The sequence below is a fragment of the Monodelphis domestica genome, chromosome 4 (genome assembly GCF_027887165.1).
Source record: "Monodelphis domestica isolate mMonDom1 chromosome 4, mMonDom1.pri, whole genome shotgun sequence".
Taxonomy (NCBI): Eukaryota; Metazoa; Chordata; class Mammalia; order Didelphimorphia; family Didelphidae; genus Monodelphis; species Monodelphis domestica.
Genome location: NC_077230.1, coordinates 442,009,316 through 442,081,404, shown reverse-complemented (window position 1 = coordinate 442,081,404; position 72,089 = coordinate 442,009,316). Strand labels below are relative to the sequence as shown.

The 72,089-nt window shown below is 40.8% G+C and overlaps 2 protein-coding genes and 1 long non-coding RNA gene across 3 annotated transcripts; 2 read left to right on the top strand and 1 right to left on the bottom strand.

The window, feature by feature from the left end:
* Positions 1–14,776: 14,776 nt before the first annotated feature.
* LOC100027794 (sideroflexin-1-like) lies at positions 14,777–16,105 on the top strand. Its single transcript, XM_016422399.2, has one exon. It carries the CDS (start codon positions 14,895–14,897, stop codon positions 15,603–15,605), a length of 711 nt encoding a protein of 236 aa, XP_016277885.2. The 5' UTR covers positions 14,777–14,894; the 3' UTR covers positions 15,606–16,105.
* Positions 16,106–29,379: 13,274 nt separating this feature from the next.
* Positions 29,380–40,753, bottom strand: LOC103098786 (leukocyte immunoglobulin-like receptor subfamily A member 6). Its single transcript, XM_007492522.2, has 5 exons — positions 37,120–40,753; positions 36,336–36,413; positions 34,989–35,276; positions 30,734–30,775; positions 29,380–29,570 (listed from the first exon to the last, which is right to left on the bottom strand). The coding sequence occupies exons 1-5, from the start codon at positions 37,151–37,153 to the stop codon at positions 29,380–29,382; spliced, it is 633 nt and encodes a 210-aa protein (XP_007492584.1). The 5' UTR covers positions 37,154–40,753.
* Positions 40,754–61,901: 21,148 nt separating this feature from the next.
* LOC130454010 (uncharacterized) lies at positions 61,902–70,335 on the top strand. The gene is made up of 2 exons (XR_008911686.1): positions 61,902–62,158; positions 69,812–70,335. It is a non-coding gene; the product is annotated as an uncharacterized LOC130454010 (long non-coding RNA).
* Positions 70,336–72,089: the final 1,754 nt, after the last annotated feature.

Sequence of the window (72,089 nt, the reverse complement as noted above, 5' to 3'; positions counted from 1 at the left end):
GTTCCTTCACATGGCCTAAGGCCAGCATATGATCTGGCCCTGATTTGTATTTACTGTAGAGCTGATGAATTCAATATTCCTGATCAGGCTCTGTGACTACATTGTGATAAATTAATCATTGCCAAATGTGTAAGAATAACTGCTCTCTTGTAGACTCATGGGCTTTAAGGAATCCTTAGAGAGGGCACGTGATCAGAAAAGCTTGTTTGAGGTGTATGGAAATTCTTATTTGCTGATAAACAGAACTTATCTCAGCTGAAATGAGTGAGACTTATCTTTTAAGGCAAAAAGGCTCCTGGGATCCAATGGCAACGAAGTACTCTAAGGAGAGAGAAAGCCCTAGGATCGTTGGAGAAGGCAAGCCAAGGCTCACCTTGGACTGCACTCTCCTGACCATCTAGGCTGCTAATCCTTGAATAAAACAATAATGGCATGAGCCAGTGACAGCCTTGGCTTGTACATGAAGCCACTCACTGTGTCCTTTGGGACATGAGGAAATGTTTCCCCTGTCTGCCTTTTTCTTTGTGACAAATTCCCATAATAGGCACATAATGCAAATTGTAAAATTTAAGTTTCCATTTCCCCAAACAACCTATTAGGTTAATAATTGAAAATCCTCAAATTGTTAGGGAATATACTTTGAGAAGTAGATGAGGTTTATTAATAGATGGCTTGTATTGACAGCCTTCATTTACCACAATTAAAGTTTGGCTCTTGAATTTGGAAATATAATCCAAAACTTTCTGAATTTCCCCCAGAATCTGGCATAAAAAATTCATCTGTTAAATATGGGTACTCAAGGGTTTATAGATGCCATATTAATGTGTACTTTGCAATGGGATATTCTATAACAAAAACATCACATACCAGCTCTGCAAACAACTCAGGAATCAGATTTCCTAAAGGGATCTATTCCTGTCAGAAGATGATTTCTAGAGAACTCTGTTGGTTAAGATGCCCAAATGCAAATGTGTGATGCCAGTTACTATTGTACTAATTTTCTCTGTTTCTATCTGCTGTTCTAGTGTTTGCCCCAGTCCTGGTTTCTACACTTCTATCTTAGGGGCTGATTCTCCTCTTGTGACCTGTCTGCTGTAACTGTGAAAATGTGGTTTTCCAAGACTGTGAATTGCCAAAACTGTAAAGGTTTCGACCAAACTGTGAAGATAATTTTAGCACCTTGATTTAAAATCTAAAATTAAGAGGTCACCATGGGAAAATTCCCAAATATGAAAATACCCAAGTCAGCTGGGTTTTATGGAGATTTTAATTAATATAAATGAATTAAGGGAAGGAGAGAGAGAGAGAGAGAGAGAGAGAGAGAGAGAGAGAGAGAGAGAGGGAGAGAGAGAGGGAGGGAGAATTAATTGCTTTGGCTCAGGGTGATCCAACCAGTATAAAAGGGCCTAGGCCAAAAGGGCCTAGGCCTGAGCCTAAAGGAGAGAGAGTCAGTCTTTATCACTCACCACAAGATCTTCCCCAAGCTGGGTTCAATTGCAAACTCCATTCAAAATGTCCTTACTTCCACTCCGAAGTCCAACTCCAATTCAACTTCCAAACTGAACTCCAAACTGAACTGAGTTCTCTTTTTAAAGAAATTCTCTCCCATGTCACCTCCTCTAAATTTTCACATCTACCAATCACAGTAGACGCTTTTCCCCAGGACTGCCTATTCTTAGTTCTCATCTTCTTTTGTTCTCACCTTCTCTGGTTAGATTAAATCCTCTGAGTACTTCACACCTCTTTGCTAAGCTTGCCTTTGTGAGTTGCTTGGCCTTTTAGTGATTAACTTAACCTTTATAGGTATTTAGCACTTTTTTGTATTAGATCTAAAAATAGACCTAGCTTAAGGTTCTAGCTTTACAATAAGTATGAGTTAGGGACGTTTCATTGTTCAATCAGGAATTTTCAACTTTATCTTCCCCTAAGGCACTGTCTGAGTAGGGTGGAGTAATTTTAAAAGTTCTCAATATATTCCTGACCAAGTACCTCCATTGTTAAAAATGGGGAACAGCTTAATCAAATCTTCTGAAGTAGAGTCTGAGCAGTTTTAAGATTCACACTGCCAATGGGGAGAAGCAGTCACTGGACATCCTTCAGATCTCTAAGCAGGTCCCCACCTACCTAGGACTCAGGCATTCACTGAGAACAGGCCCCTAAAGACCATATGTCCACAGCCTTTCCCTCCCTGTTCAAGTTTTGGCTACTGCCCTGTGAGATATGTGGACCTTGCTTTTGTAACCTTGTCACTTCTCTAGTTGCTTCTAGGGTAAAAGCACTCATGGGAGTCACACAGATGCCACTGTAACCTCAGCAACCATCCCAGCTTGAAGCCCTGGACCTTGCCTACAGTCAATACCTCTCTCTCCTGACCATAGGCAGGGACACTTCTACAACCATTCTCAGCTCTGAAGAAGCTACAGAAAACTGAGACCACCATCATTTTTCCCTTAGATATTTAGAGAGGGGGGAGACATGGGCATTGTACTCCCAGAAACTCAGGCAAACTATTATCAGGGAAATTCCTTTGTTCCCTTACATCCTTGTGACTCCTAGCCTAAAATATCTAATGACCCTTATAGGACCATATGTTGTTCTTTGCTTTTATGCTGATCATATGGGGCTACTTAAGGAATCTACATTCCACGCATTCTTAATTGCCTAGTAGCCTTCGCCAAGTATTGCATTAATACCATCCACCTAATGGTCCTTCACCAGGATTATTGAACCCTGACTCCTACTGAATCCCCTTATGATGATACAGTCACATGAGGAAGATGCCTCATGTACAGCAGAAGAAGTGGGGAATGAAGGACCAGCCCTGGAACCTACTTTCTCCCTTCCCTTAACCCTACCCACAGAAACCCTGCAGGCAAGTCATCACATCCTGACATATTCTAGGAGCTGATAGATCCCAACCTCAGAAGTCTCTGTCACTCACCCTCTTGGCATATGCCAGGAGCTGATAACCCAACAGCCACAGGAGTTCCTGTTAAGTTCCTGTTCACTCCCCCCATCCCAGGAATTCCTGTGCATTCCCCCTACCACTCCAGGACAAAAAACCTGCAAGCCCCAGACTCAGGGCTCCAGCCATTTTTAGAGTGCTGAGTCCAAACTGCAGTTTGTTAAAGAAACTCCCTCCTGTGTGTTACATTGTTGTTTATTATTTCATCCTTAGGATCAATAAACCTGGCACTTCACATTGTCTCTGGCTTAAAATCTTTATTAAGTAATTTTAAGCAGGACAATCCCATAGAAAATTAAGGACACTGTAAAAAAGCAGAACCAGAAGAACACTGACTAGGGAACTAGGGAATGCTACCTACCTTTTGGAATTTGCAAGAAGTCCACTAGTCCTGGATAAAACCATCCTGACATTCTTTCCCTAACAAATAAACAAACAAAACAAAAAGGCAAGGGCAGCCATGGGTTAAAGGCACACCTCAAAAAAGTTCTCATGTTTTGAAGCAAGACAGGAAGCGAGTTGGGAAGACCAGTAGGTCCCTTTGCCTACCCCATAAGTCATCAATTCTTTGAGCTCCATATCAAATTAGGAGGCTCTCTCGCCTCCTATTTCAATCTCCTGAGTCATAGATTCCTTGGAGCAATCTCCCAAAGTACTTGGTGCTCATCTGGGAGCAGTCAATGAATTTCTATCTGGCATGCTCTATAGAATGGCTCTCATTCCAAAAAAAATCTCATAAGATAGGATGGAGAGTAGACCAGTTTTCCCTTCACTGTCTTCCCCTAGGAGGATTTTTGTTGTCTTCTCTGTGACCCAGAAGTACGTTCTCTGCTTCTACTTCTTCTATGACCAGCTCATGTTGGCCTGACAGTGTGGGTAGAAAGGGAGATGGAGGGGAAAAGGAGAATTTGAACTTTATCTCTGCAATGAAGTTAATCATAAGGATTTTTATAAGGTAATCAGGCCCTCATCTACTTTCTTTTCAATCTGCTGTTTTTTTAACAGTAAAAGCTTGTGTTGATCATATGGATTGTCTACATAAATGTATGGGATGGGCCAGATGGAAGGCCACATCTCCAAAACCAGGTAGAGCCAAGCCAAGTAGATATTTTCCCATAGTTCTCATAATTCAGGGACATGTTAGTTTCATAGTCTTGGATCAATATTGAATCAGGACCAGGACCTGTTCTTATAAGGGTTCATGGAGGGCCCATGCTGTGGGAAAGGGAACAGCTTAAAGACAGAGGTCAGTTAATCATTGTTTTCTAGTGACAGGCCTGGTAATGGCTGTTGTCAGATGGTACCTCAGCTGGCCTGACTCTTGTCAAAGGAGCCAGCTTTAGTGACAGCCTGTAAATGATCAGAGTTTATAAGTAGATGGTATGGTTTATTGAGAGCCAAGAGCTCACATTCTTTCTAGCTTTGTGGCCTTGGGCAGCTCATTTAACCTCTATTTGCCTCACTTTCTTCATTTGTAAAATAGGGCTAATACTTGCCTTTCAGAGTTGCTGTGAAGATCAAATGAGATAACATTTAAAAATCCCATCCAATTTAAGGATTTAGAAATCAATTGTGGTTATTAGAACTATATCCATAATTCTGATCCAGGAACACTTTGTTCATTAGAGTCAGCTTTTAAATGTCTTTAATACCTTCATGATTCATTATAACTGAAATCCGTCACTGTGTATACCATTGGCTCTGAAATACCACTCTCAGATTTATGTCCTAAGGTGATGAGGGAAAAAAGAATCTCACGGTTCTCAAATATTGATAGCAGCTCTCCTTGTGGTGGCAGAGAGGTGGAATTAGAAGAGATGCCCGTCACTTGGGGAATGACTTAAAAAGCTGTGGCATATGATTGTGTTGGAATATATCTGTGCCATATGGAATGATGAGCAGATTAATCTTAGAAAAACATGAAAAGACCTACATCTCATCATGAAGAGTAAAATGAGCAGTTTTTAGAAGGGGGGCAGTGCTCTAAAAAGAAGGAAAAGCACTAACTTCTATCTAGGTTCTTAGCACTTCTTTATGAGAAAGATACAGATTATTTCCCACTCAAGTATATCTCCCTCATTACGCTTCCTCCCACCTAAATCAGAGTTTCACCTTCTTATATGCCATAATCTTTCACAAATCTAATGTCTCTCAACAATTACATCAAGATGATTTTCCAGTGTAGATGTCTTTCTAGTTCACATATCTCTGTGTACAATATATAGTCAAGCCTTCTGCTCAGAGGGCACGACCCATAGATCTTCTCCTTAGAAGGCATCAGCCTTCTGAGTCACACCTTATGGCAAAATGCTAGCTTTAAAAATTACAGTATAAAGAATATAATAGCTAAATATGTTGCATTTGTTTAGCTTAGCCTTAATTCTGCTGAATAACCTTTAAAATATATTGACTTTAATCCTATTAATCACCACCCTATTACTATCTCAGATTAGTGTCTGAGGCCAGATTTGAACTGTGAAGATTGGATTTAGCTATCTCAATGATGGTAACAATGAAGGTACTTAGCTCTTCCTTTATAGTGAAGCTAGAATTGTAATCCACAAAAAGATGATAATTTAGTTTTTAAGTAGATCTGCCCATTTTAACCACAAAAAGGTGCTAAGTAAATACAAAAGGTGAATTTAACAAAAGAGGTGTTAAGTAACCCAAAAAGATATAATCTAACCAGAGAAGGTGAGAACTAAAGAGTGGGCAGTCCTGGAGAAAGGTGTCTGCTGTGATTGGTAGGCGTGAAAATTTAGGGGAGGTGACATAAGAGAAAAAGATCATTAAAAAGAGAAAGAAAGTCCAGAAGAAGACATTCAGATATTTCATAGATATTTCATTCGATTTTTGAGTGGAGAAGGATCTCTGACTCAGATTTGGATGCAGAGGAACAGCTGGAAGACAGACACCCAGACTTTTTTCCATTTAGACTGTCACTGTTGGTGAGTGAAAGGCTGACTTAGTGACCAGGCTTTTATCTTCCCCTGGCTGGGGCTTAGAAATTCTAACTGCTATCAGAAGAAGCCAGAGTTTTCTCTCTCATTCCTTAGTATCTTCCTTCCATTGTAAATGTTGTAAATAAACTTCCATAAATTCCATTTACTTTAGTAATGTCATTTTGGGATTTAGAAATTAAATCCCTGGTGAACACCTATTTAATATATTTCAATCTCAAACACAATGAAATTTTAACAGGCCTCAGATTTTTCCTGGCCATGTGCCCTAAGCTAGTTACTTAACCTCAATTGCCTAGCCCTTAGTACTCTTCCTGCTTAGAACAAGTAATTACTATTGATTCCAAGGTAGAAGATAAGGGTTTTAAAAAACAAGGAAATACTTTTTTGACTTCCCAAGATATTGAGAACAGTGTTCAAGAAAATGCAGGGAAATGTAGAAAAAGAAAAATAAACTTTTATTTGTTTTCTACACACTAACTAAGAATGTAGATCAGTAATGAATTCCTAATAGGAAAGAGGTTTCAGGATGTGAATAGAGTCTAAACATATTTTCCAGAAGAATGAGTATTTAATAGTGATTTTATACTCTTGCAACAAATGCTGTGCCATAGTGTGGACGTGACTCTAGAGTGGTCATCACTTAGGCATTTGGTGGGATGGGTTGGTCATCTGGCTGGGGTCTGCTTGGAGACATAGGGAATGACCCTCATAAAGATTCCTTCGTTTTAGGGAACAGACATATGTCTGAGATGTAGCCTGATAGGATCGAGGTGTAGCCTGGAGGTGCATCTCTGTCCATCTTAAATATAAAGGAGGATCTGTAAATCTTGAAATTTCTCAGACTTCTGAATGTTAAAAATTTCCACATTGAGGAATCCTCCATTGGAACAAATTCCCTACTGGAAACATTCTCCATTTTGATGTGAGAACTCGCCAGGATCAGAAATGGGAGGACCTCTACTCCACCCGTACTTAAGACTGCTTTAGGGGAGAAAACTCCTTGCTAAACAATGAAAGTACTTGGACCCATGCTTATGATGAGGCAAGGAGTTCTTTGAGCCAGGCCTGTTTTTAGAATTGATACAATGGGATGCTAGGTACCTATAAAGGTTGGGCAGGTTTTCTCTTGATGGGATTAGTTGACTCAGCTGTGTTTTCTCTGGTTCAGACTTACTGAAGGGATTAGTCGACTTAGCTGGAATTCAGATGGGCAGTCCTTCGGAAAACGTCTACAGTGATTGGTAGATGGAAGAACTTAGGGGAGGTGACATAGGAAAAAAAACCTTATATAAGAAAAGGAATCTCTTGAGCAAGGGAGCCTGATCCACCCTTGGAGATAGATCCTTGGCTTGGATCCTTGGAGATGGATCCTTGGGGATAGATCCTTTTGGAGGAGGCCCTTTGAAGATCTCTTGAGAAGAAGTCCCTTGGGAGGCTGACTCTGGCTGGAACTCCCTCTGGGGAGACTCTGTTCCCCAGACATCCTTACTTAAGACAAATCTTGTGGTGAGTGATAACTGACTGGTTTCTCTCTTAAGGCTTAGGCCTGGATTGGCCAGGCCTGCCCTTGGCCGACCTATTCTTTTCTCATTAATTCCTTTTCTCTCTCCTTCTCCTTTTCTTCAATTCCTCATTGTATTATTAATTAAATTCTCTATAAAACCCAGTTGACTTGGGCATATTCATAATTTGGGAATATATTTCTTGGCGACCACCTTATATTTGATTTAAAAACCAAGACATTGTAGTGAAACATATTTTCTGCGGTCAAATTTACTCACCCTCTCTTATATCTATTACAATTTATATCTTCCACCATTTTAACTCACTACAGTTTACAACATCAACCATTTAAAATCTAACATATCAAAGGAGGACAATCATCTCAGGGTCCTATAGGGGTCATTGGATGTTTTAGGCTAGGAGTCACGAGGATGTAAGGGAGCAAAGGGATTTTCCTGATAATAGTTTGCCTGAGCTTCTGGAGGTACAGTGCCCATGTCACTATTTCCAATTAATTCCTCTTGCTTCAGTATCAAATACAAATTGCTCTGTTTGGCATAAAAAGCCCCTCACAACCCAACTCCAATGAGTTTTTCCATGCTTCTTATACTTTGCTTCCCATCATGGGCCAATAGAATTTTAATGTTCTTGTTGTTCTTACCATGTTCTTTGCATCTTGGCACAGGTTATGGTCCCTGAGTAAAAGGCAGTCTGTCATCATGCCCACACAAGGGGTTAATTTTCTGCTCTGGCATTGGTTTTGTAGATTGCCTGCTTGCCTATTACCAGTCAGTTGCTGATGGATTTTATTGCGGTTCTGGGACAGAAGATGCTACTCTCTAGAGTATCTTTGTGTACTTCTCCATCACTATTTCATCTAGTGTGAACTTCAGAGTAAAAAAAGGCAAACCCTTATGTTTCTGTCTTTGAAACAGCTCCAAGACAGATAGGCAAGCAAAGGTTAGGTAAATGGACTTAAGTGATTTATCCAGGATCATAAAGCTAAAAGTGTCTGAGACCAGATTTGAACTATGGTCCTAGCAACTCCACACCTGACTGTGCCACCTACCTACTCCTCAGGGAATGGTTATGGGAGAAATATATCCTCTCTGAAGTCATGTGATAGGTATCTATTATTGTGGGAAGCCATCATACCCCCACTGTCTGACAGAGTTACAGCCAGGGAAATGGAGACTGCCAAGCAACCTTCAAAAAATAAGGCATCCACTGAATCCCCCTCTGTGTGACTTCTTTCTCTAATGGAATTATTATGATTATTGTTCTTTCCCCAATACACAAAAAATAACATGAGAGCAAATACTTACAGGATTAACACATATAAAATCCCCCCAAATTATTACCCCAAAAGATTATAATCACAGAAATAAAACCTAAAGACCATTATCCAGTACCCCTCCCTTCTCTCTCAAGCAGAGGCACACTTAAACACTCCACACTCATTGCAGACCAAGTATGACAGGTAGATTAATCATTCCTTTGAAACACAAGCTAAAGACGCACTTCATTGTTTTGTTCTGTTTATAACAACCAAGCCAACTCGCCAGGTGCCTGAATCAAGCACAAGAAATATACAACTTAGAAATTAAGGAAAATCCCAATTCTGGTCTGTCTTAAATTATCATCTAACCCTGTACCTAGCTACAAAATGTTGTTACCCATCTCCTAATTACCCATCATATAAGTAATTGTGATTGATTGTGAAAGCTGACCAAAAGTAGCAATGATTCTCCTAACTGATCATCCCCTAGGTCAGGAGGGACTAACCGGCAGATCACCCTACTCATGTCATTTATCTCAATCTTTGTTGTAGCAACATAGTGAACAATCATAAAATGTTGATTAAGTGATTTGATAATGTGACATATCCAATTATCTGTAGATGATCATGCATGTTGAAAAATGATTGTGTGCCAAAAAAGTGTGTACTCACTGAACCTATAAAATAAATGCAAACCCTGTCCAAAATAGAACACTGGGTGATGCCTAAATATGGACTGGGCATTGTGAAGATTGGATTTGGCTATCCCTTGTTTAGTGTGAAGATTAAATTATAATCCCCTGTCAATATTTGATTTTAATACCCAAAGTGTTAACTCAGTATTTAAAGTAGATCTACTCATTTTAACTACAAAAGGTGTTAACTAACTACAAAAGGTGTCAACTAACTAAAAAAAACCGATGTTAACTAACTACAAAAGTTGTGAATACCCATTTCATACATTGAGTGGGCAGGCCTGGAGAGGAGCACCTGCTGTGATTGGTAGACATAAAATTTAGGAGAGGTGACACAAGAGAAAAAGATCTTTAAAGAGAGGAAAGAGAGGCACACAAGGATCAATCAAGATTCAGTCACTTGGAGTTGGACTGGAATCAAGATCAGTCACTTGGGCTTGGAGTGAAGAAGAATCACTCAGAGAAAGACTGGAAGACAGAGACTTGAGGAGAGACTGGAAGACAGATATACAGACTTGGAGTTAAGACACTTGGCTGTGGAACGGGGCCCCTGGAGTAGCTGGTGCAGGAGACCTCAGACTGCTTTCCTTTAAGACAGTCACTTTGGTGAATGAAAGGCTGACTTAGTTTCCTTGCCCTTTCTGGAGGTGTGAACCTCTGAAAAAGGTCCATCTTCTTCAAACTCCTTTCCCCTGGCTGAGACTTAGAATTCCTCCTGATTCATAGGAAGCTGGAGCTTTCTCTCTCTCTCTCCTGTTTTTTCTCTTCCTTAATATCTTCCCTCTATTGTAAATAAAACTACCATAAATTCCATTCTACTTTAGGAATTCATTTTGGGATTTAGAAATAAAATCCCTGGAGACCACCAAATAAAATATTAAGGCCAACTATATATTTAATAGCATTCAGTGTCTCTAATTCAACTAGACTGTCACACATAAACAGAAGGACCCTCCCCTCTGAGAGACCACTGACACTGCTCTCTAAGTATTTTCAAGATATAATTACCACAAAGCATAAATTATAAAGAGAAAAATCTAGGTTTTATTACTATGCTTAAGCATAGGCTCAGGCCTCAGAGGATACCTAAACAACCATTATAATTCTCAAAAACTTTACTAAATGCAAAATTGTGTCAGAGTGGTAGAGAACAAATTATTTTACATATTGTAGTCTTGTATATTCCTCTTTGCCCATATGTTTAAGGAGAAGACAGCATATTTCCACCAATATCATAAACTTAGACCTACTTAAAGTCATCGTTTCATAATCCTCTAAGGAAACAAATTTAATCAAACTATAGGTAAACTAAGTCAGGTTACAGAGTAAAATAAATTTATAGAGTTCAGAATTAGTCTAATTGAAGAATATTTACATGTCTCCAAGGAGTCAGGGGCACTTAAGATTCTTCTACTAAATACATATATAAAACTTATTTAAACTTTAAGTAAATTTTTTCACCCCATGGGATAGATTCTGGTTAGATTAAGTTAATATTAACAGAAGACAGACATTTAGTTAACAAATATTTGCAGGAAGAATGAACTTGAGTCCCAAACAATAAATAGGAAGAAACAAATTATTGTACAGCTTTGCAATTTTAGAGACTGAATAACAATTTGTATCTCTTTTCTCGGTATCCTGAAATCAGTGTTGGCGTGTTTCTCTAGTGAATTTGGTTTCTGTTCAACCTCCACTCTTTGACTGCATTAAAAACAAGAGTCTCCCTCCAATGTGGATGGTTAGAGTTCTATAGGCCACAGAAGGACATCCCAGTAAGTGCTTTGTTCTCAAAAGGGGAGAACTGGAGTAATGGGGGGGGGGGGGGAATTCTGGCCCACATATTCAATAATTCAGGTCTAAAATCTACTTTTACAAAATACTCTGGCCCAGACCTTGTGCTCAGAGAAATTGAGAGAGTTAGGACAGCAAGTGCTTAATTGTGGGAATTGAGTGAAGGACACTGACTCCATCTTGTGGCCTGATTCTGTGACCAACTTAACCTCTTTTATTCAGTTATAGTCCTACTCCAAATTCTGTCTTATGACAAAATTTTAGACAATTGTGGGAATTGAAAGAAAGCCTTGTTGCATTCTTTGAACCTAGCCTGGCATGGCTGAGAACCTGGAACAAGATTATGCTGGCCAGAAACACTGTCAGATTCAATGATTAATGTAGAGTTTTCTCCTCATCGTACATCCCAAAGAGTCTAAATGTTTTATCTGAAAACTGGCCTCATACTATTCAATCAATTATTGCTTGCATGTTCCTTGGGTTGTTTACAGATACTTGGGGAGAAGTAGGACACCTCTTTTCTTGAATTCAGGGATTTGCACTTGTTCATTCTGCCACTCCCAAAAGAGAAAATCCCTACACTGTCATCCAATTAGAAATCAGATTACCTAATGATGTAACAACTCTGAGAATTGAATCCTTGTGTTCTAAGGTGAGTTGGGTGAATATGTACTACTTATATAATGGGCAGGAGGATGGTTTCATCACCGTAATTGAGTTGATGAAATCATAAAATAGAATATTAGATTAAAAAGTATGAGTATATTTTTGACAATTTAATTTTACTTTTTGATCTTGAATTTAAATGACAAAAAGGAGCATTTTAATACTCACAGCAGAACCAAAAATGGGAATTTCCACTAAATTATTTGGTTTTTTTCCCCCAAATATACAACAAATTTAACATATTACCTTCAAAACTGACATACTTGGCAATATATTCTTCTGATCTTTATCATCTTTTCTGTATGTTTTAAAACAATGGGCCACTTTTGGCACTGCTCTTGCAGTAATGATATAACCCTCCTCCTGAAACCACCTTTCTTCCCAAATAAAAATCCATCTTCACTCCCAAATAGAAAATCTTAGAGAAAGAAAGAAAAAACAACTTTCTTATAAGTCGTGTTAAGCAAAACTAACCCACAAAGTGACTATATACAAAAAATATGTGAGGGGCAGCTGGGTAGCTCAGTGGATTGAGAGCCAGGTCTAGACATGGGAGGTCCTGGGTTAAAATATGGCCTCAGACACTTCCCAGCTGTGTGACCCTGGGCAAGTCACTTGACCCCCATTGCCTATCCCTTACCCACTCTTCTGCCTTGTAGCCAATACACAGTATTGATTCCAAGATGGAAGGTGAGGGTTTAAAAGAAAACATGTGACTTTCTGAATCCTGTGTCCATTTTTTCTCTACTAGAAGGTTTTGTCCTAACTCCTGGAGTCATGATCAGAATTCATTAGTCTTTCATAGTTATTTTTCTTTACAATATTATTTTCCTTGTATATTATTCTCTTGGTTCTACCCCATTCACTCTGGGTCAGTTCTCCTACCCAGAATTTTCATAAATCCTCTTTCATCATTTCTCACAGTATAATAATATTCCATTACATTAACTACTATGCCACTATCTGTTTAGCCATTGCTCACCTGAGGAGCATCCACTTAGATAATTCTCCTCCCTTCCCCTCTCTTCCTCTCCTCCCTTCCCCTCTCTTCCTCTCCTCCCTTCCACTCTCTTCCTCTCCTCCCTTCCCCTCTCTTCCTCTCCTCTCTTCCCCTCTCTTCCTCTCCTCCCTTCCCCTCTTCCTCTCCTCTCTTCCCCCCTCTTCCTCTCCTCCCTTCCCCTCTCCCCTTCTCTCTTCTCTTCTCCATTAATCTGTTTGTCTCTAATTCCTACACCATAAAATGGAGGTAATAATAGCAGCTCTCTCCCAAGGTTGTTATGAGCATCAAATGAGGAAACATTTGTCAAACGCTCCGCACAGAGCCTGGCACATTAAGGCACTCAGTAACTACGTGTTTCCTTCCTCCTCTCTTCTCCTCCCTTCCTTGGCTTCCTGCAGGTCGCAGCTAAAGTTCCATCTTGTATGAAACTCTCCCCTGCCTTCCCTTCGTTCTCGGTCCTACGTTCTGTTGATTTCTTGTTCTTGTCCACCGTGGCTTGAATGTTATCTCCCCCTTTAGACTGTGGACTCCTTAATAAGCAGGAACTGTGTGTGCCTTTCCTTGTATCCCCAGGCTAAGCACAGTTCCTGACCTATTGCAGAGGCTTAACTAATGCTATTATTTAAACCCTCACCTTCTGCTTGAAAATCAGTACTATGTATTGGTTCCAAGACAAAAGAGCACTTAAGTGGGCAAGCCACTTACCCCTCATCCCCAGCATTATACAGTTAGAAAGTGTCTGAGGCTAGATTTGAACCTAGGACCTCCTGCCTCTAGGCCTGACTCTCCATCCACTGTGCTACCCAGCTCTCCCGTGTAATGTAGTCTTAAGGGGCGCTTGCTCTGAAAGGGCAGCTGAGAGTTGTGAGACAGGCGTCTCGGTGGGTAGCTGATGGTGTATTAAGGTCTGGGAATTCACCCACCACCAAGGAAGACCATGGACAATGCAAACAGGCAGCGAAAGGCCATTTATTGAACTGATACGTGCATCAGTGGGAACCTCTGCCATCAGAGTTCCCAGTTGCTTCTGAGAGGCTGGGCCTTAAGTACTCTCCAGCATGTATGGCCCCCTCTTCCAGCCCCTCATCTGCTACATACAATTCTTGGAATGTTGCTGGCATGTTTGGCTCCCCTCAGCCCTTATTGGTTACATACTATTCTTGGGACCTTGACAATCTTATGTTATTGGGGTCTTCCTGGCCTTTATCTGGTACCTACTGCAGCTGCATGTTTATTGGGGTCTTCCTAATTTCCAAGGCCAGCCAGCTTGTTAAAGTTTTCCTATATTTCAAGGCTGGTCATTTTGACCTCCCTCATTCCCAACTTCTTTTTCCTTTAGGGGGAAGAGGGAAGGCCTACCCACTGGGGCAGCTAGTGGCTCTCGGTAGTGGCTAGGGGTCGGTATTGTTGTCGAAGAGCCAAACCCTGGATGGCACCCAGCCGGTCTTTCATGAGCCAAACAAGGCGGTTAGAAATGCAGGGGCCAAATGTCAAGAGTAGGGTTAAGATTATGGGGGGTCCTATGAGGGACGTGACTAGGGAGAAAGGGTCGGCATACCAGGGGCCGGCAGTTTCCCTCTCCTTCCGTCAGAGCTTCTAGACCTTCTCGTAGCTTGCTCAGGGAGTCCTTAAAAATCCCTGAGTGGAAGCTGCAGAATCCCAAGAAGAGCCTGCGGGCCCGCTGGAGCTAGCGAACATGAGAAGACAGCATAAAGCACTACGGTGTATTCAAGAATTTTGTGAACTCCCTAGCTTCATACTTTGGGCTAACAATGTCAGCCGAAATACCACTAAACATGAATATCAAGGAACCACGATGGGATCAAAGCACTTTTACTGGAAGAGCCAGTCATTTTTTTACTGTAACTGACCCACGAAATATTTTATTAACTAATGAACAATTAGAAAATGCAAGGCAAATAGTGCATGATTACAGAAAAGGAATTGTATCCCCTGGGCTAACAGAAAAGGAATTGTGGAGACCAAATATGTCTATGATTCAGCTTTTCATCCTGACACTGGTGAGAAGATGATTTGGATAGGAAGAATGTCAGCTCAGGTTCCTATGAATATGACAATCACAGGCTGGATGATGACTCTTTATAGAACTACTCCCGCAGTACTCTTCTGGCAGTGGATTAACCAGTCCTTCAATGCTGCTGTGAATTATACAAACAGGAGTGGTGATGCCCCTATTACTGTTAGTCAATTGGGAACTGCTTATGTATCTGCAACCACAGGTGCTGTAGTAACTGCACTGGGACTTCATGCACTAACCAAGCATGTTTCACCCTTTATAGGACGTTTGGTTCCTTTTGCTGCTGTAGCTGCTGCTAATTGCATTAATATTCCATTAATGAGACAAAGGGAACGCCAAGTTGGTATTCCTGTTACAGATGAAAATGGAAACCGATTAGGTGAATCAGTCAATGCTGCCCAACAAGCAGTAGCACAAGTGGTTGTCTCAAGGATTCTCATGGCAGCACCTGGCATGGCCATTCCTCCATTTATAATGAACACTTTGGAGAAGAAAGCATTGTTAAAGAGATTCCCCTGGAGGAGTGCCCCTATTCAAGTTGGATTAGTTGGTTTCTGTTTGGTGTTTGCTACGCCTCTGTGCTGTGCATTGTTTCCCCAGAAAAGTTCCATGTCTGTGACACGCTTGGAGCCAGAATTGAAAGCCAAGATGAAAGCGACCAGCCCTGAATTAGAACGAGTGTACTTTAATAAGGGATTATAAATTGGAAGAAGACTTGAACACTTCAAGAATTATCATGCAAACCCCAATACATTGTTCCAGTGTTGGAAAAAGAACTCTTTGATTTAAGTTCTTATAGTTAGTTAATTACTCCATAGTGTCCAAATTTACCTTATTGGCTAAATCCGTTACTTAGAATTATGGCTCAATTCACAGAACCGTGTTATCATTGTGAGAAAATACATCCTGCTACTTTCAGGGTTATTGTTTTGGAAGAAATTTTTAACAGCCCACATCCAGCACAAAACTGGGCACATAGTAGGCACTTAAGACATATTTGTTGATCAATTGATTAAAAATGTTTACATTAAATATCAAGCAATGGAAGGTGATTGAAAAAAATAGATCCAGCTTGCCTCCCCCTCTATATATAAAGTCAAAAGGATCTCCATGTATAGAAGGGATTCAGAGAAGGCCGAAGATTAAGAGCACTGAAATCACTCTTGACACATACTCTGACACCACCTCTGTTATGTGCAACACAGATCCAGATTTCTGCTTCTTTTCCATAAGCTCAAATCTCAAATCAAAAGATACTTTGCAAAGTAACTTTGCAAAGATCAACTCTCTTTAATAAAATAAAGGCCAAAGTTATAAGCCCTTTCTTGGTAATTTTTTCCATATAATGATCATGGATAATGAATTTCTTTTTGGTATATCACTTTCTCTTTGTTTTTAAATTCCTAGAGAGGAATCTACCTCCCTCTGAAATAATTGATATTATTTGGAATTGTATTACACATTATTAATTACTTAAAAAATAATATTATACAAAATCACTCAAAGCTATCAAACTATTGCAGTTTATAATGCTGTATTTTTAAAAGTGAATTAAAATTATATTTAATCAATATCATCTGATTTTCTGAAATTAGTATTTCAGCAAACATTTGCTTATGTGTCTAGTTCTTTGTGTTGGCTTTTATTTCAAGCTCTTCTTGGCTTTGAGAAAGACCAAGGAAACTTACTGTATTTTATTAATCTGTCAGTAACTTTACAAACTGTACTTGAATGTTTTCTATTGCATTCCATCTTCTGTTTGAATAGTCAATATGCATATCACTGTTTATATCATCTGTAACAATTGGCTGTAGAATATATTTGATATAAGATTAGACATTAAACTTCAAGGTTATAGGTGTTTAAAGTAATATAAAAGATGATTGGGTGTATCACTGAAAGTAGATTCTTGTTATGCAGAGACTAAAGATAGCTAATGGGTGGACATTTAGAAAACAGTAGAATAGTGAGATATTTTTACTGTGTGATCAGAGAAAATTTTCTCACAATCAAGATTTATTGACTTGTTTCTGTGTTTTTCATCTGAAAGGATTAACAGATCTGAAGCTTTAGTCTCCTTGAATGAGCCTTTCTTATTATCTCTTCCATCATTCTTTTAACCTCACATTTTGGTCTTAAAACTGTCTAGATAGAGAAAAATGGCTTCCCCAGTATATTTTTGACATTGGATGTATTTTATTGCAATGAACATATCTGTAGAAAAACCTGACATTCCAAACAGATCTTTGTACTTTGCTTGGTAGACCTTTGATTAGTTACATGCATAAGGATGCAAAGAAGCCACACATAATATATACATGACAATATACTTCTGTTTAAATGAACCAATTTCCACATATTCCATTTGCCTAAATTGATCTTGAAATCCTCCCTGGCAATTCATTTGTAACATCATTTCAGCAATGTAATAAATAGTTCCTATTAAGTGTATTTCTTTCACTAGTAAGGGACATACACTCATTTCAAGACAGATAAATTAAAATGTATACACTAAGAAATGTAACCAAAGCACAGACATAAAGATGATAGATATCATGGATATATTTTTTTAAGTTTGTTTTATTGAAGCTTCAGACTATTAATGCTTTTCTACAGATCTTTATCTGTACAGTTTCATGGTGTTAATAAGAAGAACAAATGATCACAGCTCAGGCAATATATGCTGGTCTTATAGAAAAAATGTTTTTTTAAAAAATTTAAATAAAGTGCAATAAGATCCTAAAGCTGGTAAAGATGAATAGCTATTACTATTTCTATTAATGCTCTATAAGAGGAATATAATTTTAAGTGATGGCAGTGACTGATATTATTAATTTCAGTATTAGCACAATGTCTTGCCAGTGTTGATGGAGTCAATGTACTATTTAAATTCAACTGGACGAAATAGTCAATAAACTCAGATTGAAATGAAAAAAAAAATCCCTGAGTGGTTAACACAGAAGCAGCACTCCCCGCCCAAGGCTGCACAGAGGCCCCCTCCTTAAGGAAGAGGAGGTCCTGCTTGGCATAGTAGGTCACTCGGGGTACTATTGTGAGGGGTGCAGCGGGCAGTGAGGGAGCTGGGGGAGACACAGGGCTGTAGGCCAGAAGGGGGGCACAGCCAGGGCGCTCCTGCGGCTGGGATAAGGTATTTCCCAGTTGAGGGATACTCTGTGACAAGGGAGGGGGACACCAAGAGGCGGGGGAGAAAGTGAAGTAATGGAAGCGAGTGGGTCCTGTATTCCCTTTGCTAGCTGACTTCCCACTGCTCCTGGTGAGTCGTGCCATCTGGCCAGCCCAGCCATCCATAGGGGAACCACACAGCCTCCCGGAGGGCCAGAGTCTCAGGCCCCCCCTGGTTCAGCGCCCCCTGCCATCCCCTCCCCTCTCCAAATGTCTAAGGGAAAAGGGCGGAGGTCCCGATCTTCTGTAGTTTCTTCAGTGCTGAGCATGGTGTAGAGCTGTCCCTGCCTATGTGTAGGAGAGAGAGGGAGGGGAATACGAGGGGGAGGGAAGGCTGCAGACAGTGTCTTTAGGGGCGCGTCCTCAGTGGATTCCAGGGTCCCAGGTCGGTGGAGAACTGCCTGGAGATCTGAAGAGTGTCCTGCCACTCCTTCCCTCGATTGGCAGACCGGTCACAAGGGGACGTCATCCCCTAAGAGAGAAGGGTACTGGGGCAAATAGCAGATCGGAACAGGACATTAATCCAATAGCAATGAACATCACACATTTGCATTTGGGTATCTTAACCAACAGACTTCATCCTCAGAAAGCATCTTCTGACAGGAACAGATCCCTTCCTGAGTTGTTTGCAGAGCTGGTAGGTGACGTTTCTGTTAAAGAACATCCCATTGCAAAATACACATTAACTATGACGTCTATAAACACTGGAGTAACAGTATCTTACAGATGTATTTCCTTACCCAGAGGCTGGGGAAACCAAGAAGGCTGTGAGCTATTCCTAAGCTCAAGAACCAAACCTCAACTGTGGTAAATTAAGGCTACAAATACAAGCCATCTAGGAATACACTCCGAACAATTTGAGAATTCCCAATTATTGGGGTTGTTTGAGGAAATGGAAACTTTAATATCACAATTTGCATCATGTGCTGATCATGGGAATTGCCACGAAGGAAGAAGGTCCTGAAAGGGAAATATCTCCAAGTCACAAAAGACACCCCAAGCAAGGCTGTCACTGCCATTGTTGTTCCACTCGAGGATGGTCAGGAAAATTCAGTCCAAAGTGAGCCTTGGGCTGCCTTCTCTATAGCCATCCTAGGACTTTTTCTCTCCTTTGAGCCCTTGCCACTGGGTCCCAGAAGCCTTCTTTTTCCTTAAAAGACAAGTTTTCCCCCATTTCAGTTGAGAGAAATTTTGCTTATCAGCAATCCAGGAACAAATCTCCACACCCCCAAACAAGCCTTTAATATCCCTACAAGGCTGATCACTCAATGATTTCCATGTATTTACACATCAGGTGTAGTCACATGAGTGCTGAATTAAGTGGTTCCCTGTAAACCAGGGCTGTAGCATCTCCTGGACCTGGGCCATCTGACAGACCAAGACAAGGTCATGCAGGAATCATGTCAGGGTAACTGTCCAGAGAAATGAAAGAATCCTGTGTGGTTTTCTCACATATATTACTTTATATATTCTCCCTAAGTTAAAGAGCCAATTGTGAGAGCAGAACGTCCATCTGTTCCCTTTCACCTTCTCTCTCTCTTTCTGTTCCTTCAAAACCCTCTGCTTAAAAGCAGAGCACACCGTCCATCCTTCCTTTACAAACCCACATACTGAAGCTTTATGGACTTTAGATCAAAGTCCCCTTCTTCCAAATTCAAACCCAACATACCTCCCCACCTTCTCTAACATGCTTTTACCATCATAAGTCAAACAACCAGCCCCTGGTATCACTTCAATTGCTAATCGGTAACCCCAAAGAATTCTGATTTAAAGGATGACATCATTGAACAGTCTTTAGCATAGAGCTCAACCATTATAAATTTCAGTTCATAGCACAAATTGGTAGACTGAGGTAACAAACTATATGGTAGAGTCAGGTTTACAATAAGGTTTTGTTTACATCCAAACAATACTTTAACACATTTTAGCAGCCACTCACATAACAATCATAAATTTCTGAGCAAGCATTTTCACATGTGTGCCATTTTTAACCCCCTACCTATTCTTTGGGTATTGCCACAAGTATATTTCTACAGATCAAAATGTAATGAAAATATCAACCAACAATCCCAGAACTCGTATGAGGTCACTTTATCAATTACATATTACTCAACCCATTTTATCATTCTGAACCTGGAATGTTTGTAATGAGATTCCACAGCTGCAAACAAGCTGTTTTTGGTCAGACAGGGCTGGCAATATTTGCTTGTTTGAGCACCTTAAACCCTCCGTTCCTACAATTAAAATATACTCATCTTTAAGTTCTATCACACAGCGGTTGTTGACTCTTTGAAGCCCCCATGTCAGTTCATAATTTTATAAGCACTTCTTTCTCCTTCCTGGGTGCAAGGAAGGGGTTAATAGCTTCTGAGCATTTTTATCCCAAGGCTTCTGGCCTTGACTTAGGTTTTATTACTTAGCAACCCTGGCCCATCCGTCTTTAACCAGTGATTTGCTTACTGCAATTTAAAATTTTGAATTTATCAAACCTCTTTCATAATAATTTACTCTTAGTGAATTTTAGTTTGAACTCCACAACTTCCAAGTAACTTTGATTAAGTTCTTCAGCAATCTTTCAGTGTGTAACCAAACTGAAGTACAAAGCATTTAGATCCTCCTTTTTAGTTTTCTTTTAGCTCAAAATATTGCTACATACTTGATTAAATCCCAATTTATAATTTGTTGTATCATAATATCAACTAGTATCTCTCATTACTCTCATTGAAATGGAGCTCTTCATAAAATGAATCCAGACACCCCAAAATCCAATTATTAACTTCTCTAGCTAGGTTATAAGATATGAAGTTGTTTCCTTTCACATGTACTTAATCACTCTTCCCTAGTTAGCTACATGTTACCTGGCATTCCAGCCTGACCTCTCTGGTATATCTGAAGCTAGACTGTATTTAATCCTCATGACAAGCCCTCTCGATTTCAGGGCTGGTTAAATTTGTCTTGTTAAGGACATACAGTTTGTATTTCACATACCCTTAACCTATTCAGGTAGAAAACTTAATCCTCTTCATAATATAATGCATACATATTTAGCATTCACTCAGCATTACTCATTTCCAGCATTTGGCATCTGAATACACACATGTTCATTTCTAGATTACAAATTCCTTGCTATGCATTTTGCATTTTTCACATTTAAAAACAATTCATATAACCTTGATTAAAAACAACATCATGTAAAAATTTCCTCTTTTGTAAAACATCAATTCTTAGCACTTATCTCATTAATCCCATGCACAGATTAACCACTTAAAAAAAGAAAAAAAACTTCTTATGTGTGTAATATAATTTCTTGCTGCTATTTCTGACAGCACATACATTAAAATAAATCTGATTTGAAAAAATCCCAAATTTAATTTCTAGAATAAGTTCTTCTCAACAACATAGCAACTTTTTCTGGATGACTTTTACATCTATAAAGTAGCCAGAGCAATTTTTGTCCTTATAGAATAAAACTTCCCTCTCTGTGTCACTCTGGCTATCAGCCACATTTAGACAATTCTCAAGTTCACTGAAACAATTATGCATTTCAAGATCTAACAAAACAAACTTCTAACCGTGAGTTTTGTTGTGCTCAATAAAATCTGGTTAACATTTTACATTTAACTGACAAATAGTTACATGAAATTATATTTAGATCATATCAAAATCATTAACAATCCTCCCAAATTGCATACATCAAACCATTAATCTTACGTGAAAAGTAGCCTCTAATTATGGAGTAGGAATCTCCCTTTTTCTGCTCTGAATTTTTCTCTCTTCCTCTCCTTTGGGGGCCCATCCAAAGGGAGAAGGAGGGAAAAATCATTGAACGGGTAGTTTCACTCTCTCTCCCACCCTGAAGCCTGCTGCAGGAGCAGGCAAAGTGTTACTTCATCATAGCCAGCCTGGTTGGAATGCAGGCAGAGGGAGTAGGAGTGCAAAATCTATTCTCCTTTGTGACCCTTTATCTCAAACTCCCCCCCCCCCTTTTCCCCATTAATCCAGCCACAACAAAGACTCAAAGAACCCTATAGGACACCCTCTCCCACACATCCACATACCTGCATCCAAATACAGAAAGACACACAAGACAAACAGCATAAGCTAGAAGACAAACAACAGAGACACGGACACGTAAACTACCCCGATCCTAGGAGCTTATCTTGAGATCTCATTTCTTGACATGTACTTGTAAGGACCATAAAACCTTAAGCAAACTGTTTGACAAACAGACTGATTTTCTATTATTGAGACCAAGAAGTTGTAAGGAAAGAGTTAACAACCACCCAAAGCAGCTAGGTTTTAATCAGGAAAGAAACCTGACCTTCGGCTTCCTTTGGCTGTGTCAGGCCAGCTGCAGTAAAGAGAGAAACCAAATACCAGCAATTACTCATCAGTGGCCAGCTCCCTTCGGCTGCCTCCAGCTACCTGTCAGGGGCAAGCAGCCAGCAGCTGGCCACCCAATCCCTCCGTGTGGCAAAAAAAAAAACCTCAGTGTGTCTAAAAATCACCTAGAGATCGTGGGACATCCCCCAATCTCTCCCAGGGGTGCAATATCTTCCCAAAAAGGGGACTGAAAAACCCCTATCCTGACAGAAACCTGAACTCTGTCCACAGGGAACTGGAATTCCCAAAAGTGCCAGGGTACCTGACAGAGACACGAAATCTCATGCTCAGGGCCCTGACAGCCAGATGGAGACTTGAACTCCATACTCATGGGCCTCAAACACCCTGAAAGTTCTGAGTGTGGGATGTGCCCTGGACCATATTCCTTCCCCACCCCTGATCACAAACACTTCCTCTGGGGAGCCGACTGGCCCTCTCGTGAGAGATGAAAAACCGTGGCCATGGACAGAGTCCCCACTCAGAAACAGGTGGGAGGGTCGGACCAATTCTGTGGGGTGAACCCCTCACCCCAGAAAGGGATGGGCCTCAGAGCTTGGCATAGAATGTCCTGTACAACCCACAGCACATATCATTCACTAAGCCTTATGCTCATTGAGGGTCCTCTTCTCCCACATACACATTTGGTCACCATTCACACACACAGCCACACCACACTCAGCTCACCTGAAGGTCTTGTCCAAGGCAGTGCCTTAGGCCCTCCTGCCCAGGGGTTCCAAGGTGGGGAGAGTGGGCGAGCCCCCAAATATGAAGGTCCAGGAATTCACCCATCACCAAGGAAGACCACGGACAATGCAAACAGGCAGAGAAAGGCCATTTATTGAACCGATACACGCATCAGTGGGAACCTCTGCCATAAGAGTTCCAAGTTGCTTCTGAGAGGCTGAGCCTTAAGTACTCTCCAGCATGTATGGCCCCCTCTTCCAGCCCCTTATCTGCTACATACGATTCTTGGAATGTTGCTGGCATGTTTGGCTCCCCTCAGCCCTTATCGGTTACATACTATTCTTGGGACCTTGACAATCTTATGTTATTGGGGTCTTCCTGGCCTTTATCTGGTACCTACTGCAGCTGGGGTTTGGCATGTGTATTGGGGTCTTCCTGGCCTTTATCTGGTACCTACTGCAGCTGCATGTTTATTGGGGTCTTCCTAATTCCCAAGGCCAGCCAGCTTGTTAAGGTTTTCCTATATTTTCAAGGCTGGTCATGTTGGCCTCCCTCAGCACTAGCAATTGTAGGTCCCTGCATGATGCTTCTCACAGATTGGATGGGAAATTTTAACTCAGCTCCAGGTGGTTTCATATCTGGCCCCTTGAAAAACATGAAGCCAGTTAGGTGGTGCACTGAATGGACTATTGTTTTTGGAGTCAGGAAGACTCATCCTTATGAGTTCAAATCTGGTCTCAGATCACAAGCTTTGTGATCCTGGGAAAGTCACTTGATCTGATCTGCCTCAATTCCTCATCTCTACAGTGAGCTAGAAAAGGAAATAACAAAGCAGGATCTCTGCCAAGAAAACCTCAATTTGGAGTCATGAAGACAGACCTGGACAGAAACTGAACAACAACAGAACCATGATGACCAAAGGCATATAGAAGGAGACCCAGGCAGATTGCCTCCACCATCTTTTCTACTTTCACACACATACTCTCAGATCATTGATGGAGGTCATTATGTGGCCGACACGTTTCTATGACTCCTGAGGTGTTTTAATACACTTGGAGAATAATTTTTTCTCTTCAATTCAGTGCCTTAGGGAAAGATAAAGTTGTAAACTCCTGATTGAACAATGAAAGTCCCCAACTCATACCTTATAGTAAAGCTAGAACCTTAAGCTAGGTCTATTTTTAGATCTAATACAAAAAAAGGTGTTAAGTACCTGTAAAGTTTAAATTAGTACACAAAAAGGTCAAGTAACTTACAAAAGGCAAGTTTAACAAAGAGGTATGAAGTACTCAGAAGATTTAATCTAACCAGAAAAGGTGAAACCCAAAGAAGGTGAAAACTAAGAATGGGAGGTTGGAAAAAAAAGCATCTACTGTGATTGGTAGACGTGAAAATTTAGGGGAGGTGACATAAGAGAAAATTGCTTTAAAAGGAGAAGGGTTAAAAAGGAAATTGAATTTAGTTTGGAGAGTAATTCAATTCGGGGTGGAGGAAGATTCTGAGTTTGGAGTTCAGGAGATTCAGGGGAGGACTGGAGCTTGCTTGGAGATGGTTTTGTGGTGAGTAAATAAGACTGACTCGCTCTCCCTTAGGCTCAGGCCTAGGCCATTTAGGCCTAGGCCTTTTTCTACTTCTTGGCTCAGCCTGAGCCAGAGCAGTTGAAATTAATTCTCTCTCTCTCCCCTTCCCTTAATTCCTTCTTTCTTTATTAATTAAAATTTCCATAAATCCCAGCTGACTTGGGTATTTTCATATTTGGGAATTTCCCAAGGCAACCATTTATTTTAGATTTTAAGTCAAAACACTAAAAATTATCATTACAGTTTTGGTATTTACATATCCTTTGATCATTTATCAATTGGGGAATGACTTGTTTTCCTATCAGCATGAATCACTGATCTCTACATTTAAGAAATGAGCCTTTCACTGAAGAAACTTGCTGCAAATTTTTCATATTTATGGTTGCAGTATTTCCTGCCATTCTGTTTCCATTTATTCTTGTCTTTCTCCTTTCACCTTGTCCCTCCTCAAAAGTGTTTTGTTTCTCACCACTGCCTCCTCCAGTTTATCTTCCCTTCTGCCAGCCTCCCCTTCCCTTATACCCTACCTCTCATGTTTCCTTATATGGTGATTTAGTTAGATTTCTAAACCCAATGAATGTGTGTGTTAATACATTTTTGAGCTAATCCATATGAGAGTAAGGTTCAATTGGTGCCTTTTACCCCTACCTCAATGTTCCCCATTCATTTTTAAACCCTTATCTTCCATCTAGAATCAATACTGTATAGTGGTTCCAAGGCAAAAGAGTGGTAAGGGCTCGGCAAAGGGGGTTGAGTGACTTGCCCAGGATCATACAGCTAGGAAGTGTGTGAGGCCAGATTTTAACCTAGGACCTCCTGCCTATAGATTTGACTCTCAATCCACAAATCCACCTAGCTTCCCTCCCCCACACATTGTTAAAGTTTTTATGCCTCTCATGTGAAATGATATACCCAATCTTACCTCCCCCCTTTCTCCCTCTCACAATGCACCCCTCTTTCTTATCACTTACTTTTATTTTTTTGTATATCATTGTAGCATTCCAAGCATATTCTGTAATAATTAAAATAGTGGAAGACATAAATTGTGGCAGTTAAAAGAGTGTTTTGCTTAAATTGTGACCACACAAAATATGGTTTCAAGACAGTGTCTTATTTTAAATCAAATATAAGGTGGTCACCAGGGAAAAATTCCCAATTATGAAATATACCCAAGTCAACTGGGTTTTATAGAGATTTTAATCAATACAAATGAGGAATTAATGAAAGTGAGAGAGAATAAGAGAGGAATAAGTATGAAGGGCTTTAGCCAACATGGCCTAGACCTGAGTCTTAAGAGAGAGATCAGTCAGTCCTTAATCACTCACCACAAGATCTGTCCCAGCAAGGATTCTAGTGTTCAGAGATAGCAGTTCAGCCATCCTTCTCCAGAGAGAGATTCTTCTAACTATCTCGAGACTCAGCTTTTCTTCTCCTTTTAAAGCAAATTTTCTCCTCTGTCACCTCCCCTAAGTTCTTCCATCTACCAATCACAGTAGATGTTTTTCAAAGGACAGACCATTCTTAGTTGACACTGAAGAAGGCTTAAATTTTTGATTAAGTTCACACCAGAAAACTTCTGAGTAAGTTTCTCACCTCTTTGCTCCTTGTAAATTCACAAGTTGCCTGACCCTTATAGGTACTTAGCACCCTTTTGTATTAGATCCAAAAATAGGCATAGCTTGAGAACTTTTTGTCTTACTCTAAGTATGGGTTTAAGTGCTTTTCATTGTTCAGCAAAGAGTTTACAACTTTATCTTCCCCTAAGGCATGCTTAAGAATGGTGAAGTAGAGTTCTCACATTCCTGATCAAGTACCTTCACTGCCCAAATGGGGAGTGGTCCCAATGGGAAATGGTCCCAATGCGGAATGGTCTTAAGCCAACCTTATGAAGTAGGATCTGAGAAATGTTAAGGTTCACAATTCACATCTAAGAAAGATATTTGTGGGCAGACTCTTGACCTAGCCATGCTGCCTTTATTCAAGGCAAACTCATTAACATTTTTTGAGGAGTCAAATTCCTTCCTAAAAGCCAGGGTTGAAGTCAACACGCCCAAAAGGCATCACCTTCACCTTGCCATTCAATCTGAATTATCTATGCAATGTATGCGGTCATTGATCCTGGCTATCCCCAACAAAGCCTGGGGTAAAGGCGTGATTCCCTCTCTGGTTCCAGCAATCTTAAAGCTTCCTGACTGTCTCTTTACTAAGGCCTCTCTTGACCACATACTTTCTATCTTGGAATCTTTACTTCCACGTGTCTGCAAACTTCTCCCATTCTCCTACCTAGGAGAATGTCATAGGGATCAAGCCTGCCCTGTCAATTACTTTGACTTGTCCGTGTCTCTCATTTCTCACTCATATTCTCAGACTCCTCACTTCCTCTCGAGTCCCAACCCACAAAGGAAAAATCCCTTTTTGTGGCCCCCGCTGGACAGAAGGGCACAATCATCCCATCACAGTCAACTGATACCCATGCCCTCTGTCTCTGAATATTTCTTCTATCGATCCTGATAATGATAAAGTCCTTAAGAGTTACAAGTACCATCTTCCCATATAGGAAAGTAAACAGTTTAATTGTATTGAATCTCATATGCTTTCTCTCTCTTATTATCTTTCTTGTAGTTCTCTTGAGTCTTGTATTTGAAAGCCAAATTTCCTATTCAGCTCTGGTCTTTTCATCAAGAATGCTTGAAAGTCCTCTGTTTCATTAAATATCCACTTTTCCCCCTTGTAGCTGTTAGTTTTGTAGTTGGATCTGAATATTTAATTTGTGGTCACCAGGGATTTAATTTCTAAATCCCAAATAAATTACTAAAGTAAATGGAATTCATGGTAATTTATTTTTACAATAGAGGGGATGTATATATATATATATATATATATATATATATATATATATATATATATACAGAGACAGAGAGACAGAGACAGAGAGACAAAGACAGAGACAGAGAGACAGAGACAGAGACAGAGAGAGAGAGAGAGAGAGAGCGCTCTGGTTTCCTCTGAATCAGTTAGAAATTCTAAGGTACCAGTCAGCGGAAAGAAGTCTCAAGAAGATGGGCCTTTCTCGGAGGTGCACACCTCCAGAAAGGGCAAGCCTTTACACCCACCACAGTGATCTTTTAAAAGGAAAGCAGTCTGAGGTCCAGTTTCTCCAGGGGTCCAGTTCCACAGCCAAGTGGCTTCACTCTAAGACTGAGTCTCCAATCTCTCCTCCAGTATCTGTCTTCCCTTCATCTCTGATTGACTGAACCTCTAGTCCAACTCTGAGTGACTGTTGAATCAGTCCCCGTGTGTCTCTGTTTCCACTATTTAAAGACCTTTTTCTCTTGTGTCACCACCCTGAAATTTTACATCTACCAATCACAGCTAGGGCTCCTCTCCAGGATTGCCCACTCTTTCACACATGAGTCACAGACCTCCCACTCAATGTATGAAATGGGTGTGTATACATTTTGTGAGTAGTTCACACCTTTTTATAGTTACTTCACACCTTTTGTGGTTAAAATAGATAGATCTACTTTAATTACTGGGTTTACACTTTGGGGATTAACAACTAAAAGTAGACAGGGGATTACAATTTAATCTTCACAATAAAAGAAGAACTAAGTACCTTCATTGTTATAATCGGATAGGAGCCAAATCCAATCTTCACACAGGATTATGCTCAGTGTTACTGGGTAGATAAGTTTTTTGTTGTTGTAATCCTAAATCCATTCCATCAAAAACACATGACCCTTGTTTCTGTATTTTCCAAGACAAAGATAGCTGAAACTGTGGATATAAGTGAAACCCTGTTGACCCCTTAAAGAAAATGATATTCTGATATATATATATATATGTAAAATAATGTTTAATTGATATGTTAAGTACACAATAAGGCATTACCAACATATATATGTCGGTAAAGTAACAACTTATGCCATAGCAGTGATGGAGAATCTTTTAGAGATGGAGTGTTGGGCCCAGCCCCTGCCACCACAGTCTGGGTATGCCTCTCTCCCCTAACACAACACAAGGGAGGAAGAAAGTGCTCCCATTGGGTTCCTGGGTGGAGGGATGGGTAAAGTGAGTAATGTCCTCAGCACGTGTAGAGAGGAGGAGAGTGGTCCAAGCACCTGCTCCCCTCCAGCTCTGCTGCCTGTGAGCCACCACCTTCCCCTCTGTGCACTTTCATTGGCAGAGGGGTGGGGGAGGGGGGAGAAGAACAGCTCCCCCTCAGTCCCTCTGCCTTTCCAACAATGAACTCTGGGTAGGAGGTGGGGAGGGAGAGTGGTCAAGTGCCCACAGATAGCTCTCTTTGAGTCATCTTTGGCCCTCGGATCCTTGGTTCACCATCACTGTGCTATATAATGATATAGTAATAGAACAATATAGTAACAAAAAAGTATATTTTACAATATTATATACTATGGCACATCCATTTCTCCCCCTCTTCCCATGCCTCCCTCCCCAGAATGAAATTCTTTTTCCTGGCTCTCTCTGTTTTAGGTACTAAGCTTTTTGGAGGCCAGGAAGACCTTAATTTTCTCTCATCTCTCTGTCTTTGCTCTTTTGTTGCTTGTATCTTGTTGCTTAACACAGACATGGCACATAGGGAGCCCTTGCTATATTTGTAAAATTAGATTTTTAAATGGTTTTGTTCATTCATTCCCTTCTTCACTTCTGTCTTGGGGGCTGCTTTGGCCAGAGTGCTCAGCAAAGACTCCCTGGACAGGTGGCTCCATGGAGCTTTTCCAGTGTTCAGCCAGCAGTACTTCCAGGAGGACGAGGATCAGCCCAGCCAAGATGAGGCGGACCAGATTGCTCACAGTGTAATCCAGGGCAGCAGCATCTGGGGATCAGAGTTGGTCACTGAGATGCTCTCAGGCCCTCACCTAACCTGTGATCACTGAGATCATATCCCACAATCTCTCAGATCTTCATCCCAGGCCCTTCCCCTGCATTGGAGAGATGCCTGTTATTCCCCCTCCTGGTACCCTGGCTCTGTTGGTGAGGGAATGGGATGGGCTGAGGGGCTGGGCAGCCTCCTGCCTCCTCCTACCCCTGAGCCCATCCTCTCCTCTTCCCTGATTCCATCCCAGCTCCCTCCTTCCCCTAACCTCAATGATTATACATCCTCTCCTCACTCACTTCTTCCCCCTCTGTAGCCTGGCTGATCTCCTCCCTAGACAGAAGCTGCCCATCTCACATCACCAGAGATGTCTTCATTGCCCAGGCTAAGGGTCCCCCTCCTCCCCCTCCACCTGACACTCTGGACCACCCTTTCTTGTGGGATGTTTTCCTCTCTCTGGGTTACCATGACAACACTTTCTGCCTGTGCTATACCCCAGGGGAAGAAGGAGACCCAGTCCTGACCTCAGGAGACCCCATTCTTATTCCTTAATTCAGTTCTCTAGACTTTTATTAATCCCCCACCCTGGCCCAGCCCTTGCACTTAGCCCATCCCAGAAGATACAACATCAAACCCAAGCTACCTGTTGTTCTCCAGGAGCTGACATTCTCCTGAGAGGCTCCTTCTCATAGACACAAATACATCATCTCTCTGAGGAGGGAATCCCTAACAGCTGGGGAGGGGGACAAGCTGGGGATCAGGAGAGGCTTCCTGTAGGAGCTCAGGATGGGGCAGGCTGAGATGTCTACCAGGAAGCCTGCTTGGAGTCTGGAGAGACCTGGCAAAGCCCAGGATGAAGACATAAATCCATTCTTTCTGAGCAGTGGAATCACTAACAACTGAGGGGGCAGTTTGGAGATCACAAAAGGCTTCCTATTAGAGGCAGCTCCTAAGCTTAGTCTCAGACACATCTTTGCATTACAAGAGGAGGTGAAGAGGGACACAGCCTGGGCAAAGGCCCAGAGGTGAAAGAATTATGATAAAGTGCTGCAGCAGGAGTGGTGGTAAATGAGGAGAGCCTGGAAGGGGCAGGAAGACCCTGACTGGACACCCAGCCTCTGTGCCTCCCTCCACCCTCTGTCAGGAATCCTCCAGGTACTCACCTGAGGGCTTGTTCTCAGATTCAGGGCTTGTAGAGAAGGTCCCTGGGGATGAGGAAGGGGCAGGGTTAGGGGCTCTGCAGGGGGGGTGCAAAGAGGCCTGGAGAGCTGGAGGGTCTGAAGGTGGTGCATGAGCCCAGCTGTGCCCAGGCTTGCTGGGTGGGGGATGTTGGGCCAGTCCCTCCTCTCTCTGGGCCTAACTTTCCCATCTGTCAAATGGGCCTGAGCTCAGGATCTCTCCTGGTCTGTCCACTTCTGTTATTTGATGCTCCTGTGATTCCTGTCACCCCTCTCTGCTCTGCTGGATGGGCTCTGGGGGAAGGGCAGAGACCCCAAGAGAAGAATGGAGGAGCTGGTGAGGCAGGAAGGGACCCTCTGAATCCTCCTAAGGGCTCCTTGTCCTTGCTGAAGGGCCCTGAGGTTGCCTCCTGCCTTGAGGACAGAATCCTGAGAGTCTGCTGGTCCAGTGGGACACTGTGCTGGGCAGAGGATGGAGGAGGGGGAGCAGGCCATCTGGTGCTTCCAGCTTAGGGGAATTGGGGTGCCTGAAAGACCCCCTTCCATCTATACTGGAGAATCCAGGGCCCCCTAGTCCCAGCTATGGCTGTGTGGGTGAGGAGAGAGAGGACTCAGGGGAGAAAAGGGAGAGGCTTTAGGGCTTTAGGGGGACCCAGAAACAAAGAGAGGGTGACATGGAGGGGGACTCAGGACACCCAGAGGTGCCCAGAACAACTCAGAGACTCCTCTTCACTCTGTACCCATCTGCCCAGAGAAGATTGTCTCTGAGAGCCCAGAGAAAAGGACAAAGACTCCCTTCTTGTGCCCTCCTTTTGGGATATGTGAATCTCCTGATAGAAGCCTGTATCACCCCCAGACCCTTTCCCCACAGCCCCCATCCTAGAAGGCACCCAGCCCCTCCCCGGGGCTCTGTCACCCAACTAGCTCTGCTGGCAAAGCCTCATAAGCTCCATCTTGAATTACCTGAGACCCACTTTCTTTGCCAGCTGCCTCCTGGCCTCCATCTCACTTAAAATCCCTTTCAATTTGGGGTGGGGGGTGTTATCTCTTAATTCTAGAGATTTGGAAGCCTCCTGGGGTTCAGGATCTCTGGAACCCATTCCAGATGTGACGATGGAATTAACTCTCCCTGAGCCTATTTTTAAAGTAATCAACAAAATCTTAAACAGCCCTATTTAATACTGAGGTGGGGGAGGTCCTCAAGCCACTTCCTAAGGTTAATGACAACTCCAAGAAGCAACTGACCACCCCCCCCCCCAAGCAGCACTAAGCAAATATGTAGACTACAGTTGGTCCCAGTAAAGTGGAAGAAGGGACAGGAAGGGACCTGGAAAAGGGACTATAAAATGCCCTGAACTTCCTGTCTGAGGGAATTCTTTGAGTTTCAGCTTGGACTGCTCCTTGGGACTTTGGCTTGAACTAGGACTTTGGCTCTTGGACTGCTTCTGCTAAGACAGCTCCTTGATCTACTCCTTTGGGCTTGGCTTGGGTGAGTGAATAGCTGGCCTCCTTCTCCTGGCTTCTGGAGAGATTAGTTCCTCAGAGGCCTTCCCCTCTTGGAGGAAGCCATGTGGATTGAACTCTTGTTTAATTCACCACTGGGTCCTCTGGCTGAGGGGTTAACAAGCCCTGCTGGGGTGGAACCAGGGACCAGAGAAACATTTAGTGTGATAGGCTAGACATCTTCTCTACCCTCTTTTTCCATTTCTCTGTTTTCACTCTTTCCACCTTTTTGTGAATAAAGCTATAGAAAGTCAATTTGAGTTGAGCTAAGAGAAATTTAAACTGTCAACCAAATCATTCTTAGAATTCTCATATATTTAGTCAAACCATAAAATTTCATTCCTTACATTTTTGACAACCACAAGGTTTGAGGAGCACCCTTGATTTTCTGATAATTTCCTTCACCTTCTACTATCTTTCAAACAGCTGAATTACCAGCAGCATAAAGTGACTGTTTTTCCTCAGGCAGCAATTAGCCAGCCCTCAGGGCTTTCACCTGGGGAGACACTTCCACTCCACCCCCCTCACCTCATGTGGGAAGCAACCCTGCCCCCCACAAGATTCTGCCTCCCAGCCCCAAATACCAAAGCACTGGAGGAAGTGAAAAAGTTCAGCTCAGCTTTTTTGTTATTAGAAGTTGTTAAATTAACAAAGTTGAGCCTTATTTTGCTCCCAGAAGTCTGCTCTTTTCCTTTTTTCCTAGCCCCCGTGTGCCTTTAACATTAGCTTAAGTTGGAGGTAGAACACTGGAGAGAACAGTCAGGGAGGGTAGCAGTAAAGATATCTAAAACTTCTCCCTTAACCATGAGAAGCTTTTAGAGCCTACTAAGGGAAAATATTCCAACAGCCCACAACCTTTGCTCTACACTCAAATGTTTTTTTGCCCCAGGCAAGCTTAGAGAAGCAGCTTCCTGCCCACCTGGTCTAGAAGCTGCTCCCTGGAAGCACAAGGTAGAAGCATATGGTCCTAGCGTTTTACCCTCAAGGGGTTGGAGGCAAGAAAAATCTCTCCCAAACATCTTAGCTAAAATTCAGTCTGTATTCTGTGAGCTTTACCCACAATAAAGTGTGTTTTATTTTTTCCTAAAATACAAAGCTTTTGCTGGTTCCTGAAGACATTTTCAACACCCTCCACTTAAAAGTGGATTGATTAGGGTGTGCCTGTACTTATAATTGTCTCATTTGAAATCCTTAAAAAGACCATACTCTAACCTGTAGCCAGAAACCCATCTACTGACAAAAAGTAGAATTGCAAGCAATTTTACTAATTAAATTGAATAGTAAATAAACAAAAAGTAATTCTGATTTTAAACAGCATTGCCCAAGTTGGGAAAATGTTGTTTCTTTTTTATTTAAAATGGCTCATAACCCCAGAGAACATTTCACAATGGATATATTTAGCCCTGTTCCTGGGTATATTTATAATAACAGGATACATTGCAGTCTATCTCTCTCTATTAAAAGAAGACTGACAAATAAATAGCCTTAGTACCCTAGAGATTCAAATAGTAGATTCATCTCAGCCTTGTTCTGTCTGATGCATTTTCCATCCAATCCAACCAATGATCCCTTCTAGCACCCAACCAATTGCTGAACTAAAAGGTCAACTTCAAAGAAAACTAGAAAAACTAGAAAATAACTCAAGTGACATTGAGAAGAAACTGGAAGAGAGTTTGGGGGATCTCAAGACATATAAAAAGCATTGAGGAAAGCTTGAGAAACTCTCAGAGGAAGAAGAGATTTATTTCTCCACACTCCCTCATCATCAGAGTCAACTTAGTCTCTGTCCCATTGCTCCATGCATTTCTGCTCATACTCAAACCACATCTTCTCCTTATCCAGTTCTAACTACCTCTAAATGTGCTCAAACTCCTCCCACCCAAACTATTCCCTCTCCTAAACCCATTTCCTATACTATTGAGACCCAAACTCTTCCCATATGACCTATTTTCCTGTCCACAGCCATTACCTGCTCTATAGCAACTCTAAAAAAAGCCTAGAGACAGAACAAAAATAATTCAGCTAAAAGTGTTTCCCCTTAAAGGGCTGCTCTGCCCCTCTCTGTTTCCCATCCTCCCCGCCTCCCTGGCCAGCCCTGTCCTTCCTTCTTCACCAGCCTGGTGTTTCCTCTGTCCCTGCCCTTTCCCTCCTCATGCCTTGGTTTTCCTGAGAAAGGTGGACTTCGGCCTGGCCTAGACAGAAGGTAGACAGCAATGGGGAAGAGAGAGAGACCCCCATCCTGCCCTCAGAGCAAGTGGTTACTCATTGGGTTGGGGGGACATCAGAGCTGGGGGAGTCTCAGAGCCTTGGGGGAGGTAATGATCTTTTTGGTGCCTGGAACAGAGAGAGAGGAGGAGGTGGGAAAACTTGGGGGTGTTTAACATGCCTCCCCTCCCCCCATATCCCCATCCCCCACCTCAGGGCTGCTCTGCCCTCCTCTTGTCCCACTCTTACCTCCTCAAACCCCTTTCTGGGCTGAATAGAATATTTTCTGGATGAGGGACCAACAGGACTGGGGTGTCTAGAGGGATCATTAGGAGAGGCCTGTCTACACTCTCTGAGGATGACCTAGTGCCCTTCCCTCTGAGTCTCCTCTTTCCCCAGCCCCCTGGTCTCTGGGGTCCCCTGGGACAGGCCTGAGCAGGTAGGGAAGAGCCCCAGGACAGAGAGGGAGCCTGGGAGAGCTAGGGGGCTGGGAGGGGCTGGGAGGGGCTGGGAGGGGCTCGGGCTGCCTCACCTGAGACAAGGAACACCAGAGGGGCGCTGGGGGAGGACCACTGATAGGGGGAAGAACTATGAAAGCCATAGCATTGGTAAGTGCCATCGTGGGTTAGATTCACAGCAAGGAAGTCAGCCTGACGCCCCCTTCCATGACTCTGTGTCCTGCGGCGGCTGATCTCTTTTCCATCCTTGCACAGGGTGAACCAGTCATAATATAGCTCTGACCGACACTGCAGGGTCATGCTCTGTCCTGAGGCCACCTCAGAGCTGGGCAGGACTGCCAGGGAGGGCGGGGCAGAGAGGCCTGGATGGGGGAGACCCTGGAGTTAGAGTGGGAGCAGCCCTGGTGCAGGGAGGGGGCAGATGAGGCTGGGAGGAGGCCTGGGCTGGGCTGGGAGGTTCAGCTCTGAGAGGGGAAATGTCAGGTGTAGGAGGGGAGAGAAAGACCTTGGACAGCTCCGGGGCCAGGAATGGGGGGAATGAGGGGGAAGAGAGAGAAGAGAGAGAGTGAGAAACAGAGACAGAGAGACAGAGAGAGACAAAGAGACAGACACAGAGAGAGACAGAGACAGAGAGACAGAGAGAGGGACAGAGAGACAGAGACAGAGAAACAGAGAGACAGAGAAACAGAGAGACAGAGAGAGAGAGAGAGAGAGAGAGAGAGAGAGAGAGAGAGAGAGAGAGAGAGAGAGAGAGAGAGAGAGAGAGAGAGAGAGAGAGAGAGAGAGAGAGTAGGAGGGCTTGGCTGTGCCTCCTGATCCCCCTTAACACTCTGCTCCATGCCTGGGCTGGGAGAGGGTCCTGGGCAGCAGCAGCTCCACCCTCTACTCTCTCACCTGGCTTTGGGAGGGGCAGAGCTGGCAGTGGGAGATGCCCCCCTAGCCCAGACCCCCTCCCCAGGGAGCTCCCAGCTCTGGCTTGTCTTCTGAGGTCCAAGCTGAGCCTCTCCTGCCTCCTATCTGACCCCAAGTTGGGAGCTGAGTGAGGAACCTCATGGGGCAGTGGAGAGAGTCCTGGGTCTAGTCAGGAAGACCTGAGTTCAAAGCCTTCCCAACTATGTGATCCTCTCTGCCTCACTTTCCTCATCTATAAAATGGGGATCATACTAGCTGCAACCTGGCAGAGTTGTTGTGAAGTTCCAACGAGACAACAAGGGTGATGTGTTTAGCACATAGTAGGTGCTATAGCAATGCTGGGTCTTTCCTTCTTCTGCCAACCCCAGAAGGAGAGCTGAGGAAGACACAGAGGGGAAGCCAGGATGGGCAGATTCAGAGGGACACTTGGGGTCAGACTGGGCTGGGGAGGGACCCAGAGCTGTGGAGACCCTGAGCCAGCCCTGCCTGGCGGTGATGATATGCCTTACCTGTTACCACCAGCTTCAGGGGATCACTGCACTTTGACCACCCGTAGGATGAATGGCTGTAGAAGCACCAGTAGGTCCCTGCATCAGATGATGTCACAAATGAGAGGAAAAACTCGCCCTCATTTCTAGCTTGTCTCACAATTTTGATCTCTGACCATCCAGATCCTCCACTTTTCTGCGGCTACCACTCTTCAGCCTCCCATGATCCCCTGTACCTGAGGGTCACAACTCCCCCCTCGGGGCACCAAAGAGCCATTCTCTGCCATGAGGGAGGGTTTGGGGAGTCTGTCTAGAATGGAAGAACAGTTAGGCTCAGGGGCTACCCCTTCTGTAGTTACCCCGCCACCACACCGGGTCCCCTCTCTCTTAGACTCTGTGATCACAGCCCAGACCTCTCCCAGATCCTTCTCCTGGGTCATTTGTGTCCTCTGGGCAGTGGCACTGTGGGGGGAAAGACTCACCTGGTGCCTGGGTCCTTGTCCTCTTGCACAGACACAGCTCTAGCAGAGGAGACCCTGATTACTCATGACCCCCCAACAAGTATCCTCACAGGAAGGACAGAGACAGTTCAGGGCCAGGGTTTAGGGCTGCTGCGAGGGAAGGTGGCAGGACCCTAGGAAACCTCTCTAAGAGTTCCAGCTTCTATTCTTAAACTTACTGTGTCACTCCCCTTCTCTGGAAGAAAATTTCCTCCTCAGCATAGTGAAGGGTGGGGGTCAGGATAGTAGTTAGGACTTAATGGTGGGTAAAGTCCCCTCTAGGGTGGGGGCTACTGAGGACTCACCAAGGCATAGAAGGACTGAGAAGGCAGGCGTCATGGTGCTCCCAGAGGCTGGTGGGAGAAGGGACCGAGGCTGGCCTGGGGCTGGTCTGTGGCCCACGATGTGACCAGGGCCAGTTCTGTACTGTTTCCTCACCCAGAGCCTCTTTGAGAATCTTCACTTCTCCTTCCTCTCGGTAGGTCCTGCTTGTCTGATGGCGCCATGCAGTGGGGAGGGTATGTGTGGGACGGAGCAAGGTGGAGGGGGTAGATGGTTGATGAGTCATCTGAGGTCAGAAGGATGGAACAATTCTTGCTTTTACATGATGATTCAGGCCGCATTTCCAGGGACAGATCCCCTGGTCAGCTTTAGGAGCAGCTTCTTGGCTTCCCTCCTCTCCCCCGTAACTGGCCATTGCTGGTCTCACTAAACTCTCCCAACCAGATCCAGCCCCCAGCCTTGCCTTGTTAAACAGTGCTCAACCCCTAACCAGACACAAAATGATTCCTGATTTCTGGGAGTCAAAGAGTTAAACCAAAACCCCAGAATAAAGGACTGATGGGTGGTTAGCTTTGGGAGGTGCTGACTGAGAGCCCAGGGTCATCTCTTCTATAGTTTTCAGTATTGCCTGGCTATTATGGAGTTCAGATATGTACCCCTGGGGTTCAGGAAGGATACCTTTGGCAAGAATGCAAGACTCCAAAACTTAGCTTAAAATCATAAAGAGAAATTTATTAATTTAGAATGTAATGTTGAGAATGTCAAGGAGGATAGCAAGGTGGTACCGCAAGATGGGGAGCAGTTCCTGGCATGAATGGAAAAGGTGTTCCCCTTGAGGACAGCATGAATGGAAAGGCTGTCCTCCAGATGACATCAGTTCTGGGGATTTTATACTCTTTACAACAGATGCTATGTCATGGTGTGGGGTGAGGTGGTCATCTGACTGGGGTCTGCCTGGAGGAGGCATAAAGATTCATCTCTTTGTCCATCTTAAATCTAGAGGATGATCAAAGAGGATAAACATCTCCTGACCCTAGGGGGGTCAGTGGGTGTTTCTAGGTTCAGAGTCATGAGGATACAAGGGAGCAAGGGAGCAAGGGAGTTTCCCTGATAATAGTTTGCCTGGGTTTCTCGGGGTACAATGCCCAATCTCCCCCCTCTACTAATATGTAAAGGAAAATGGGCGATGGTCTCAGTATTCTGTAACTTCTTCCGAGCTAAGAATGGGCATAGAGTTGTCCCTGCCTAACACTAGGAGAGAGAGGTATTGACTGTAGGCCATGTCCAGAGCATCAGGCTGGGATGGGTGCCAAGGTTATGGTGGCATCTGGCATCTGGGTGGCTCCCATGAGTGCTTTTACCCCAGAAGCAACTAGAGGGATGAATCAGAGAATTATATGTCCAGCTGTCTGGGCATGCATGATTTAAAACATAGGAGAAGACCCAAAATTTAAGGAAAGAAATAGTTATGCTCAGGTAGTTAAGAGCTAAAGTAAAAGGGGTTAAGATAACAGGGAGGGAAAGGCTGTGGGCACAGGGTCTTGGGGACATGTCCTCAATGAATGCCTGGGTCCTAGGTAGCTGGGAATCCACTTGGAGATGTGAAGGATGTCCAGCAACTGCTTCCCCTGATTGGAAGACAGGTCACAAGGGGAGAGTCAGTCCCTAAGATAGAAGTGTAGAAACCAGAACTAGGGCAAACACTAGAACACCAGATAGAAACAGAGAAAATTAGTACAATGACAATTGGTATTGCACATTTGCATTTGGATATCTCAGCCAACAGACTTTGTCAGAAATCATCTTCTGACAGGAATAAATCTCTCCATAAATGTGTCCAAAGTCACCCCCTTCTTCTTGCTTTTCTTGGTGTTTGGATGCTGTTGCTCCTGTGCACTGTGTGCCATCTCTATGTTTTTTTTTTCTCCCCTTTCAAGTCATAAATCTGAATGAGAAGGGCTGGCTCTCAGTGCAAGGGTTTACTATTCAAGGCTTTAGCTTCAGGCAAATTCTCAATTCTCTGTCTTCCCAGGGAAGCCCAGGGTCTGCCCTCCTCTGCCTGCTGGCATTTTGGGTGTTACTGCTCTCAGGTGTGGGTCTTTGGTGTTTTTAATTAACTACCAAGACCTGTGGGTTCCCCTTGCTCACTTCAGGGGATCCCTTTGCACACTCATTGATTATAGCACCCTAGTTCTCAGAGCTCCCACGATCTGAGTTCCCTTTGCCCACCTGCCGGGGTTTTGGGTTTTTACTACTCACAGGAGGGGGTCCTTGGTGGTCTTACTCAGGTCCCCAGACCTGGGGCTGCCCATTGTTCAGTCCTGGAGTGCCCATCCCTCACTTGTTGATTCTTGCCAGTGCTGACTTAAACTCTGGCTCCATCGGCATGGTGGGTGGGGGGTGGGTGGGTCAGTTTTTTGTTCCCTTATATTGTGGAAATGCCGGAGTCCCACCTACCTTCAGTACTGTGCCTTAGTGTGGGGTCTCTCCATTCTTATGAGGATGGTTGTTTTTGTTTTGGGGGGGGGTCTTTTGAGGTCGTCTATGTCATTGGGTCTGAATAGAGGAAGCCAGCCACGTCTACTCTGTAGCCATGCTTACCTGGAAGTCCCCAGGAATAGATCCCTTTAGGAATTCAGATTCCTGAGTTGTTTACTAGTGATGTTTCTGTTAAAGAATATCCTTTTGCAAAGTACACATTAACTATAACATCTATATACACTTGAGTAACAATATTTTACAGATGAATTTCTTTATCCCAGATTCTGGGGAAAATTCAGGAGAGCTTTGAGCTATTCCAAGTTCAAGATCCAAACTTCAATTAAGGCTGCAAATACAAGCCATCAATTAATAAACTTAACCTACTTTTCAAAGTATGTTCCCTAACAGTTTGAGAATGTTCAATTATTAACCTAATAAGTTGTTTGGGGAAATGGAAACTTTAATTTTACAATTTGGATTATGTGCTGATTATGGGAATTTGTCATGAAGGAAGAAGGCCCCAAAGGGAAAATATTTCCTCAAGTCACAAAGGACACAGTGAATGTCTTCAAGTATAAAGCAAGGCTGTCACTGCCATTTTTGTTTCACTCAAGGATTAGCAGCGTAGATGGTCAGGAAAATTCAGTCCAATGTGAGCCTTGGGCTGCCTTCTCAATAACCATCCTAGGACTTTCTCCTTAGAGCACTTGCCACTGAATCCCAGAAGCCTTCTTTTTTCCTTAAAGGAAAATCTCACCCATTACAGCTCAGAGAAATTCTGCTTATCAGCAGTCCAGAAACAAATGTCCATACCCTCAAACAAGCTTTTCTGACCTTTTGCCCTCTGTAAGGATTCCTTAAAGCCTATGAGTCTACATTATAGCAATTATTCTTACATATTTTGGCAATAATTTATCATAATTTAGACATAATACCTGAATAGGAATGGTGAATTCATTAGCTCTACAGTAATACAAATCAAGGCTAGATCATATCCTAACCTTAGGCCATCTGAAGGAACTAAGACAATATCAGTCAGGAATCTCTCTAAGGAATTTTCAGAGAAATTCCAGAATTATTTGTGCTTTTACAAAACTACATACATCAATTCTAGAAATTATTCCTAAGTTAAAGATCCAATTATGAGAACAGAACATCTATCTGTTCTCTTTCACCTTCTCTCTCTCTCTCTCTTTCTCTCTCTCTCTCTCTCTCTCTCTCTCTCTCTCTCTCTCTCTCTCTCTCTCTCTCTCTCTCTCTCTCTCTCTCTCTCTCTTCCTTCAAAACCCCCTGCTTAAAAAGCAGAACACAACTTCCATTCTTCCTTTACAAACCTGCATACTCAAGCTTTATGAACTTTAGATCAAAGTCCTTCTTTCTTCTGAATTCAAATCCAACATACCTTCTTCAACTTCTCTGACTTGCTTTTACCATCATAAGTCAAGCAATCATTCCCTTGGTATCACTTCAATTACTAATCAGTAACCCAAAAGAATTCTGATTTAAAGGATTACATCATTGAACCATCTTTAGCATAGGGCTCATCCACTATAAATATCAGTTTATAGAACAAATTGTTAAACTGAGATAACCACTGAGTATTGAACAAAATCTATGGTAGAGTCAAGTTTACAATGAGCTTTTCTTTACATCCAAACAATATTTAAAATACATATTTTAGCAGCTACTCACATAACATTTTTAAAAAAATTCATAAAGCATTTTGTATTACAGGATCTATTTTAAATTCAGAGATTTGAAACCTTTTAAGGACCATAAACCTTACAGCAATCCTTTTGATGAGCAGGTTAATTATTTATTTTCAAGACCAAGAAGTTAAATGCAATGATAAACTTATTCCAACTTTAATACACTGGGATGAAAACCATTGAGATAAAAACCATTTGATAATTTTAAACAAAAACCCATTTTTGGTCATTTTAAACACAAACCCATTTTTTCCTTTAAACCTCTTATGATAGAAAGATAGATAAGGATGGAATGCTCTCTTCTTGAGGTTATACTGCTAAAACCTATTTTACAAAGCTGATCTGTGGCTTTTCTATACAAACTGAAATTTCTCTGTCTGACAAAATTAAAATTAGGATGCTATTTTCTAAACCCACATATATACCCTGGTTTTCAATATGGTACTACAGGTTTCCACTCTTCTCCTTCTCCTCTACCCTCTCTAACCACACCCCTTCTTTCTGCCCTGGCCTTTAGTCCTCCTGGGGTTGGTTCTGTGAATTTCAAAACTATTCCACCCTTTCCAGACCATTATTTAGAAGATTGTATTTAGCTATTTCCTGATCAATAACAATAGAGATACTTGGAATAACAGAATCAGTTCCTGGAAACTACATTTTCCACCCTACTCAGTGTAACAAGATTAGGCAGAGCTGCAGGAAACTCAAGATTTAATTATTTGAGAATATGGCCTTCAACAGACATGTGCAAGAAAAGGACAGACATCTGAGCTGTCCTAGGTCAAGCTTGAGCCACCATTGGCACATGTGAGACACAGAAAGTGAGGTAGAGAACAGCCACTAGAGTTCTCTGGACTACCTGTGAGGAGGGTTAGAGGCAGTTGGAGGCTGGTGTTTGAGGTTGGAGGAGCCCTGCAGACTGCATTCCTTCAGATTGGTCATGTGAGTGATAAGGACTAATCCCTTTCCCTAACTTGGCTATCCAAGGCCTTAAAGCCTGCTTTGGCTCTGCCTGAGTCAGAGTGGGTCTGAGTTAAACTTCTTTCCTTCTCTCTCTTTTTCCTTCTCTGTCTCTGTCTCTGTCTCTGTCTCTGTCTCTGTCTCTGTCTCTGTCTCTGTCTCTGTCTCTGTCTCTGTCTCTCTCTGTCTCTCTCTCTCTGTCTCTCTGTCTCTCTGTCTGTCTGTCTGTCTGTCTGTCTGTCTCTCTCTCTCTCTCTCTCTCTCTCTCTCTCTCTCTCTCTCTCTCTCTCTCTCTCTCTCCCCCTCTAATAATTTCTTCCTCTTGTTGTAATTAAAACACCATAAAAATTTGGCAGCTGACTTGAGTGTTCCCTTTAGGAATTACATAAGTGAATTCCTTGTTGATGACCTTAAATTAATATATATTAATCTTTTAAAGTGATTTCAATATCACAATTTGGCTGACCACATTGGTGTGATGAAACACCCTCAATCTTCTTAACTTTCCTAATTTTTTTTCTACTGTGGCTATTTTTAATAGCTTATTTTGATCAGCTATACAGGTACGTGAATTTGGATTTTTTTCATTTCTCCCTCTCTCCTCAAATTAGATAGAACACAGCTGTTTTAAATCTTAGCAACAGGGCCCTAAGGTCCTGGCTGGGAGAGCTATTTCTAAATCTCCTTTCCCTTAGGGAACAACTGTCTAGATTAGGAGTGGAAAAAACCTGTAGCAAGTTTTGGTTTTGTCCTCCTCCCCATGTGTTTTGTGAACACCATTAGAAAACTAATTACCATATATATGTATATATATATATATATATGTATATATATATAAATGAATACTATATTCTTCAACATTTATATTGTGGTTGAAGAATTAGGGACATTGAGGAATACAGCATACCTTCTCCAATATTATATATTAATAGGTAATGTCATTTTTGTACTCCTAAGCACTGAGTTTAGGGATGCTAACATAAAAAAATTAATTGAAGCTGAAATTCAGGAAAACACTTAAAAAATTGAGGACATAAAAAAGCTGCAAGAGAACATACAAGCCCAGTTTGAAAACTTAAAATGTTTCTTACAGGATCAATTGGCAAACATCCACCCTACCAGAAACAGACCTGTTTCAAAACCTTTGAATGAGGAAATTTCCTTCCCTGAAATAGAGATGGAAAACACCTTCCCTATAGCTCAGTTAACAGACTGCTTCTCTCGTGTAGTGCAAATTTTGACTGAATTTAATCCCCAAAACCCTTCCCCTGCAATCCCAGTTTCTCATGTTCCCTCTCCTACAGAAAACCAAATTCCAACGCAAAGGAGATCTTGTCCTCCTAGAGAAACCTGTCCTTGTCAAACTGACCCACAGGTACCAAGTTCAACTAGAGGCCTATTTCCTCTAAGGGAAGTACCTGAAATAGGACGGAATGGGAATGTGGTGACTTTAAGACACAGGATACCATTTACTTCCCAAGAAATAAATGAATTTACATGAAATATCCCCACATATGAACAAAATCCCTTTCAAGTAATAAAAAAGATGGGAGACATATTTTTTCAGTATAATCCATCTTACAAGGACGTTGAGAACTTGATACAGTCTTTTTTAACTGAATGTGAGAAAGATAAAATAATTGCTCATGTCAACAAAGCCCGGGGGCTTAATGCAGCAAATTGGCCATTTCTGGATCCAGAATGGGACTATAACAACACTGAGGATTATCTACAACTATACCATTGTAGAGAGGCCATCCTTCAAGCAATGAGGGAATGTGCAGACAGTACAGATAAGTGGATGGAACTTCAAAAAATTAAGCAAAAGGAGGAAGAAACACCCTCCAAATTCATGGATAGAATAATCGAGTTTGGGGACAGATACCTGGATTGGGACCTAACTAAAGAGAATAGCTTAAGACAAGTTAGAAGGATCTTTGTCAATAACTCTTGCAAAGTGATTAAGGATTATTTTAGAACACATTGTCCAATGGTCAGAGATGGACCTTGAAGAATTAAGAAAAACAGCTATATATATTTTAAAGGGAAACAAAGAAAAGGAGGAAGAAAATAATGATGCCATGGAGGAAATAAAGAAAGAAATGAGATGTTTAAAAGATAAAATAGCTAAACTACAAATTGGGCATGATTATGTACCAATGACACTTGCCCCTCTCCAGAAACCTAATTATAAATCCATTACCTGCCACTTCTGTGGGAAGAAGAGCCACAATACAGTAGAGTGTAGAGCTTTTCTCAAGATTATAGGAAAGAATACATAGTTTAATAACAACTACAGAAGCTATCATTATAGAAATAAATATAATTATGACAATGCAAACCACAATGTTAGGAATGATGATTATAGGAATAGATATTGGGAAAATGATAACTCAAATCAAATGACTCCACAACAATAAATTAAAAAAATGGTGTTCATCCAAAAAATACCCAAGGTGCTAATACCTGGTGCCTTTCAGGGGCGTGCCCAAGGAACTTCCCAAACACAATGAAGGTTTGGGGGGGGGGGTGCTGGGGCACAGGAATCAGAGGATACAACCTTTGATTTTCCTGATCCTAATGTCCTACTACCCATTGTTCCTATCCACTACCCCCCCATACTAATGAACCCCATATTACTTTAAATGTGGGTAACATCTATTATGATTGTCTATTAGACACTGGAGCTTCCTGGTCTGTATTAAAGAGAACAACTGATTTACAATGTTATTCTGTTGGCTCAAAGAATGTAATGGAATACCCCAAAGAGTTAAAAAAGTTAAAAGACTTCCCCATAGAATGGTGTCTGTAGGACCCCTAGAGGTACAACACTCCTTCCTTTTGATGCCTGACTCCCCTTTAAATTTGCTGGGGAGGGACCTTCTATGAAAACTCAGAGCCACAATAACTTGCTCCCCAGATGGTTCCTTACCATTGGACGTACCAGAGGAATCTTTAAATATACTACCTGTAATTCAGAATGTCAGGAGGAAAAAGAACATTCCACCTTTGCAATACCTGAAGATATACCAGAGTCTCTTTGGGCCACATCTTCTTCCGATGTAGTCTTACTTAAATAGGCTGTTCCTGTGCAGATGAAAACTAAATCTAGCCCACCTCCTTCCATTCCTAAGTATCCCCTTTCAAAAGAGGCAATTGAGGGAATTACCCCAGTAATTAACTCATGAATTGCACAGGGAATAATAATTCCTTGTAAATCTGAATACAACATGCCCATCCTGCCCTTTAAAAAACCAAAAAGAGGGCCTGATGGCAAACACCTCTATAGATTCATGCAGGATTTGAGGGCTGTGAACAATCACGTTATAAAGAGACACTCCTTAGTTTCCAATATCAATACTATTATTTCTTGTATTCCTAGTACAGCTACATGTTTTAGAGTACTAGACTCATGCTCAGCCTTCTTTTCCATACCCATACATGAGAACTCCAGGCATATCTTTGCTTTCACCTGTCAGGGCCATAAATACTTCTGGAGTCATTTGCCAAAAGGTTTCGTTGAAAGCCCAAGCTTAATTACCCAAATTTTGAGCCAAGATACAGATAATATAAAATTTTAAAACAGCAAATTAATCAAGTATGTAGATGATCTACTCTTGGCTTCAACAGGGGTGGAAACATGTCAGGAAGATAGCAAACACCTTCTTTTGGAATTTCACAAAAGAGAGCATAAGATCTCGAAGGATAAGGTTCATTGGTGCCTCCCTAAAGTAGAATATTTGGGGTTCATCCTGATTGCTGGTGCCCGCTTTATTTCTTTCAAATGAATTGAAAATATTCAAAATTTAAGTGCTCCTACCACTAAGAAACAGTTGAGAGCAATTTTGGGAGCAACAGGGTTTTGTAGACAATGGATTCCTTGCTATGGGGAAATTGCTAAACCCCTTATAGCAATAACAAGGAATTTGGTCCCTGAACCTTTCAAATTAGAACCAGAACACCTGTCAGCTCTATCAGATCTAAAAAAGGTTATCCTGTCTTCCCCCGCTCTAGGCATTCCAGATTACAACAAGCCCTTTACATTGTTTGTACATGAGCAAAGAGGGGTAGCTTCAGGTGTTTTAACTCAGACTTTAGGACCTTCTCTGCCCCCAACTGCTTATTATTCTACCCAACTGGATGTAGTAGCATTAGGAGCACCACCATGTCTTAGAGGAATAGCTGCTACAACCTTACTAGTGACAAAAACTGTTGATCTAGTATTGGGATGCCCATTAACAATTATGTGCCCATATGGGGTAGAAGCATTGTTGCTAAGACATAGAACACAGACATTTTCTGATCAGCGAATTACAAGGTATGAAATAACCTTGTTAAACAATGAAAACATTACATTGAAGAGCTGTTCAACTTTTAACCCTGCCACCTTGCTTCCAGATTTACCAACTTCAGGAGAATGATTACACAATTGTGAAACACTAGTGTCCATGGCAGAAAAACCTTGAGATGATATCTTGGATACTTCCTTAAAGAACTCAGATCTGGTCTTATTTACTGACGGTTCTTCTTTTATGAGAGATGGCATACACTACACTGGAGATGCTGTAGTCACAGAATTTGCCACTGAGTGGTCAACTTCTTTGCCCTCTAATATCAGAGCTCAAGGGGCAGAAATCATAGCTCTGAAACATTCCTGTATAATTGCCAAGGGTAAAAAGGGCACAATTTATATGGATTCTAGATATGCTTTTGGCATTTGTCACTCAGTCGGGATGCTATGGCTCCAGAGAGGATTGTTAACCTCAGCTGGAAAATCCATATCTAATGCAGAAATTATTAATGAAGTTCTTTCTGCTTTCAAACTGCCTAAAGCCCTAGCTGTAGTTCATTGCTCAGCCCATACAGGTGGCTCTAACCCTGTCTCTAGGGGAAATGACCAAGCAGATACTGCTGCAAAGCTAGAAGCCATAGAAGGACCTGAATTACTTTTAACATTAACAACCACTGATGACTTAAATTTATCACTTTTTTATAATAAAAATGAAGTGGAAAAATGGGAACAAAAATTTAAAGCAAAACAGATTAATGGAGTATGGGTGTTGTCTGAAGGGAAACCCCTGCTCCCTAGAAGTTTCTATCACCAAATTTGACAATCTGTTCATAAAAATGGTCACTTTGGTACTCAGGGCATCATGAACTATGTTAAGAGACTATGGATAGCCCCCAGAATAACTACCATAGTCTCTAAAGTGTCTTTAGCCTGCTCTACCTGCCAGGCATATAACCAACACGCCTTTCGTGGCAAAGCTTTCGCTGGGCGTCCTCTGGCTTATACACCTTTTGAGCACCTACAGATAGATATTATAACAATGCCAAAGGCCGGACATTATAAATTTTGTCTAGTCATAGTAGATCAACTGACCAGATGGCTGGAAGCATTTCCTGTGGCCCAAGCCACAGCGGCTTTTGTTGCTAAGGTGCTTTTAAAAGAAATTATTCCTCATTTTGGACTGCCAGCACATATTGATTCAGATAGAGGAAGTCATTTTACTGATTCTGTTCTAAATTAGATATATTCTTGCTTGGGGATAACTCCCAAATTCCATGTTCCATATCATCCCCAGAGTTTAGGCCAAGTTGAAATGATGAATAAAGAACTTAAAACTATGATTGGCAAATTATGCAATGAGACACATTTAAAATGGCCTGAAATTCTCCCTCTGGCTCTATTTTATCTTAGAAGCAGGCCTACAGGAGATTTACATATCTCACCATTTGAGATGCTTTTTGGACATCCGCCTATACAGGCTGAGCCTTTCTCCCCGGCATAAATATCACTATTAGGGGGAGATACTACTATTGCTTCCTATATACAGGAATTACAGCATAAACTGCATAAACTCCATGAATCTGGAACTGCAATACAAGCCAGACCACTAGACTTTTCACTTCACGACCTGAACCCAGGAGACAAGGTGTTTATTAAGAATTTCCAGTGTACTGGAGCAACTTAGCCTTCCTGGGAAGGACTATTCCAAATATTGTTAACTACTCCAACATCTATAAAGGTTCGAAAGAAGGACTCTTGGATTCATTGTTCACATGTAAAGAGAGTACCTTCTGTTGAGACTGATTGACTGTATCTTATCACATGCATTGTAGATAATAATCTATTGACAAATGGATGCTGTTTTTCAAGAACACATTGAATTCCTGATTTTTTCTTCTCTTTCCCTTATTTTATATTATTGCTTTTCATTTGAATATTTTCCTTTTCCCCCTTTCCTCATTTCTTGTACAAAAGGTACATACAATTAATTTTTTCTCTCTCTCTCTGCAGTAATATAAATTTAAAATATTGTTGTGGTGAAAATTTCACCTTTTAAGATTGTTATAATATTGAACAATGGCCGCCAAGGAATTTACTTATGAAATTCCTAAAATGAAACACTCAAGTGAGAATGGAGTTTATGGAGGTTTAATCACAATGGGAGTAGGAAAAAGGAGAGGGAGAGAAGGAGAGAGGAGAAAAGGGAAAGGGGTTACTCAACCTCTGACCAAGGCAGAGGGAGTTTAGGCCCAAAGGGCCAAGGTGGAAGGACTCAGTCTTTGACTCACGTGACTGATCTGAAGGGAAGCTGTCTGCAGGCCTCCTCTCTCTTCAAGCTTCTAACACGAACTACCATCTAGCTCTCTCCACAGGAAGTCCGCGAATTCCAGAGGCTGTTCCCTACCTCACTTCCTGTGTCTCACAAATGCCAATGGTTGGCTCTAGCTTGGCTTAGGACAGCCCAGGTGGGCAGTTAGTTATTTCTGATTTGTCATTGACTAGCACATGCCCATGTAGTGTGGGTGTGCACAATTTTTTGGGTGCTAGACCAAGATGGAGACTTTTAAAATTCACAATATACATACTTGCTATATTATTAATACATACCCAAACAGCTTTAGACTGTGGGAACCTGCCATTTTTTGATAAAATGTTATGGGAATATGATTAATAGGAAACGGGATAAAAACAAGGAGCACATACTTAACATGAATAGTGCCAAAAGAACACACAGGAAATACTAATGTGGACTCAAGGTTGCGACGCTTTACATACTTTAAGTTGTAGGACTTCCTTGTATCTACACTCTTTGTGAAGTACTCATACAAGTACCAAAATTTGACTATCATGCAGTCTCCCTATATCCCTGAGAATGAAGCAAGTCAGACCAGGGAATGATGCTTTCCTATCAAAATAGAATTCTAGTTCTTTTCCTTCTTAAAGTATGGCAACTTCCTATAGTCTTGGCTGCAAATGGGTAAGTGAAATATTACTGCTTTCTGTCCTACAGACTTGTGGGATAGAAATTACTTTAAATTGTACCTTTACAAGGATCCATTATGAAGTTATTCTAGTTTACTCAACATTTATACATAGATTTTGGTATTTTGATTCTGATTTTGAATTTTTTTTCTTCCTTTTCTCCCAACAGTTTAACTTTCTTCCATATTTTCCCTTTATATATTTTTTGTTTTGTTCTTTGTTTTGTTTTTATTGTTTTTGAATTCTTTTAATAACTGCCTCATACACCCCCATAACTCAACAATGCATCCTGAGCTGAACTGGATTTTTTAACACTCACTTTAGGGGTGATTGTATTTTAATAAAAATCCAAGATTTTGAATTATTTTTTGTTTGAGAAAGATCTTCAAGGAAGAAACTTGCTAACTCCTTGTAAGACTCTATGGCTTACAAGACTCATCCACAGGGTTGGCCAGTCCTGTGATATCCTGTTTGGGGTAATGAAAAATGAAGAGTAACAAAAGAAGAGATGGACACTATATGAAAAGAGAGAAATAGTGCCAATTTTATTTGCTTCACACAGAACTTTTATAGGCAGAGACTACTTAGACAAAACCCACAGGAATTTATGATTCTTCATTCCAGAAACCCTAACCTTGGTCCAGGAATAGGCAGGTGTTCAAAGGTTAACCCACATCCTTCGTTTATTACAAATACAAACGAGGGGAAGAGGGGCAGACAAGGGGATAGGCGCCCACCTAATCGCAATTTGCCTTTCATAAATGTTATCCTGCATCCTTCATGTTTACTGTTCCATCCTTGGTCCCAGGATGGGTAAAGGTCAATCCTCATCTTTGTCTGAAGCAAAGACAAGCAAGTCCACAACTTTATCTTAAGCAAATACAAATAAAGAAAAGAGGAGGTAATCCTCGACTACAACTCCTAAATCCAGAGAATGAACTTTTACAGAAAGATGCCCCAAAACCTACATTAGATCAAGAATGAACGTGGGCTGTGGTTGGTTGAACTGAAGATTGATTGAATTTATTTTGAGTGTACACTCTTCTGCCAAAGGGAACTGCCCCTTAATTGGCTTTTGTCAATGTGTCAATGTGCCCAGCAAAACACTAGTTTTGTTCTCTCTCTCTCTCTCTCTCTCTCTCTCTCTCTCTCTCTCTCTCTCTCTCTCTCTCTCTCTCTCTCTCTCTCTCTCTCTCTCTCTCTCCTTCTCTTATTTTCCCTTATCTCTAACTATTGTAATTTCATAGCTGGTATGTTTACAAGACCCATCGGAGTGACTAGTCTTTCTCGGGTCTCAGGGGGGGAATGTGAATCTCAAAACTACTCCATCCTTTCAAGACCATTCTTTAGAAGATTGCATTTAGCTATTTCCTGATCAATAACAATAGAGATACTTGGAATAACAGAATCAGTTCTTGGAAACTACATTTTCCATCCTACTCAATGTAACAAGATTAGGAAGGGCTGCAGCAAACTGAAGATTTAATTATTTGAAAATATGGTCTTCAACAGGTATGTGCAAAAAAGGGCAGATTTATGGGTGGTCCTAGGTCAAACTAGAGCCACCATTGGCACATGTGAGATGCAGGAAGTGAGGTAGAGAACAGCCTCTGGAGTTCTCATGATTTCCTGGGAGGAGGGCTAGAGTTCAGTTGGAGGCTAGTGCTTGGAGTTGGAGGAGCCCTGCTGTTTTCCTTCAGATTGGTCATGTGAGTGATAAGGACTGATCCCTTTCCTTGCCTTGGCTATCCAAGGCCTTTAAGCCTACTTTGGCTCAGCCTGAGCCAGGTAGGGGTCTGAGTTAAACTTCTTTCCTTCTCTCTCTCTTTCCTTCTCTCTCTCTTTCCTTCTTCTCTCTCTCTCTCTCTCTCTCTCTCTCTCTCTCTCTCTCTCTCTCTCTCTCTCACTCTCCCTCTAATACTTTCTTCCTCCTGTTTGTAATTAAAACACCATAAAAATTTGACAGCTGACTGGAGTGTTTCATTTAGGAATTACATAAGTAAATTCCTTGGTGACCTTAAAGTAATATATATCAGTCTTTTAAAGTGATTTCAATATAACACTATCTAAATTTTGTGTTATCAGAAGGTTCAATGAGTATCGTGCAGAAAAGAATAACTGTTGTCCAAAAACTGACTGCTCCAAAAACTAAAAAGAAGCTCAGAGCTGGTCTAGGATCCCCTGTGTTCTGTAGACAATGGATACCTGGTTGCAGTGATATAACCAAGTGTCTTACTGATTTGACCAGGAACACAGAACCTGAACCTCTGAAACTTAAGCCTGAACATGTGCAAGTCTCACAAAGCTTAAGGAAGCCATTTTGTCTACTCAGGCTTTGCATATCCAAGACTATGTGAAACCATTCCAATTATTTGTTAATGAGACCAAGGGAATAGCTTCTGGGCTATTAACACAGACTTTGGGACAAAGTTGTCATCCTATTGGATATTGTAGCTGTCAGATTTTTCCCATAGCTTCAGGCACTGTACCTTGTCTGCAGGGAGGCAGGGGTGGTAGCTGCTGTTGCTGTGCTAGTTCAAAAGTCAGCACATTTAGTTTTGGGATGTCCATTGACTGTTCGCATTAAATAGAAGCATTGATGAGAAAATTTCTTACTCAAGCTTATTCAGATCAAAGATTTTCTTAAGTGTGAAATTATTCTCCTGGGTAGTGAGAACATCTAGTTGAAGAGATGTAGTGTATTAAATCAAGCTACACTTCTTCCTGACCTTCCAAAGAATGGTAAACAATAACATGACTGTGTGGAAGTGGTTGACTTGGTGGACATGCCTAGGATGAATTTAAAAGATACGCCTATTGAAAATCCAGTCTTGGTTTTGTTCACTGATGGTTCTTCCTATTTGTGTAATGGTGTTCACTGTACTAGTGCTGCCGTGGTCACAGAATTTGAGATCCTGTGGTTTGACTAATTACTTGGTAATATTAGTGCTCAGGGAGCAGAGTTAGTGCCATTCAAGCAAGCCTGTCTTCTAGTTGATGGTAAAAGTGCAAATATCTATAAAGACTCTCGATATGCTTTTTCAGTTTGTCATACAACAGGGAAAATCTGGAAACAGCATGGTTTTATTACTGCATCAGGAAAACCAATTGCACATGCAGAAATAATAACTGAGTTGGTGGATGCTATCCAAAGACGAAACAGTTGTCTACCTTTCATTGAACAAGCCATACTCATGGTATGGGCTCAGTGTCTAATGGAAATCATAGAGCTGATGTAACTGTAAAGTATGCAGCCCAAAATCCTCCAGTTTATGTAATGAACCTTTCCAATATTGAGCCTGTTGATTTACAACAAGCTTATATAGACTCAAAAGTTCAAATATGAAAGGAGAAGTTTGAAGCTAGTAAAGAACATGGTATATGGTTTGCAGGCACTGGGAAACCACTCTTACCAAAAAAAAATTTACACCTATTTGTGTCAAGCCATTCACACAAAAGGTCATTTTTTATATGAGGTTTTGTGGATTCTGTTAAGAGATCATGGGTAGTACTGGGAATTAGTACTATTGCAAATAGGATCTGTAGTAGCTGTTCTATTTGCCAAAAGTTCAATCAAGATGCATTCAAATAGAAAGATTTAGGTGGCAGACCTTTAGCATCTTGCTCATTTGAAAGTTTGCAAATAGATTATGTAATAATGCAAAAAGCTAGAAGATATAAGTTTTGCCTTGTAATTGTTGATCAGTTAACAAAGTGGCCTGAAGAATTTTCATCTACTACAAGTATAGCTGGTTTTGTTGTGAAAATGTTGCTTAGGGAGATTGTTCCTAGATTTGGTGTTCCAATTACCATAGACTGGACAAGGAATCTCATTTTACTCAAGACATTCTGAAAAGAGTTTGTGAGAATCTGGGAATAACACCTAAGTTTCATATTCTTTACCATCCACAAAGTTCAGGTGCAGTGGAGCATTTGAACAGGGAACTCAAGATTATAGTTGGTAAGATTTGTGCTGAAACTCATCTGAAATGGACAGATATTCTTCACAAAGTGTTGTTTTTTCTTTATACAAGATCTAGAACAGATTTGCATGTATCATGTTATGAAATGCTATTTGGGCATGCTCCATTGCAAGCAAAAACTTGTAAAGATGTTTATACTTCCCTCTTCTTGGGAGATTGTCAAATTGCCTCATAGTTAGTTGCTTTGCAACAAAGACTTAAAGAATTGCATAATATGGGAGTTTTGATCCAAAATGATCCATTGAATTATTCTCTCCATAATTTCCAACCATGTAATCTGGTATATGTGAAAATTTTTGCCAAAACATTGGCTATGCAAGAAAGTTGGGTTGTTCCTTATACTATTATGTTAATTTCACCTTCATTGGTGAAAGTATTAGGAAGATATTCTTGGTTCCATTGTTCTCATGTAAAATTAGCTCATAGAACTAATGATGAAAATGTGAATATAGTGGAGGTAGAGGAAAGAAAAATTGCAGGAGAAGGAGAAAAGAGTTGGTGAATAGCTGTGAAGCGGAAAGCTAGGAATTTCAGCAGTCAAATAACTGCAATAAGGAGAGAACAATTCCTGTGGAAGAGGGGGATCCAGCGACAACAGAGAAGATCATGAAGAAAGTGGATGATTCATAGAGGATAATAATGTAGGGATTTTTAAAGACAATTTTTCAATAAAGAATATCAGGTTATTGATGGATAATTGGTTGTAAGATTTTGTGTTATGTAATATTCATATTCATATTACAATGCATTCAACATTACATTTTAGTGCATTGGACTTTGGAGAAGAGATTTCATCAGACAAGATGAGAAGATGGAGGATCTGAAGTTGTTGTATGTCGCATGCAACAGAAACATAAACAACACAACATAAACATATATATGTAAACATAAACAGAGTTAAGATATACTGATTCAAGTAGTGAATCAATGAATAACTACTATAGTGGGATTTTATTTATATATGAGTGTCCATGTATATAAATTGATACTGTTTAGATTTTAGATAGGCTAGAGTAGTAGAAGCATGGATCGATAGGTTAATTTTAGGAGATTTCACTAAGATAGGATGTCTGAGTTCGGTTGTTCTATTTTGATGATATTAGGAAGTATATAGGGATGTAGTTAGGTAGATTAGAGTTTAGGTTTGATAGGTTAAGTAGGGTAGAAAGTCACATTGCAACATTGTATAATTCCTATAAATTGCAAAGTTTCAATTCTTTTTGAGAGTAATTTTAGGTGAAGAAACATGCTACCTCTCCAAATTCAGAAAGGGAACTGTTTGGAGAAGGCACCATGAAGATGCCTCCACAGACCACATGCTGCACCAAAAGATCCAGAGTGAACCAAAGCATGTGGTGATTTGAATTGTGTGGGGTTGAATGCATTTGTTTTGAATGTTTACACTTATACCAGAAGGGACTGCCCCCTAACTGACTTTTTGTCAATGTGTCTAGCAGTCATTGGTTTTGTTCTCTTTTCCTCTTATCCTCAAATTATTATAATTTCAAAGTTTCTATGTTTACAAGACTCACTGGAAAGATTAGTCTTCCATGGGTCTCAGGGAAGAATGTATAATTGAAAATCTGTTAACCTAAAAAAAAAGAACTACATTTCCTGAGAGCCCACTGACTTCCTGCATTACATACTTCCTGTAGACAGAGGATAAAGTCAGTGAGAGTTGAGACTCTTCCTCTTTTGGCATGCAGTCAGCGGTGATAGTGGTGAGTGGAGATTATGAAAATGGCTAACCAGCCATAGGCATGTGGTTTTTATTTTGTATCCTCTTTATTCCTTGATTTCTAATGATCATTTAATAAACCTCCAAAAATATAATATTTTTACTATTAAGATATAATTTTAATTTTTACAACATACATTAAAATTATGTTACACTTTAAATATTGCATATTACATATTACACATCACACAAACATGTAAATAGATGTGTAAATACATGTAAATAGTGTGTATCAGTTAGGGTTGAAAAAATTTATTATAGTGTATATATATGTGTATTGTAAGGACAGAAATATAAGAGGTTAATATAAAAGGTTGGACTAAATTATTTAAGAATAGGGTCATCAGGAATTTAATCAATTCCATAAGGGATTTTTTTAGCAATTTATAAAATATAGAAAGAGTGAAAGTAAGAAAGTCTGAGAGAGGATAGGGTAAGATATCTAACCTACACACTAAGTATTTTGCTCATATCCCTAACTCAACCCAGGCAGGGTTATTTAGCTCTTAGCTGAAGGGGTCTCAGCATTGAGCTGAGGACCAGGGGATACAGGAAGCCTCTCTCAGGAGGGGAGGCCTCTCCTTAGGCTAGTCCCTTCAGAAATATCCAGGAAAGGAGTCATCCTTTTTCACTCACTACATGTGGTTGTTCTAAGGGAGAAGTCCAAAAGGAGTCTGAGGTCTCATGCTTCAACATCAAGTTCAAGGTGAAAGACCTCTTCAAAGGAAGTTCTTGGCATTTTTAAATGCCATTTTTAAACCATTCCTTTTCATCACTTCCTGTGACTTCCTTCCATTTTATATGTACCAATTACAGCTAAAGCTTTGCTTAGGACGGCCCAGGGGGCAGACAGTCAATTCTGATTCGACACTCACTATTGCACACATGGGTCACAGACCTCCCCCACTCAAGTGTAAGTGGGATATATATGCTTCTGTTGATTAAATCTAAAAATGGTCAGGGGAGAGTTAATCCTATCTTCACAGTATATAACTACATGAATACATGCAACATGTATTTAAGCATTACATGTATGTGTGTATATACATGTAGCATGCATGTATATCATATGCACATATGTGTATATTGTGTGTATATGTGTAAAATTATCTATATATTTAATGTTTGATTAAGTTTTTTACATAGGATAGTTAGATACACCATTCTATGTAATAGTTTGAGTTTCATGTAATACTGACAAGGTATAGTTTAGAATAAGATTGTTTTGAATTTTCATTTACTTTTCAATGTATTTTGCATAAATAAGTTTTGATAGATTGATTTGATTTTTTGGTAAAAATTTATGCTATTTTGTATTTTATACTTTTTCTAATTTTTTCTGTTTTCTCTTTTCTGCATTGCAATAGTTTTGATAAGATCCTATTATGTATTAGTTTAAAAGTATAGCATTTTATGACCTTAATTGTTTTACTTGACGTTTTCTGGTTGTATTACTATTTTGATGTTTTCTTCCTTTTGTTGTGCTTTTGTATATGTTTGCTTTATATTTTGAATTTCAAAACTGTTCATTATATATATATATATTTTCCTTTACCTTTCCTTTGTTTGAATCCTTACAGTAAGTTAGTGTTAGATAGGATAAGATAAGTGAGTGTAGGCTGTTTATTATTTGGGGTAAGAATTTTATTTTAGGTAGGAATTTAAGTTTATTGGTATATAAATACCAAAACATTGTTTTCAAACCTATTTTGGCTTTGTGCAAAGGGGGATCTGTTCTAAGTAAGAGAGGGTTATAGCATGAGAAGATGATCTGCAGGGGACAGATACAGAGGATGGAGGCATGAGTCTAACAGGGAAAGATTCTGGAATTTTGAAGGAAGGGTTAGACTGGAACTGAGGAGGTTAGTTCTCTCTGGAGATATCTGGAGAGTGTGGCTGCTTTTCCTTAGTGGCTGATCCTGTCCTTATTTCTGTCCTGCCTGTGGTCTTCTGTGCTATATTTTCTTGGAGAAGAACTGGTGATTCTGGACCAACTGTCTGCAATGGTTGTAAGACCAGGTCTGGGATCTATTGGATCCAGGGCCTTTCCCTGGGCCCTGGGCCCTGTCAAGCTTACCAATACCTTATTACCAACTAAAGGGGGTACAGCTTAGCAAGAGCAGGGACTGGGAAGGTCCTAGGAAGTGATGGAAGGATTAGTGTAGACCAACAACTCTGAGAAGACTCTCTGTGAAGAGACATTAGATTCTTGGGATTTTAGTTAGCAAAATTAGCATTAGAGTTATCCCATCCCCCTTTTAACAATTTCCTTTTTAAAATCAAACTACCTTTCCATTTTACTGAGTGGTCTGTGTGGGATCTCAGACCAGGATCTGCCCTGGTCAGAGTACGGTTGGCTTTCAATCCACAGTTAGCATCTTGATACTGGCCCACGTTAATCTATCTTTTCCCATCCTCAAAACCACCTCCCTAAAACAGACTTCAAGCTCTCTAAGGCACAATTACTCCCTCAGCTTTCTCTTGAGAAAGAGGTTCACCTGCAGTTCCCAGAAGGCACCTCCTAGGGCTGCTGGCATCATAGACACAGAGGTTCCACAGCATTTCTTCTCATTACATTCCCATGATATTTAACACCAAAAGGTAAGTCTATCCAGTAATGTTTAGGGTTAAAAATAATTATCTCGTGGTACTACAACTATAGCAGCTTCTAGACTTCCTAGGCTCTACTATCCTTTCCTAAAATTCTCCAACATCTGATAGAGAAATAATTTCATTATGGAGATGCCTATAGATACTGACTGCAGTAACATTCATACAGACTTTGAAAAGCCTGGGGGCTTGGGGCTGAGTGGGTTCCCTTCCCCAGTCACCACCAGCTTCAGGGAGTCACTTGGCTCTCACCAATGGGATTAGCACTAGTAATTGTAGGTCCCTGCATGGTGCTTCTCACAGATTGCATGGGAGATTTTACCTCAGCTCCAGGTGCTTTCATATCTGGCCCCTTGAAAACATGAAGGCAGTTAGGTGGTGCACTGAATGGACTATTGTTTTTGGAGTCAGGAAGACTCATCCTTATGAGTTGAAATCTGGCCTCAGATCACAAGCTGTGTGATCCTGGGAAAGTCACTTGATCTGGTCTGCCTCAATTCCTCATCTCTACAGTGAGCTGGAAAAGGAAATAACAAAGCAGCATCTCTGCCAAGAAAACCTCAACTTGGAGTCATGAAGACAGACCTGGACAGATACTGAACAACAACAGAACCATGATAACCAAAGGCATATAGAAGGAGTCCCAGGTAGATTGCCTCCACCATCTTTTCTGCTTGCACACACATACACTCTGATCACTGATGGAGGTCATTATGAGGCTGACAGGTTTCTATGACTCCTGAGATGTTTTAATACTCTTGGAGAATAATTTTTCCTCTTCACTTATTGACAGAATTTGTCAATGATCATCCTTGTTGGAAGCATTTGAAAGTATTGAAACAGACAGGAGTCTGTGAGAGTATATGAGGGATCAGTTGAGAAGAAGGGAAGGACTAAGGGAAAGAATTGGCATAATCATGTTGGGCCAGGGATTGGTGCTGGGGAAGGCAGGGTCCTTGCCTCTCTCTGAAGTGTGGCAGGAACACTGCCTTTACTTCTCAATGATACTTTAAGACCCCCAAATTCAGTGAAGCACAGCTCTGCCTTCCCATCTGTCAGGGGATCCTGGAGCTCCTCCTCAGTGATCTCCTCCAGTGATGCCAGAAAGATCAGACATTTTAGCAGAGAAACTTGCTCACTGTATATGCCAGTTGCAGCCAACAGGACCCCTACGATGATGAGAGTCAGTCTTACCAGGCTGAGGTTGTAGCATCCCAAGCATATTCACATCTATGAAATAGAGATGACTGTATTATTACTGTGTCTCCAAGCATGAGGCTTTACCGATAAGGTTTGTGAAGGTAACCTTGACCTGATCACGAGACCTATTGCCCAACACAAGCCCATTAACATGTTCGGAGACTTGCCCGGGAAAGCACGGTTATGTCCTACGCGCCCAAAAGGTGTTCCCTCTACTGTACCACCCAATCATGATTGTCTAAGATATGTGAGGTAATTGTTACGTGATTAGAGGCATCCCTCCGCCTCCTCATCAATAAAAGCAAAGGCAACCCCTGAAATTTTCTCTTTTTAGGAAGGTCCTTCACCTAGATAGGATTACCGTTTCTCTCTCTCTTTCTCCTCCAAGGCCTTTCCTTCCCCGAGGCTGTGACCATCTCAGCCTGCACTCTCTACCTTAATCTCCTCAACCACCTCGTATTCCATTAATCCTCATTTTCCGCCTTAAGGAAAATCATAGGGGTTGCCTGCCCTATCCAATCACTGATTTGTTGGTGTCTTTCATTTCCACCCTGGTTCTCGGTTCCTACCTCTCCTCGGTCCCATTACAAAGGTGAGCCCCTTCCCTTGTGGGACCCTGCTGGTCAGAGAAGTTCATTAGGAACAAACCCACAGAGGTGGATGAGGTTCTCCATAGGGAAATCTCAGAAGCAAGAACTTGGAAGGATGGGGGCAGGGAAGACCATCACTGAGACAGGGACAAGACCTCTCTCATCTCAGGCACCCATAAATGTAAGCACAGAGACCCCTCTGCCCCTACTCTCAGTTTCCTCAACACCAGCCCAGTCTAGACTCTGCCTCTTGGACTGAGAGGTTCTTGTTGCTAGTTTGTGAACTTGAGGATGTGGGTGAGGGAAGGGGGTCCCAGGAAAAGAAGAAAGTGGGAGGATCTGAGACAGTCTCCTTCATCCTCCTCCAACTCAGTCCTTCCTCTCCACTGTCCTGAGTCAGCTTAAGAGCCCTTTCCTGGGACCTTCACTTTGTCTTCACTTCTGCTCTTCCCTCTCCTTTTTAATCTTCAGCAACTTTAGCAAAAGCTTGGTGGAGTGGCTAGTGCACTAAACTTGGGGTGAAGATGAGCTGAGATCAAAGCCTTGGTTCTACTCACCTCACTTTGCATCACTTCATGAAAATTCCTCCAGATTTCTCTTCAAGTATCCTCTCATCATGGCTTATAACCTAGTACTGTTCCATCAAAATCATATGCCACATGGTGTTTAGCCATTCTCATACTGATGGGCATCTCCTTGAATTTCTAATACATTTCCACCACAAAAAGATGCTGTGAGTATTTCTGTATATATAAACCCTTATCATTTTTCATTGATATCTTTAAATGCAGACCTAGTAGTGGCATTGCTGGTTCAAAGGGTATGGACAATTTGAAGGCCCTTTGAGAGATTTTCAAAGTGCTCTCCACTTTGTAGATTGGTTGTTGGATCAGTTCCCAAACTCGCATCCTCATTTTCCCACTTTCCCTCTAAATTTTGTCATTTTACTTTTCTATCATATTTACTAATCTGATAGTATGAAGTGGTACCGCAATGCTTTTAAGATGTGCAGTTCTCTAGTAAATATACAGCATTTTTTCATGTGAATAAAGATAGCTCTTATTTCTTCATTTGAAAACTGCCTGTTGATGTCCTTTGCTCATTTATCAATTGGGGAATGACTTGTTTTCCTATCAGCATGACTCACTGATCTCTACATTTAAGAAACGAGCCACTCACTGAAGAAACTGGCTATAAATGTTTTCATCCTTATGATTGCAGTGTTTCCTGCTATTCTGTTTCCATTTATTCTTGTCTTTCTCCTTTTATCTTGTCCCTCCTCAAAAGTGTTGTGTTTCTCACCACTCCCTCCTCCAGTTTATCTTTCCTTCTGCCAGGGTCCTCTTCCCTTATTCCCTACCCCTCATGCTTCCTTATATGGTGAGTTAGATTTCTAAACCCAATGAATGTGTGTGTTAATACATTTTTGAGCTAATCCATATGAAAGTAAGGTTCAATTGGTGCCTTTTACCCCTACCTCGATGTTGCCCATTCATTTTTTAAACCCTTACCTTCCATCTTAGAATCAATACTGTGTATGGGTTCCAAGGCAAAAGAGTGGTAAGGGCTAGGCAATGGGGGTTGAGTGACTTGCCCAGGGTCACACAGCTGTGAAGTATCTCAGGCCATATTTAAACCTATGACCTCCTGTCTGTAGATTTGACTCTCAATCCACAAAGCCACCCAGCTTTCCTCCCCCATACATTGTTAAAGTTTTTTATGCCACGTATGTGAAATGACATACCCAATCCTACCTGCCCCTTTCTCCTTCTCACAATGTACACCTCTTTCTTATCACTTCCTTGTATTTTTTATATATATCATCCCATCATAGTCAAGTGATACCTATGCTCTCTGTCTCTGAATATCTCTTCTATCTATCCTTGTAGCATACCAGGTATATTAGCATCATGGAAGTATTATTGATGTATTGATTTTGTATCCTATGTATTCATTTACCAGACTCATGGTCATGTTATTTATTGGTTATTGTATTGCCAAATCTTCACTGTGAAGGTCAAAAAAGAATTCCTGAGCAGGACATTATTGGCCACAGGGTCCTAGCTCACACCTTGTTAGACCACATTCCATACCAAGTCACATGTTTGTTTAACCTCCTCCTCTTTGATTATGTGGTTGTCAATTGAGCCAATGTTAGAGCCTATGCCATGTCACGTGTGCATTAGTTACCTCCCACTCCACATTCCTAAACTCTCCAATAAAAGTTTGAGGGCACATGTGGAGCCCTCTCTCAATTCCATCAGGGGAGCGTGGCAACATGTAGCCCATATTTTTTAACTCCTCGTCTCTGAGTCTTTATTCCTGTGTCTCTCTCTTTCTCTCCTCTATCCATTTTCCCTCAGTTTCCAATCTGCTTCTCAGTTGTTCACCCATGAGAATTTTAAGATATAACTACAGGAGGTTACATTATGGTGCCTAATATGATATAAATCACCTGAGGGCATGTGTTGGGTTGAAGATTGGAGACGGATCAGCAGACCTGCACTTGGCCTGTGAGGTGAGTTGCTGTTCCATTCTGGAATATGAGTCAAAAACCCGTCTTTTTATACTGTGAAGTCTTTAAAACTAGGAATTAAGATCGCAGAAGTTTAATTTCAGGCATTACTTAAAGTTATCTTGAAACGTTGTCCTAACTTTCCAGAACAAGGAGTAGTTACTAAACAAGAATGGCGTTTAATAGGGCAAGCTGTGAAATGAAGGGGGAAAAAAGAGACAGAATATTACCAGCAATTTGGATCGCATGGAATCTAGTCAGAATACTGCACAACATGTGGAGAGTTGAGCTGTTTCTCAGTTTCCACCCCCACCTTTCACTAATTCTACTAACACTAACATATCACTATTGCTCTTTCAACTTTTAGGGCTTTAACTGACTCTCTCTATTCATTCCCTGCCCCCTAACTGGAGGCTGCTGCAGAAGCTGAGAGTAAGACTGACCCTCCCTCACCTTAGGAGGATTCTGTTTGTCCTCCCTTCCCCCCACTCCTCCTGAATTTCAACCTCCACCTCCATGAAAACCTAATGCAGGATTACAATCATCCTAACTCTAGTAAAGAAAGCAGGTAAAACAGCTTCTCCAACAGGAATTAGAAATAATTCTGAGAATGCAGAAGTAAATTTAGAACAGCCCAGTGATGTTGCATTCCTGACTCTTAAAGAAATCAAAAGCAGAGTAATTCAGTATGATAGGGGGCAGCTGGGTGGCTCAGTGGTTGAGAGCCAGGCTTAGAGATGGGAGATCCTGGGTTCAAATCTGCCTCAGACACTTCCCAGCTGTGTGACCCTGGGCAAGTCACTTGACCCCCATTGCCTAGCTCTTATCACTCTTCTGCCTTGGAGCCAATACACAGTATTGACTCCAAGATGGAAGGTAAGGGTTAAAAAAAAAAACAGAGTTATTCAGTATGATAATGAAGCTCCCAACACAGAGGAGCTGCTGGACAAGATATATGTGACAAGGAAATCACTTTAAAAGACTGATATATATTAATTTAAGGTCGCCAAGGAATTCAGCTATGTAATTCCTAAATGAAAACTCAAGTCAGTCGTCAACCTTTTATAGAGTTTAATTACAAACAAGAGGAAGAAAGGAATTAGAGATATAGAGAGAGAGGGAGAGAGAAAGGGGAGAGAAGGGAATAGGGCTTAAATACCCCCTCTGTTTAGGCTGGGCCAAAAGGCCCAAGCCCTTAGATAGCTGGGGCAAAGAAAAGAGATCAGTCCCTATTACTCACATGACCAAAATGGTGAAACAGTCTCACGGGCCTCCACCTCCAGCTTCCTTCAGAGCAAGCTTCTCAGAGCACCTCTCCAACCACTCAGAGCCAAAACTCTCCAACCACCCCTTCAGTCCTCAGACCCCTCTATCTTTAAGGAAACCATCCAAGTTCCCTCCCCTCAGTTCTCACATCTACCAATCACTGTCCATCAATTTCCCTGTGCCAATGGTGGCTCTAGCTTAACCCAGGACCGCCCAGAGGTCTGTGGCTTTGCACATGTCTGTTGGAGGTCATATTCTCAAATAATTAAATCTTGATCTTTTGCTACAGCCCTTCCTAAATCCTGTTACCCTGAGTAGGGTAGAGATTGGAATAATTAAATTTTGATCTATGCTGCAGCCCTTCCTAAATCCTGTTAGGACTGAGTAGGGTGGAGATTGCAATTTCCAAGACCTGGTTCTGTCATTCCAAGTATCTCCATTGTATCAATTCTAAAATCAATCATGACTCAAAGAACTTCCTGTTCTATGCTTAAGCATAGGTCAAAGTCCTTTCCATTGTTCAGCAAAAGGTTTCTGTCCTAAAGTACTCTTAAGAAGGGAGGAGGAGGAACCTCTCATGCCAATGGGGTTCACATTCCAATAGCCAAGACCCACTATCAATAGGAAATTTTTCAAGTATGAAATTTCCCAATGGTGAAATTTCCAACATTTATAAGTCTAAGAAATTTTAAGGTTTATATATACCAGCAATCTCTAAGGCCAGATCATTGGTATCATTTGAATCTAAGCTTATTGCAGAAGATTTCTTATCTTAAAAACTGCTATTTCAACAGTTATACAAGGAACAAGCTAGAAAAAACAAGGAAATCCATGTGCCCATTTCCTATGAGGAATTAACTGGCACAGGGAAATTGAGAAGTCTTCATAGGCAGAACAAACCCTTAATCACATTGGGCTAGCTGCTAAAGAGCGTGGCAAATCATAACTAAACACCATAGTGCTACAGAGTTCTTTGAGGAGACAATTCCTCACAAAAGGGCTATGAGAACATGCCAAGACATAAAAACTTTAGTCCACAAGAATCTGAGGGCAGCTCAATTTAAAAAAAGAGAGCATGTGTTTGCTTTGCCCAACACAAAGCTGGATTGAACGATCATGTCCCAAACTGAAGCCGAGATGGTCTCCTGAGTTTTTCAAAGAATGTCCCACAGAACAGCATTGGGTCACACCATGTCTGCTGAGACCACAAGCCTCAACAAAATGTAAACATGGGTGGAATAATTCTGAGCCCCTGTAAAATCCAGGACACAGAAGAAAAGGCTCCTTGTGATCCCAAAAAAGTTAACACAGGCAGAAATTTGGCTCTCCAGCAAATGGCCCGAGCAACAGGATTTTGTTTATCCACAAAGCTCAGCACAATTTTAGCATATCGAAAGGAGATCTGGGAGACTCCTATAAATTACTTTAAAACAGGTCCAGAGATTCCATCCCCACTATTGTTAAAAAGCAAAAGCCTCATTCCTCAGAATTTACAAACTTTAAGCATTGTTAGGGAGACATACAAATCACAATTAAGGTTTTTCACATTTTTGCAATTTGTCATTTAAAAAAGCAAACATCTGAATCTTTTGCTTTTAAAGAGATCTTTGATAAAAGATAGTGTTGCTATGAAGTCAAATTTAAAATCAAATAGATCAAATTTATATTGGACCCAGCACATTAGAAAGAAATATCTGGTTACATTTTTTTCTGATATTTTTCATCTACCATAGTCTCTTTGGACAAGAGATATTTTATTTGTACTGAATTTTAGTCTAAATTTTAGGGTAACTTTACGTTAAGTAACACGGTGCAAATAGAATTTTTAAGGCTTTTAATTAGAGGTGAAGCCACATGGGCTGATCTAGCCACGTGACTTGCTTCTAAACCTATTTGGATCTTTATTTTTTTTAACTAAATAAAGCATTTTATTTATGATTTGCATTCCTCTTTCCAAAAATGATCTGAGATCCTTTACCAAACTGGTATATACAATAACAAAATTGAAAGAGAACAGAATTAAAACTCAAAAATTAGTAATGAAGAAAAGCATCAAAATCCCCAAAAGAAGCTCTGTAAATGTTAGTTACTGCAGATGAACAATGAATCAGCTCTGAGGTTCTAGAAGGCCAAATGGGAATATGTAGGATTTTCATTATCAACAATTCAAGAAACACTTGCTAAATACCTACTAGGCGGCAAGGTATTCAAAATACGGACACAAATGATGCAGTAACTGCTTTTAAGGAACTTCTATTCTACAATTCATATACATCATGTACATAAGTAAGTAAATATAAAATATATAAAGGAAAGGGCAATTTTGGGGTCCTGGAAAATACTAATAACTGGGATGGGGGCAGGAAAGGTCTCATTTAGTAGGTGGAACCTGAGCTAAACCTTGAAAGAAGCTGGGGATTAAAAATTCACAGAGCAATAAATACAGATTAGTTCAATAAGGGAGAGAATGTTAACAATTTTGTGGGGTGGGAGGGGGAAGAAGTGGCTCTGTAAAGGTTTTTCACATCAGTGGTACGTAAGCTGAATTTCAAAAGCCATGGACTCTAAAAAGTTGAGGTAAGGAGGGAGTACACTCTAGGCATAGGACAACAGTCTGGGCAAAGATTAGGATGAAGGTGGAAGATGGCCAATCAAGTTCAGGGAAATGGGGGCCAATTTGACTTAAACAAAGATTAAGTAAAGGAGAGAAATAAAAGAAAACAGGAAGGGGCCAGACTTGGAGATCTTAAATATGATGGCATTGTTTCATTATATATATGTGTATAACTCCAGAGCCTCATACAGTGCTTGGAACAGCATAGGCACTTCAGACTTATTCATTACTTGCTTAAATTATTAGCTGAGAGGTTTAAATTGTATCCCAGAGCCCACAGGCAGCTACTAAGGATGTTTTGTGTGTAGGGGAGAGACGTGATCAGACCTCTGTTTTAGAAATATTAATTTGGTAGCTGTATGGAGAATGGATTACAAAGAGGAGAGACTTGGAGTAGAAATAATAAATAATAAATTTTAAGAGGAATTCACATGTAGGATCCTTTCATAAAAGGCACTGTGTTATATAAATAGGCATTATTACCAGTTACAGTTTTGCAAGAGATACAGTAATACTCCACTCTGTAATAGCTACAGGCAATGTTAACTTCCAGCAAGGGGAAGATGTTTCTTAAGGGAGCTGTGAAAATATGGTCTCTGCATACAGCTTCCTAATGATCTCATTAATTAATATAGGGATAAAGCTTTAACATACCCAGAGGAATTAGCATTAGAATTATTAGCAAGTTAGAATTTTTATATTTATATATATATATAAATATATATTTATTTTTATATTTATATTTATTAATATATATATTAAAAAATAAAATAAATATATATATATAAATATATAAAAAATAAATATATATATATATATAAAATTAGAATAATTAGCAAGTTATTAGACTTTTTCTCTTAATGTCTCAAGTAAATTACTCGTAACTGTTAGATATCAGCTTGTTCATGGTTAAATTATGTGACATGTGCTTGAAGTAACGAATCATAAATGTCACTGATAAAAAAGATTGATGTTTTACATATCTGACAAAGAAACATAGCATTAACACTGCAATGAAAATTTAGGACCATAATTCGAATTCTTACACAGACAGAAGGCCATCCCATTTCTATAAGAGGTTGCTTAAATAGATGAGTTGGGTTCCACTCCTTAGGTAATGCAAATGTCATTATAGGTGAGAAATAATTAAAATGATAGATTAAATACTTTGACAAAAAGGAAAAACTGTCTTTTCTATTATCATTTCAACTTACAAAGATGTTAAGAGAAAGACCTAAAGATAAAAGACAATAATTTCCATTTGTATTGATTATATTTAAATAACTTTTAGCCATTAGGAAAAAATATACATGATAACCAGTCAACCAGTGATTTTTTCCAGATTAAGCATCATCTATGCGATGTGATCATAAAGTAACCAGATACTAACTTGTTCTAAACAAACAGAAGTACGTATATAGTCAAACAATTACTGATCCTAGCACTTCAAGTCATTAAGTATTGAGTACTTATATGCCAAACAATATTCTAAGCCAAGGGCAGATCCAAGAGCCAAGAAGAGTTTTTACATTCTAAAATAGTTTTGTTGCACTTTAAAATGCAAAAACCATGCTTAGCTGGGGCAGTAAGCAGTAGGCAACTGGGTATATTTGGCCTGGGATAGTAGTAAGGTAAGTCCTGTTTTAGGTGCTACAAATACAAGAAAGAACAATCTCTTTCCTTAAGAAGTTTATATTCTGCTGAAGGGATATAAAAGGTACAAAAATGAACAGGAATTACATACACTGTAACATCCTTCAAGATGAGGAAGACAATTTTTAGCGGTAGGACTAGGCAGGAGTCAGAAAATACCTCTTGTTGAAGGGAGAACACAAACTGAGTTAAAGGGATCTAGAGCTTCCAAGTCGGAGCTGAGTAAAAGGATGGGTATTCTAGACGTGGGGGCAAGATATAAAAGAACAAATAAGATCCCTTTGAAAGGAGTTTCCTCTGCAGGCTGCACACCTATCCTAACCGAATCAGTTGCTCAAAAAAGGAAACACTTTAAAGGACTGACAGCTTGTTCTTCTGAATATCCTTAATCAAATCAAATTCTTCAATCTTTGAGGGACGACGTAAAATTTGGAAAGCAGTTAAAAGCATTCAAGGTCAAGTCTGAATAATACAGCGAGTGATCAGGCAAGACATTTTTGTACGCTCCTGATCAAACTTCCAAGGGTGACACACTAATTTTCTTGAGTCACAAGCTGGCTCTGAAAGCAGTTCAAAAAAGGATTTCTAAGAACGTTTTTAACAATGGAAATATAAAGGAATACAAAACTCTAGGAGACATTTTTAAGACATCAATTCTGATATATTTGTTTAAAAAAAGGTAAGGATTAACTTAGCAATTTCCTTCAAATGACTACCAAATTCACATATACTGGGGATATGATTAACATGAGCTATTCTATAAAACTGCATAATATAGCAGAAAGAATAACCGATTTGGAATTAGGAAGGTCATTCAATTCAAGTTCTGCTCTGCTATTCATTAGAGATGTGACCTTGTACAAATAATGGATTCAAATTTTTAACCAGTAATTATTTATTAACTTTATTAACTAATTTATTAACCACTAGAGTTATTTATTAGTTGTTTAGAATTGGCAGAACTACTACTTCCTCAAATCACAGACATTGGTCCTGATACTGATGTTAGTCTACACACAATGACAAGAATACGAGTTCAAATGTTACTTGTACAGTATCGAACTTGGCAATCGAATTTTGCAAACTTTATCGGTAAAACTGATAATCCCATTCCTAGTATTAAAATCTGGTAAATTATGAATTTACATATAATTGTTTAAAAAATAATAACATCATTACACTTTGTTGTTAATGCTGTGCATACTTTCACTGCATCACATCAGGTAAAAGCAGAAGCACTATATCAGACAGTCCTGTAATGTTGGTGCATGCACTGTATAGATTTTTGCAGAAAACAGAGTTGATATCAGTTAGACACGTGTTTATGATCATAGCACAAACTTGTGAAATCATATGTGATTCATTGCATGTTGTTTATATGGATATTTATTTAAAAGATGAATATTAAACATCAATGAATTCTATCTTTCATAGTTGGAGTGAAAGTTTTATGACACACATTTACTCTGACATGAACCACCCTTGACCTATCTATGAGGGAATTTCAAAAGTAAATGGACTAGCAGCCACTGCTTTTTGGAAAGCAGGTAATTCGCACTCACTACTATATCAGAGTGCCAGATCTATTGTACCTCAATATTCTATACAAACTAGTGAAGTTACTTGGCAGTGAAAATTTTGTTGAACATATAATGTCACTCCTTCACTTCAAAGAGGTAACTGCAGAACTTTAAGAACTTCACAATTTTGGCAAAGGGAGGCATTACCAGATGCTCCTGTTGTAAAAATTGAAAAATAATATGTGATTGGAGATAATTACTCTCATGATGTATGAGCTAAAGTTCAAAATGAAAAAGTATGCAAAGTTATTGCACATCTTTTAAATAATCTTGCACATTTGGCCATTCCAAAACAGTTTTAAAAATTGGTATAACAGTGCTTCTACCAGCAATAGATGAGCTAAGTTGGACAAATCATGGAACATCTTTCATAAGACTGGTATTCCAGAAATTTCTTAAAAGCAAGCAATTGGAGAAAGGGCTCAAAGAAAGTTAAAAGCCCAAATTCAAATATAAAAAGGATATGTTTTCAGTCATTTTCTAAGTGAATAAGACCCCAAAAGTCTTTCATTTGGGGTCAAAATCTTGCTTCTATTTTTGCAGATACCAGAAGTCCATGGAAGAAAACCAAAGTCATCCAGCATTTCCAAAGAAAGCCAGCCCAGAGAGAGGAGTAAGCACATGTCTATATAGCACCAACCACAGCACAACACAGAGGCCAGGCATCAGAAGAAAACAGCAGATGAACAAACAAGACAAAACCATTGACTTAAAGAAAGGTCTAATGCATTATCCACACAGATGAACTTTTACTGAGAGGCAGTTTACCTACAGAAGAATATCATTAATTTGCTTACAGACATTCTATTCTAAAAGTATATGCGTATTTGTTGTAAGATCAATTTTTCTCATGTACCTGCAGACTTCAAATGGTATTTGTATAATATGTAACTTGCAATTATTTTATTTGAATTGTTCCATGTTACCCAAATTTGATCAAAAGACAAATTTTACAATTGGAAATGTTATAACAGTATATTGGATACTGTTCAGTTACAACAGAAATTCTTTATATTATCCAAAATGTGTGTATGATATGTAATAATTAAAATAGTGGAAGACATAAACTGTGGTCGATAAAAGAGTGGATGAGTAAAATTGTAACCACAGAAAATATGATTTCACTACAGTGCCTTGTTTTAAATCAATATATAAGGTGGCCAACAGGGGAAAATTCCCAATTATTAAATATAACCAAGTCAGCTGGGTTTTATAGAGATTTTAATTAATACAAATGAGGAATTAAAGAAAATAAGAGTGTAAACCTTAAAATTCCTTAGACTTATAAATGTTGGAAATTTCACCATTGGGAAATTTCATACTTGGAAAATTTCTTAGTGATAGTCTATTGGAATGTGAACCCCATTGGCATGGGAGGTTCCTCCTCCTCCCTTCTTAAGATTACTTTAGGACAGAAACCTTTTGCTGAACAATGGAAAGGGCTTTGACCTATGCTTAAACACAGAACAGGAATTTCTTTGAGTCATGATTGATTTTAGAATTGATACAATGGAGATACTTGGAATCAATCTCCACCCTACTCAGTCCTAACAGGATTTAGGAAGGGCTGCAGCATAGATCAAAATTTAATTATTCCAATCTCTACCCTACTCAGGGTAACAGGATTTAGGAAGGGCTGTAGCAAAAGATCAAGATTTAATTATTTGAGAATATGACCTCCAACAGACATGTGCAAAGCCACAGACCTCTGGGTGGTCCTAGGTTAAGCTAGAGCCACCATTGGCACAGGGAAAATGATGGACAGTGATTGGTAGATGTGAGAACTGAGGGGAGGGAACTTGGATGGTTTCCTTAAAGATAGAGGGGTCTGAGGACTGAGGAAGGTTGGTTGGAGAGTTTTGGCTCTGAGTGGTTGGAGAGGTGCTCTGAGAAGCTTGCTCTGAAGGAAGCTGGAGGTGGAGGCCCCAGAGACTGTTTCTCCATTTTGGTCATGTGAGTAATAGGGACTGATCTCCTTTCTTTGCCCCAGCTATCTAAGGGCTTGGGCCTTTTGGCCCAGCCTAAACAGAGGGGGGTATTTAAGCCCTATTCCCTTCTCTCCCCTTTCTCTCTCTCTCTCTCTCTCTCTCTCTCTCTCTCTCTCTCTCTCTCTCTCTCTCTCTCTAATTCCTTTCTTCCTCCTGTTTGTAATTAAACTCTATAAAAGGCTGACGGCTGACTTGAGTTTTCATTTAGGAATTACATAGCTGAATTCCTTTGTGACCTTAAATTAATATATATCAGTCTTTTAAAGTGATTTCCTTGTCACAAGAGAGAATAAGAAAGGAATAAGTATGAAGAGCCTTAGTCGAAAGGTCTAGACCTGGGTCTTAAGAGAGAGATCAGTCAGTCTTTAATCACTCACCACAAGATCTGTCCAAGCAAGAATATAGACACCAGCTCAGCCAGCCATCCTTCTCCAGAGAGAGATTCTTCTGACTGTCCCCGAGACTCAGCTTTTTCTCTCCTTATCAAGGGAATTTTCTCCTATGTCACCTCCCGTAAGTTCTCCCATCTACCAATCACAGTAGACATTTTTCAAAGGACAGACCATTCTTAGTTCACACCTAAGAAGACTTTAAATTTTTTATTAAGTTCACACCAGAAAACTTCTGAGTAAGTTCTCACCTCTTTGCCACTTGCAAGTTTACAAGTTAGCACCCTTTTGTATTAGATCTAAAAATAGGCATAGCTTAAGAACTTTTGTCTTACTATAAGTATGGGTTTAAGTATCTTTCATTGTTCAGCAAGGAGGTCCTTCTTTATCTTCCCCTAACGCATGCTTAAGTATGGTGAAGTAGAGTTCTCAGATTTCTGATCT

Coding starts and splice junctions, on each gene's coding strand:
- LOC100027794 (XM_016422399.2), top strand. CDS start 14,895: ATGATTTGGATAGGAAGAATGTCAGCTCAGGTTCCTATGAATATGACA.
- LOC103098786 (XM_007492522.2), bottom strand. CDS start 37,153: ATGACGCCTGCCTTCTCAGTCCTTCTATGCCTTG. Junction 30,776..34,988: donor TCTGGTGTTCCTTGTCTCAG/GTGAGGCAGCCC, acceptor CCTCATCCCCAG/GGACCTTCTCTACAAGCCCT. Junction 29,571..30,733: donor ATCTGAGAACAAGCCCTCAG/GTGAGTACCTGG, acceptor TCTGATCCCCAG/ATGCTGCTGCCCTGGATTAC.